Consider the following 72,089-nt stretch of genomic DNA (forward strand, 5'->3'; position numbering starts at 1 on the left):
GTGAGCCAAGATCATGCCATTGAATTCCAGCCTGGGCGACAGAGTGAAGCTCCATCTCAAAAATAAATAAATAGAAAAAAAGAATATATATATACACACACACACAATTCCTCATTAAACTTCTGTTCATTTACTCATTCATTTCTATTAGCAGAGTCATAGTTTTCTATTTTGTTCAATGGGTTACAAATCATTACTATGCTGATGCTCAGGTTGTCTCAGATTTACCTCATATAAATCCCTTAAAGCTGGCTTATGTATCCTTTTTTAAGCCCTTCCTTGCTTTCTGGCTTATCTTGTACTTTTTTTTTGCTCTGCCATGGAATCAGTCATTTCTCCAACGAGTCCTGGCTTCTTTCAGTGCAGAATGTAGTGCCTAGACCTGGAGGTCAGGTGTGTGCACTCGGGGAAGAGGGGAACTGCTGCTCCAAGGCTTGCTTAGTAGAGAGCTAGGGAGTGTTTGTACACACACACACGTACATTGACATCTGTATTTATCTAGGTTGACATTTATGACTTCACACCATCATCTCCTATTCAAACCCAACAGCAGAGTTCATTTGTGTTTTCCCTTTCCAATGTGTAATACCTTCCTCCAAAATGAGACGGCTGGCTTCCACTACCCTTAATATTTTCACTTATAGTGATCAAATCCCTTATCCCTAACTAATCTGCCATTGCCATTCATCCCCTGCATGGATGCATTCCCCACACCACTTGGGATCTGACTCCTTGTACCAAGCTACATCCCCAGTTCCCACAGGGATACTACCCACACTCACAGGCTGTAAATCCACATGAATCCCTAGCTTGCTCTGTCTTACCTAATGGCCGAATTGTGAGTAAAGGAAAAAGGGAAGGAATTTGGATCTTGTTGGAATTTTACGTAAACACCACAAAGGAAGAGATCATCTGATTTAAACTGATGTATCCCCAGTATCTAAAACAGACTTTGGCATATATGAAGTAACAGGTTCTTTTTGCCCTTCTACCTTCTGCTATATGAGGATGCATAAGAGGCACCATCTTGGAAGCAGGGAGCAGCCCTCTTCAGACACCAAATCTGCCAACGACTTGACCTTGGACTTCCCAACCTCCAACTGTGAGAATATCAATTTCTGTTCTTTATAAATTACTCAGTCTCAGGATTTTGCTGGAGCAGCAGAAACTGACCAAGATAAATACTTTCTTACATCAGAAGACACTGGCCAGTAATCCCAGCACTTTGGGAGGCAGAGGCAGGAGGATCACTTGAGCCCAGGAGTTTGAGATCAGCCTAGATTTCATGGCGAAACCCCATCTCTACCAAAAATACAAACAATTAGCTGACACTGTGGCCCCAGCTACTTGGGAGGTTGAGGTGGGAGGATCACTTCAGCCCAGGAGGCAGAAGTTGCAGTGAGCTGAGATCAAGCCACTGCACTCCAACCTGGGTGACAGAGTGAGACCCTGTCTCAAAAAAATAAAGAAAAAAAAAAAAAAACACACTGAGACCACTTCAGAAATGGATACAGGTGTGGGAGGAGGCTGAAGCTTACATAACTTTGGGGGCATTCTTTAGAAATTAGGTCTTAGAAGGACTATGCAAATGAGGAACCCTGAGGCTTAAGCAGCAAGTCTGCTTCCTGAAGGAAGTTAGGAGTGAAAGTACCCAGGCCCGGTGCTTGGCACAGAGCAGGCATACAAAACTTCAGGTATTAATGAAGAATCTTGTATCCAGCCTCTATATTATTAGGCCCTCAACAAATCTCTATTAAATGCTACTGACCTATAATTTGTCACACCCTAGAAAACAGGTTCTAATGAAGTTTTGCTGTTCAACAAAGAATGACACATACAGACTGCCAATAAGGTCTTATCATTTTAATCGATTTTAATGATTATTGCTCATCTGCAAGGATTAATATTGCATTCATTAAAAATCATTCAATACAAAATGAACTTGTTCTTCCCAAGTTGCTCTCCACATGCTCCCTCTGATGCCAGACTTTTTTTTTTTTTTTTTTTTTTTACAGTGTCCTTTGTTACATGGCTTGACAGAGACAGAGCCCTTACCTATTATTCCTATGGACACGGTAATAGATATGGGATCAAGGGGCAGGCCAGAGGGCAGGTGAATGTGGGTCCCTTCCCTCCAGCAGGGCTGATGTGATGGATACACTGTTGGCCAGGTTACCTCCCCTAACAGATGCGGTGTTCTGATTGGCTGGTTAAGTGCCCGAGGAAAATAGGCCTTAACTGTTAACATCTACAGAGAAGAAAGCATGGTCACACTGGCAAGGAGTAAGAAGGGATTGGGTGAAACAAAATGGGAGAGAAAAGGGAAAAAAGTTTTGGCAAGACAATTGTCCCCTGCTAAGAAGTTGCAGGGTGAAAGCTTTCCTTTCTTCTATTTTTGTTTTTAATGTCTGTCTCTCTGATCAGTGGAAAAGTGACAATTTCTAGTATCTAGCACTAACGTATGACCCAACTTTGAAGGATCACAAGCTAGAACAAGTTGAGGATTTAAAATCCTGGATAATTATATACTTAAAGCTCATGAGCATAAAGCTCACTTGACCATGCAGAAATGCTGGGAAGCAGGGTGCATGGCATGGGAATACATCTCCCTGATCTTTGAGAGAGCCTCTCTGGATATTCTTTCAGAGCATGAGCCAGGATGTACTGACTACTTTCTTCACACACCAGTTGCCCTTTATGATCTCAGTTCATAAACTCTTTGTGGTATGTAGCAATCAAAAGTCATATTACTTCTGTAAAACTAACATTATATAGGGTGTATAGTCCCAGACAAATTATATGAAGCTAGATTTTTCTTGCCCTGGCCCAATTTATCATTCCTCCTCCTGCCCACTCCTACCTCCCTTCAAATATTTTAGGTTGCAGAAGCACAGCTGACCAGAAATTTGCTCTTAAAGATAAATCCTAAAGATAGAACTCAGTGCTTTATACTGAGTAATGGCTCAAGAAATTCGCCTTCAGCACAAGCTGTATGGGACAGAGCTGATAGAATTTGCTGTTATGGCTCCAGTTCACTGATGCTATGAACTATGGGCTAGAAACAGAGGGACTTAACAGGGCTTGAGACTAGCATTTCTCTAGACTCAGCACCCTTAGCTCCAAAGGTTCAAAAGAGAAATTGGTAACAACTAACCACTCAAGCAGTTCCTCAGCATTAACACTAAAAATTCTTCTTAATTTTTCTTTTTTTGGACAACAGAAATAAATCCTAGAGGACAAAATTAAACTCAATAGAGTATAGTCTAGTTAAAAACTAGAAAAATGAGAAAGACTGGTGGGAGTGGAGGAAGGGCTATACTATAAATCCAAGTGGGCCTCCTGATCTTAACGAGCAAGCTCATTATACACATCGCTGAACCGGACATACCACCTTTACACAGGAAACAGGGCTTGGAACTTCTAAGGGAAATTAACATGCACCACCTACATCTAACCTACCTGCCGGGTAGGTACCATCCCTGCTTCTCTGAAGAAGTGAAAGAGCACTGATTTCAGCAGCTAAGAAATGGGCTCTTTTAAGGCGATTTAGACATTGCAGATTGTTCCACAGAGAAGGTACCTTAGCATTTCCTGTTAATAAGGTACCTAATTAAGACTAAAGTCCCCAGAAATGGTAAAGAAAGAATCACCTTTCTGGGCTGGGAGAGTAAAATCCTTCTTTAGTGACTAGGGTGAGGAACCCTGAACTTCTATTTCATCTAAAGAGCCATGAAGCAAGTTCCTGTGTGGTCTGCAGAACTTGGATAATGAGATGAAAAAACAAGAATGAAATTATAGGAAAAAAATCAAGAGGAAAGGAATAAGAAGAAAATAAAAGTTATCTTAAAAAATATTTCTTTAGAGTGTGTGGTTCAGGTGGACTGGTCCTTGGTAGTATGGTCCATTAGTATCTGTAAAGAGAGAGAGTGATTGGTTAACACTTATGTCTTCCATATGAGAGTTCCAAAAAACAATCGGAAACAGAGCACCTTCTCCAGGGCCCCTCCCCGGCCTGGGTGGGTTCCCTGCAGTCGTTCCCCGGGGCACCAGTCTCCCTTGTTCTTCCATAGGGTCTCTGACAATGCCATCTTTGGTGTTACCACCTGTTCCCAGGAATGAGTCAGTGTTTTTCAACCCTGACTAAACATTACAATAATCTGGGGAGGTTTTACAAAATAATGTTTTGTAATTTGGTCCCATCGCAGACCAAATATATCAGAATCTCTTGGGGTGAGGCCCAGGCTCCAACATTTCAAAAAAACCCCTAACTCCCTGACATCTACCACAATTTCTCTATCTACCTTGTTAACTGGAACAGTTTTGTTTGTTTGTTTGTTTGTTTTTAAGACAGAGTCTCATTCCACCACCCAGGCTGGAGTACAGTGGCGTGATCCCGGTTCACTGCAACCTCCGCCTCCCAGGTTCAAGTGATTCTCGTGCCTCAGCCACCTGAGTAACTGGGATTACAGGTGCCCGCCATCACACCCGGCTAAGAGATATGGTTTCGCCATGTTGGCCAGGCTGGTCTTGAACTCCTGACCTCAAGTGATCCACCCACCTAGGCCTCTCAAAGTGCTGGGATTACAGGCCTGAGCCACCGTGCCTGGCCTGGAACAGATTTCTTGTACTCTTCAAAATCAGGTACAACATTTGATCTTTATGTCAGAAACAGGCTAGCCTGCTTGGTTTAATACTGGGAAAAAGAGCTTTTCACTTGCTTCTCCCCAGGTTACCTGTAATAATTAGGTTTGAATGGCCCATTTTTGTTGAGTCCCAGATATTTTGCTTGGTCATCTGTCAGCTCTGTAAGGTGGGCATCAAATGATGGCAGGTGCAAGCTGGCAACGTATTCATCTAGGAAGAGCAAAGTGGCAGGAGAGCAGACTCCTTTTCAAAATGTCTCTCAGGTTATAACTTCCCATTTTCATTTGAAGCTTTTTTAAGAAAGCAGACAAGGGATGGAATAACTCTGAAAGAATCCACAACTTGAAATATTTGCTTAATAAAAAAAAATCTCAAGGCTGCCTTTCTGGGCAGGGTGCTTCTCTCAGCACATCTCCAGCGCGTTCAGAAAAGCCACTTACCAGGGTAACAAAAGGGAGTGGGCTTTTACCTCTCTATCCTTCTCTGGCAAAGCAGGGGGCTTCCCTGCAGTGGCCAACATGTCACATGCTACTCCTACCTTCCTGTAGCAACCTCCTTAACTAGATTAAATTATAGTCAAATTAGCAATCAAAGTGGACACCAGTAAGCTAGAAAGACCCTGTGTCAATAACACTCAATTAGGGTAAGATCCATGGATCTTAGGATCATGAATTTCTAAGGTAGTTGGCACAGAATTTTTACTTTTCCATAGATAAGCTTCCCTTTTATAATTATACACTGAAAAAAAAGTCTGAAGTAAGCTATTGGAGGAGAGGAGAGCAAGAAGTATTTTAGCATTAAGAAGTCAGGGATTTGGGCTAGCCAAGGAGATATGGGAGATGGGTACACCGTGCAGAAGGGTAAAGGACTAGAGATGATGTATTATGTCCCATGAACACAGCATGGGTTGCTTACAAGAGATTGGATGGTTTGCGTATACTCACAGAAAATGGACAATAAAACCTGTGTTTGTTCCTCTCATTTTGTTCCAAGGCTGTATGTACTCAGCTGCACTGGGAAGTCTACTGAACTTCATAAGGCTACTTAGAATAACAACATCTACCCTAAACCATTGTGTTAAGCACTGTTACTCATTAGCTGTGATTCTCACACAATTCTACAATGTATGTAGTATTATTCTCATTTTACCAATCAAGAAACTGAGGATCATGGAGATTAGAACTTGTCCTGAGGTCAAACAACCAGTAAGCACAGGAACAGGAATTGGAACTCTGACTCTAAAGCCAATGCCTTTCATGGCAGTCATTTTGCCAAACTATGCAGCTGTCTGCATAGGTTTCCAGTTTTTCACTCACCCATTTTCTTAGGAAGCAAGTACACATCCTGCTTGTATCGTCCCTCGGGTGCATTATAGAGTTCTATCAGTGCCAAAGCCTAAGGTGGGAAAAGAAGGCCAGAAAGCACAAAAATATTTCTTAGACAGGCACATAAAAATAAAACCAGGTTTAACAGCATTTGGGTAAGTACTACAGTGATTTACCATAGTGACAGCACCTAGGACTTTGCCTATACTAAAGGGCAGCACACATCCTAAGAGGATTTGTTGTTTTTGTTTAGTTCCTGACAAAAGAACAAATCAAATAAAACTAAGCTGGAACATTATATTCTCAACTAAAACAGCCAATTCAACAAATACTGACTAGTAACTCTTTTCTATACTTAAGAATACCTGTCTCAACAATTTATTACATAAAAAAAGAATAGGATGATGAGAAAATAGTACAGTACACCCTCACTGGAACTGATCTACGCCCAGTTCCACAAATTGCAGTGCAGTGTAAGCAGGCATTTTGCCACGTACCTGTGTTGTGGCTGTGATGGACAGAACAAAGGTGGGAACTGTGGAGCAGCTCAAATTGAGTAGACGACCCTGGAAAGGTAAGAGGGAGCCCTGGGATGAGCTCTGTCTCAGATTCCAATGGCATACAAGTCAAGCCAAAGCAGGAGAGGACTTTACACCCCTCTAGACTCAGTTGGAAGAGGAAGAATTACAGTTCCAGATCAGGACTCTAGGCTTTTTCCTATTTTCTGCAAATCCATCTGAGTCTGAAAGGTTAAAGAATCAGCTGTGGTTAGGAAATAGTGTTACTTAGTAAAAAGTAGATTTTTTAAGTGGTTTTATTTTGGGGACCAATTTGCGAAATATCTCTCTCTCCAAAGATAAAATTCAGGGAAACATAGGCCCAATATTTGTTTCCCTCCCCTCTCCCCTCATGGATCTAACTACTCTGCTTGTGCTGCTCTTCCAGAGTCCTTCTCTGTGTGTACCTCTGCCAGGAGGACAACTCGTTTGCCATCTGGCCAGATGACATGGTCCACCTGAGAACGTACTCGCTCCCACGTCAGCTCCGGAGTGCGGAGGCTGGTCTGAAAGGAAGAAAGCACAGTTGACTGTGGTTATTAATGAAAGGTAGTAGACAAATGCCTAGCAACAAATGAGAGAAGCCTTACCACATCGATTTCTGTGTTGGAGTGGCCCATATTGCATACGATACAACTGTTTTTCATGCGATCCAAGTGCTCCCGTGTCACTACATTCTTATTTCCTAAAAGAAAAGATGGGTGGCTAAGGAAAGAGATGCCAGGCAACAAAGGTACTGGCTGGCGTTCAGGTAGAACATAGGAGACAAGAGGCTTGCTGGCATTAAAGAACATGTAGACATTCTGAGAGAAGACATGCATAACCGCTCCTTAGGCTACCTGGTCTTCAGATCAAGCAGTATAGAAAGTCACCAGGGAAAAAAGTTTTTTACTCTGGAAAACATGTTAAGGTTCTGATAGCTTATTCTAGTTCTGAGATCTTTATACTGAACAGAGGTCTCACCTCCTTTGTATGAAAGTCACTCAGACTACTTTCGAGATTTAGCCTCTGAATAAACACTTCTCTATGCAAGTTATTTACCTGTGCAAGTTATTACGACATCGACTTGCCGGATGACTTCATTTAGCTTTACCACCCTGAACCCATCCATGCTGGAAGAAAAGAAAGGAACACTATGAGTAAAGCAAGAAGGCAGTGGGAGGGAAGATGGCCATGAAATGAGACAAGATCCCCTTCTAAAGTTGGATCCAGTGCCACCTCAGAGGAATGGTGAGTGATAAGCTGTGCTAAACTATATAAACTGGCCTCTTCAAAGTCCCCAAGACTCCCTCCAGGAAGGAAAAATGCCAAGAGGCTCTAAGAGAGCCCTAGGGTTAGAGTGAGAAGAACAGAGCAGTCCTAGCCTTCTCTTCCCCTAGGTGATTTCTGCAAAAATGATTAATATACTCAATTATGAACTCTCAGTAACATAAAGTACCTAGAGTGAATCTAATGGTATTATCACTCTGTTCTTACCAGGCCTGCAAAGCACAGATGGGGTCGATTTCGGTAATGTAGACAATTGCTCCAAGAGCTTTGAGAGCAGCACAGCAGCCCTTGCCTACCTGCAGAACAAAAGAAAGGTCAAGTCATTAGGTTCATTAAGTCATGGATATTTAGGGTAGGTAGGCTATTTGTGAGACAGAAATTAACCTTCATGAAATAGCCCGTCATCTGGTGAGCAGCTGCACAGACGCTCCAATCCCAAGCAGAACAGAAACAAACCCAGATTACGTTGTGAACCTCAGTTAGAGAGGTAATTTAGCAGACATGTCATAGGCAGGACTGGGGCTTTGCATAGCAGTTTTCATCAGGGAAACAAGACTAAGCAAAAGCAACTTACTCTAAGCAACCTCTAATTTCTTATTCTCTTACTTGAGAAGAATCTACTCAAGGATATCCTCATAGCTCAGGAACTTCTTTGGGTCATTGCTGAAGACAACAAAATCTGTGACCTATTCCAGTCTAGAGATATTCAACTATATGCCGTTTCAGATTCCACCCTTAATTCTACTGCAAGTCACTTGTGGGGCTAAAATGCTATATATTCACTTGAATTAAGTCTCATTAAAGGTTATTGTTATAATTGGGGAAAATGATACTGGTATCTATTCCACAAGACAAAATGGTAAAATCTGAAAACTCAATTTATTTTGTATGTTTCTATTCATAAATCTGAATAAAAGACTTTTGCTATTGTTTGATACATTACCTAAAAAAATTTAAACCTTGTATCAGTGACTCTAGATTGACAGCACAAGCCTGCTTTACCCAATATTTCTAATAAGTACACAAAAAGAAAGAGACACTGAGACCCAGCTATTTACCTCACCATAGCCACACACCACCACTTGTTTCCCACCAAACATCACATCTGTGGTCCTCTTCAGGCTGTGAAAACAGACAAGGGCTCAACTCAAACGTTAACAGCTCAAACTCAGTCCCTCTTCACAAAGTTAAAAGTGTGGGCCAATGCCCATGAGAATATCAATTGGAAGCTGGTTGAGGTCAGTATGAAATGGTCCCTCTAATAAACTTTTAAAGCCAAAGGAAGACCAGAGCCCCTAGAAGTTTGAATATATATATATTCAACCTACCCATCCAAAATGGATTCTCGACAGCAGTACAAGTTATCAAACTTCTGTTTGGTAACAGAATCATTGACGTTCATGGCCGGAACACAGAGCTTCCCAGCTTTGGAGAGCTGATATAGCCTAAAGGGAGAAGAGGTCACAAAAACAAACAAAAACCAAGTTAGCTGGCACAACATAATACGTGGCAAAATCTGCCTAATTTTCTTCAAGTTCCATGCTGCCCTTCCCAGTCTCATTTATCGCCCAAGGATATTAGAAAACATAGATTATTTCCTTGTCATCCCTCCACATTTCTTTTCATTTTCTTCTCCCTTTACCCCTTATTTGGAAGAAAAAAAAAAGCCTTTCAATTGAAGAAATGTACTTCTCTTCCCTTTATAGGGAGTGTTATTTCCTTTGATCAGCATTTTTCAATAGAAACCCATGCCTACTTCTGATAAACAAAGACTATCCATGATTCTGATATGGTTCCGTGTGCGTGTGAGTAAGCATGTGCAGTGTGCCCCCAAGAAACACTCTTTCAGATATCTTTTCAGTATTCCAACAAGCCAAGAATATTTTGCCCAGTTTTACTTTCTGTAGTGTGTATAACATGTAGTTTCTACAATAGGATTGGTTTTCATATTTCAAATATAAAATGATAATACAATATTGAATACAGTTTTTCAAGATACACTTATTCCCTACCCGCCCCTCAACACTAGTTGAGAATCACTCAATGGAGTAAATGGGAGAGAAAAATGTATGAACTAGAACCTGAAATAACTTCCTTCTAGGATCAACTTGATTTTTCAAAAGTAAAAACTCAAAAGTTTTATCTAATGAAGATATTCCCATTTAGTTATAAGTCTGAAACACAGTCCTAAAGCCTAACAGAGACCAGAAGAGTTTGCTGAGGCAAGGACACAAGGGGCAGCTACTCCAGAATCTGTTACCTGTGAACACCAGTCACGCTCTCTTCCACAATGCCTCGGATCTTCTTAAACACGTTTGGATACTTCTTATAAACCCAGTGGGTTAAGTCTCCCCCATCATCCAGGATCTATAGAACAGCCAGAAGACTTCTATGGGCATTCAGGCTGCTAGGGCTGGGGGGAACTTTGAACCCACTTTCTGTACTAGTAAGAGAGCCCTGTATGTTTTGGAAGAGTACTCCTCAGAGCTCCTTAGAGCAGGCTTAGAGAGTGGAAATACAGTCAAATTTGTTGGTGTAAAATGGTTAAAAGGATTCCTAGGTTTGTTTTAGGCTACAGTGATGAGTATTAAGCTAATCACAGACTCATTTTTAGTCTAGAGTCTTGAAATATATAGCCCCTTTGAATGCAAAAGGAGAACTGGGGCAGGAAGGAAAGAAAGCAGAATCCTACTCCAAAGAAGCACCACTATTTTGTTCTGGTGTGTTTGAGCCATGTGTTCAGCTAGTCTTACCCTTCCCCCACCTTTCCATTCAGTACTCAGACCCATTCTGAATAGGTATCAAGCTGAACACTTTAGCAACAAAGTCAGTGCATAAGACCAAACATCCAAAACATATTTAGGGAACCATGCTTTGAGGGAAAAAAAGGAAATAAATCTATTGTCAAAGTGTAGGATGTATATGCATTATTACCATGTTGGCCTGCCACCCATCCATGTTCACACAGCGGTCAATACACCACCAGAAGTCATCTTCTGACTCGCCCTTCCAAGCGAACACTGCAACTCCTGTAGAGACAGAAATGAATCAGCTGATTCCTCCTTTGAGGAGTGTCCTGTACCAAATCACTTTCTGAGATCCACGTGAAGAGAAAAAGGCAAAAGAAACAATTTCAGAAAGGAAAAAATTTAGAGCCAAAAGTCAAAGAATCACTTTTGGTTCAGATATTAATTAGGTTAAGAAATTAAGAAATTTTTGTTTTAAAAGTATTTTGGAACCTTAAAGTGTTCCTTTCTTTGGGCTAATTTTATACTTAGAAGGAGATAAAATGAAGTGGGAATTAATAAAAGTTGTTAACTGGAGCATTATTGATATTAGTAAACATCTTCAAACAACCTAAATGTTCTCCATTAGGAAAATAGTGAGGTAAAATCGCATAGCCATATGAATGAGTATTACAAATGATGCTGTCACAGTTTTCAGTGACATAGAAAACTACGTCTGAAAATATTGTATTTAGGTTATAAAACTGTATACATATTAGAATTTATTTCATCCATGTAAAGTAGAAAAAAGGAAAAGGAAAAATATTAATCAAATACTCTATGTAGTGGGATTGTAGGGTTTTGGGGAACTTCCTAAATTTTTTGCAGTTAACACTTATCAGAAAAGAATAAACAAAAAAACTCAAAAGTATTATAAAGTTGCTTTCTGAGGATTTTAGAAAGATGAGAGGTCTGGCTGGGTGTAGGGTCTCACGCCTGTAATCCCAGCACTTTGGGAGGCCAAGGCAGGCAGATCACTTCAGGTGAGGAGTTTGAGACCAGCCTGGCCAACATGGTGAAACCCTATCTCTACTAAAAATACAAAAATTAGCTGGGTGTGGTGGCATGCATCTGCAATCCCAGCTACTCAGGAGGCTGAGGCACGAGAATCACTTGAACCCAGGAGGCCGGGGTTGCAGTGAGCCGAGACTGCGCCATTGCACTCCAGCCTGGGCAGCAGAGTAAGACTCCCTCTTAAGAAAAAAAATAAAGATGAGAGGTCCTCAAAGAAACTTCACGGTGATTTTCTTCTGAATATTTGAATAATAAAAATTATTATTACTGTTATTAATTTTTGAGATGGCGTTTCACTCTGTTGCCCAGGCTGCAGTGCAGTGGCATGATCTCGGATCACTGCAGCCTCTGCCTCCCAGGTTCAAGTGATTCTCCTACCTCAGCCTCCTGAGTAGCTGAGATTACAGGTGCACACCACCACTCCTGGCTAACTTTTGTATTTTTAGTAGAGGTGGGATTTCACCATGTTGGCCAGACTGGTCTTGAACTCCTGGCTTCAAGTGATCTGCCCGCCTTGGCCTCCCAAAGTGCTGGGATTACAGGCATGGGCCACCAGGCCTGGCCTGAATAATAAAAAATTATTTTATGTTTAATTAAACTCACAAATAGCTCATATATTTTCAATGCTATACTGAATACCAAATTATTTAATGCACTATCAATATAAAAGGTACTTCTTACTTGTGCTCTCTCACAAAATTGATGGCACTTATATAGTTTAACATTCCTCCTCATTCAACTAACACTAGCACTGGGCATGTCCCCATGCCATTAGATTATTTTCAAAGGCCATTTTTAATGACTACATAATATTCCATCATGGATATCCATCTTAATTTTATTATCCACTTTCTTCCTGTTGAGGTTTTTATCATCGCAATTTTACAGCCTCTAGACATATATGATATTGGAATGACAATTTTGATACATAAATTTTATATGTTTGGATAACTATTTTGGGGCAAAGTTGGTGGAAAAAAACCAAACTTACCAGCCTCAGCCAGTGCTGCAGCTACTTCATTCTGAGTTGAGTAGATGTTACAAGCAGACCAGCGGCACTGAGCCCCCAGGGCACAGAGTGTCTCAATCAACACCTGTGTAGAGGTGTAGGAAGACAGGGTGAGGAAGAGAAGGGCCACCCAGGAATGGAGAGCAAGCCTCAGCAAGATAACAATACCTATCAACTCTGCACCAACAGGCGCTACACTGGAAAGTTACAAAGGGGTGTACTCCAGCGAGGTGGTGCACTGGTATTTAACTTTGCATAAAACATAGGTTTCTAAAAGTCTTTATAACATTTTATAACAATCATATGTTTGCAAATCTAGACTTTCCTAGGTCAAGTTTGCTGAAAGTGGGTTTACATATAAAAGAAAACCCCAGAAAACCCCATTATTGCGTAACAGGGAGATCCTACTAATAGTTAGCATTTGGAGGTTGGCGAGTTAGGAAGGGAAAAGTGAAACCAAAAAAAAAAATTGATTTCTTTCTTCCCCTTATCAGAAGTCCCTCTTTTCTTCCAACAAACTCACCGCTGTCTGGGCTGTGATGTGTGTACAGCCCACTATTTTAGCACCAGCCAAGGGCTTCTCCCCCTGAGCACGTTTCCTGAGTGAAATCAGAGCAGACATGTCTGTGAAAGAACAGAGGATTTGAGCTAGGTCTGCACTAGCAGTATCATCAGTTCCTGCCCCAGGGCTGGTCTGGATCTGTTGAGATATGGTGAGATGAGGCAGAAAAACTTTAAGCCTTTCCATGACGACTGGCAGCTTCAACAGCACAGTAATAGTGGAGAGCAGTCATGCAACCACTTGGAGTTTCTCTCTTCCTCTACTGCTTCAGCTTTATACGCAGAGGACTGAACAGAGAATGAAGTACTGATCAAAATGAAGGGTGAGTCTCATCATTCATTTGGGAAGAGAGGAAAATAGTCAAGGCATTGGCTAATAGATTCCTATATATAATCATCAGACCAGAAAGACTGTACCCTCAGCCGAAACCACTAACTTCTGTTTTTCTATTCTGTCTTACCATGTCCTGTCAGTCTGTTTGGTTTCTCTACTCTCTCTCAGTATAGAACATGCCTTCAATGTGTAAACAACACAAGAGTAAAGAGGACCTTACTGGGAGTGGCTGGGGTAGAGAAACTACGATTTAACTGTCAGTCACTTTTACTCTGCTCCAGCAGAGGGTGCTCAGGACCAAACAAGACTCTAGGTCACCACATCCTTACCTTAAAACCCTTCCTCATCAGCTGCTTCTGGGCCATCTGGGTCTCTGCCATTGGCAGCTATAGTAAGATCCCATATAACCAACTACCACGTAGTGATCTAGGACTTGCCAATTCTGCCATGTAGATCTTTGAATACAGTGGTGGGGTGGGGCAAGGAGGAAAACAGAAACTACTCTGTGTGTAATCACCACATGCTGAGAACAGAAGGAAGAGAGAACAAAATCCCGAGACTTAAGTTCCATAGAGAGAGAAGTGTTTATCCGAAAGTCCATAATACTGTTTTTCTTCCCAGTATACTTTCAAGTCAGCTTTCAAGTCTTAAGTTGTTTGTGGATTCTGATGGCCAACAAGAGGGTTGTTTCTGGTCCCCTAACCCACTCCCTTTCTTTACCTTGCTCTGCAATCTCAATCTCCCGGCGTCCAAATTCTGCCTGCTTGATGTTCTTCACACAGAAATTGCTGCTGCCCTTGGAGTTGGTTTGCTGCTTCTCTCGGGGAGAAACCTCATCATCAGAGCTATCTGTGTAGGATGCAGCTAGACCCAGGAAAGAAAAAAACAAGGATAGAAAAACCTCAGTGGTCCCCAACTCTACAGACTGCAGTCCCCAAGGGACTTTCATTTAAGTTAAGGGAACACCCTTGATTGGAGCTACCTTTTACAACGCTCTCAGTTCTGCTCCTCTAGGTTCTAATAGGTGGTATGAATAAAACTGTTGTGGATGCTTCCATGTTGCAGCTCCTTCACCCACCCTAACAATACTGTGCCATTAGTGCCTGTGACAAGGGACCACTGATTCTAAACCTGTACCAGCTATAGTAATCCCGGATAGTAAAGGTACTTGGTCCCATCTGGATTGGAACCAGACCTGGCAAAAACAGAAGAATAATTGAGGGCAGATAAGGAATGCTATTTCTATAGATCACTGGTTCTCAAATTCAAGCATCTATCAGGATCACATGGAGGGTTTTTTAAAACATATATTGCTAGACCCCGTGGCCAGTTTCCCATTTGGCAGGTATGGAGTGGCACCTAAGAATTAGTATTTCCAACAAGTTACCAGGTGTTGCTGATGCTGTTAGTCAGAGGACCACACTTTAAGAACCATGGATATAGACAAAAGTGATAAGATAGTCTTACAAGGGATTTTACACTAAGTTGTGCTCAAGGAATAGAGAAAGAAAGAAATGGCACAAAAGGCAAACAGCTCTGGTTCTATTGATAGCCCTGGGAAAGTCTGTCAATGGGAAAGTCTGTCAAAATGATCAACTTTAAAAAGTGGTTTCACATAAAAGCTAAAAATACCACTTATCTGACAGATATGCAAGAGGATATACAACAATCATTCCTTACCTCTCAAATCACTTCTTTCCTCTCTGAATTGAGTACTTTCCTCATCATGGTTTCTGCTAGTATACCTGGACTCTCTCACTGGCTGACTTCTATGTACAGGTCCTCCTCCTGTCCAGCTAACACAAATACTACTAAAGATTATCTTCCCCAATATGACATCTTAACCATATCACTAAACTTTTTAAAAGGCTCTAATACATTTCTGTAACATGGCCATCAAGATCTTTGAAGACTTTTTAAAAGCCTTCTTCAGTCGTTTTATCTTTCTTCCTCTCATAACTCAATTTTTCACAATTAATTTTTCTTCTTTCTTGGCTACAATTAGCCTGCTTGTCACACACCACTTTTTATCTGTCACTCCAGGATCATATATAATGGCTTTTCATTTATGTTAATCCTTAATGTTGATAATACAATGCAAAAGGTATTCTGGCAAAGGACAATGAATGGCTTTTGGTACCAATATCTCTGCTGACATTAACAGCAATCTGTAACCTCTTAATCTTTTAACAATGAGTCTTCAGTTAAACAATGACAAGGTTGTATTGGATGTCCCTAATGTTTTCTCCTGTATTCAGCTGCCAAGATTCTATATTCTTTTCCATGCTAATTTTCTAATACATGCTCTATAGTTGGGAAGGACACAATACAAAACAGAAAAAGACTTTATTTACAGAGAGTTAAGACAGGAGGAGAGAACTAAAAAGAAACAGAACTGGAGTCACATTACAGTAGTCTGAATCTTTCCTACTCCAGAGGCTAACAGGGGAGGATATTCCAACAGAAAGAATAACCTAATAAATAAGAGAAGCCAAAATACTAATTTTATTGTTACAATCTAAGCAGTCTTGGAGACAAGAAAGAAAGAGATAGGTGGCAGGGTATATTTTATACAAAGAAATCGTGCTTCAAAATGCACTTCTTTTTTAAGGCCAATTCTGTCAGCCAAAATAGCATTGATTTCTTCCTTTTGAAATGGGCGGATCAATGTGGGAATGGGAACTAGCCCAGTCCTACCAACTGGGCACTGGCCACAGGCCACACACACAGACAGCCAGGGGGAAGAAAGTCTCGAGTCGACAAAAGCTTCCCCAGCTACTAGCTTGGCTGCAGAACATTCCCACTGCCCAGCCACTAACAGTTTTCAGCACAAAGGTGGGCAGTCATAACATGAGGTATTTTCAGACTGCTAAGTGAAGAGCACTGGTAGCAAACAGGGAAGAGAGATTAGAGAGGACATGGAGTTCATTCACACCTACCTGAACTGTAGCTGTCAGTGGAGGACTGCGAGATCGAGCGAGACAAAGATCTTCGGCCAGTTTTGGTGGGGAATTTGGTGAACTCCTGCATGTCATCAGCAAACTGGATTTGCTATACAAAAGGAAGACAAACAGTTGAAAACTTATAAGGAAAATCCATGAAATGCCTTATTTTTTTTAAGGTTATACATTGTCTTTCCCTAAAAGCCATGTTATCACATGGCTCCTACTAAGCCAGCAACTTTCCCACCAGAAATGGGGGAAGGCCGAGGCTACTCTCTGACTTCTCCCAACATGTCAATCACTGTCTCCTCCCAATTGTTTCTGCAGGATTTGGGGAGGAGGGGCTAAGGTTAAGAACCAGCTTCTTTTAGTATATGTTCAATTTTACAAATCTTTCTCACATTCCATCAAGTTTTTTTCCCCTCTTATAACCCTGACAGATTACTCTTTACCCTTCTTCCCAAATCTTTCAGAAAACAGAATCTCATAGTGCTACTGGGGTTTTTTGGTTTTTGTTTTCAGAATATTCCCTTGTAGCACATTCCTAAAGTTGGCAATGGTCTTGCTTTCTGAAAGAATTATGAAGAGATGCCTAGAAATGGTGATGGGCATTACGGTGCCAATACTCAGAGCCTAACCATATGTCTATACTTCACAAAGCCAATGTAGTATCTCCAGAACCTTCTATCCTAGTAAAAATTTAAAATACCAGAATATAATGATAAAAAGAAATTTAAAAACCCACATACACTATAGTAAATTCTAACTCATTAGGACTAATTTGAAGGAAGGAGAAAATAATGACTTGGTAAACTTTGTATTAAAAACTTCCTTAAATGGACCAGGTACGGTGGCTCACGCCTGTAATCCCAACACTTTGGGAGGCCAAGGTGGGTAGATCACGAGGTCAGGAGATGGAGACCAGCCTGGCCAAGACAGTGAAACCCCGTCTCTACTAAAAATACAAAAATTAGCTGGGCTTGGTGGCAGGTGCCTGTAGTCCCAGCTACTTGGGAGGCTGAGGCAGGGAATTGCTTGAACCCGGGAGGTGGTGGTTGCAGTGAGCCGAGATCGTGCCACTGCACTCCAGCCTGGGTGACAGAGTGACACGCCGTCTCAAAAACAAAAACAAAAACAAAAACAAAAATCCCAAAAAACCAAACTTCTTTAAATGAAATAAGCCAGAACTAGATAATTCTTTGAAGAAAACTGGCTCTAATCAATAGCAAATAGCTTGCAATTGATATTATTTATAGATTTATAAAGTGTGTAACACTTTTATTACATGGTTTAAACCTTCCTCCGGAACTCCTGTTTAAACTCTGATAAACCCTTTCTTCAAAATAAAATAAACTTCACCATCCTGAAATAAGCAGGATGGTTTGAGTATGTGAACTGAGATTCTGTTCACAATCCGACTAAATGTGAAAAGGTTCCCGTGGAGAATCCATTAAGCTAAGTCTTTAGCAAATACTCTGGAAATGTAAATGACTACAGATTCAAATCTTCTCTGTATAATACTGGCAACATGGTTACAGCCACTTTAAAGCCAGTAACAGTAAACTACCCATTAGTTACAGCTGCAAAAGCTTCCCCTCCTCTTTCACATGTACCCTTCAGCTAGGGGAGCACCAGATTGCAGTGCAGGAATCAGGTTTAAGCGGGCAGCCTAGGCATAAGCAGCTAATATAAACAAATTGGAAACTGATTTCTGCAGTCAGTAAATCTAGTTTCACTGAAGAGATTAATCCAGGACCAAGGTAATGACTTCCAACTCAATATGCTGTTATTTTGATGATGGAAAAAAATACACAGTCAAGAGACCATCAAGCCCTCTTAACACTCTCCAGAGGCAGCCCTTCCTCCACCAGCCTCCCTGCTGCCGGCATATGCAGCCTATTCTATTTGGAAGCTACTCTCCCCTCTGCTATGATTCCTTCCCCTGTTCGCCTTTTTTCAAAGGGTTCTGGGCATGTTCCCAGATACCAGGTACATGGAGGGGGAGGGTGGGGGAGGGAACTGCAATAACACTTGCAGTTTTTTATATAGAAAGGTGGCTGTGGCAAGAGAGAAATGTGTTTCTTCAGCAACTTAAAAACTGAATAGTCATAATTTCCCCTTATATTAATAAAGCTCATCAGTAGCCTAAAGCGAAGCAAAATCTTTCCCATCTAAAAATACTGGACTGTGTTGCAAGCAGCTTAGCAGCTTACTAACCAGTGCAGTGCCCCTACCTCCCCATCTCTCAAATAATGAATATGGTCCATATTTGAAGTGGGTAGAATGTAGTTAACCCAAGCCATGGCAAGGATGAATGGGCTGTGTATTCTTGCAGCTGTTTGACATTCTCACCACTTAAAAGGTGTCCCAGCAATACAAAGATGCATGAAAACCTGGTCTTCTCTTCCACCCCAAATTACATGCTGAAGAGAATCTGTGTTACAACTGATGCTGTGGAATACATCTGCTCTGCCAGTTTCCTCCAGACCTGCTAGCTCCACTGGTTATCTTCACAGCTAGTAGCTCTGTTTTCTCTTGGTGAAGTATCTCCTGGAGCATTGTTCACCCTCACATTGTAAATATAAACACTGCTGCCAAAAGCAACTTTTGGATATCACAAGTTTTCTCTCCAGATCTCAACAACAGCCTTCTGATTGGGTTGGACTCACTCATTTAAGGCAAATATGATAATCTGGGTAAGACAAAAATGAAGACTACAAAGTTGTTCTGTTTCTATTAATTCCTATCATCATAATTTCTTCTAAACATTAAGTCTTAATTACTGTGCTTTCATCTTTCTTCAAATCTACATCTACAAGGAACACTACACCTAAATAAAAAGTAGGATTGGGAAGAGAAGGAATGGAAAGGAAATAAAGTGGCTGAAATGCAGAAAGTATCTTTAAGTAAAAAGTCTTATGTTAAAGAACGATGTTATGCTTGAGTACTCACCATCCCATAAACAGCCTTACCCACAACTGAACAAGTACACCAGTGTTCCATTCTTACACTAAGAGCATATTTATGAAAGGCTAGAAGGTCAGATTGACCCATTCTTCAAATAGCACACCCAAATACAGAAGTCTACTTGCTGTGTCTTAAAAACCCAATTAAATATCAGGCCAGTTTAACATGCTATTTAAAGCACCTCTTCAAATAGCTTAGCAGGTACAATGGTTGACTTTCTTCCATGTGATACTGAGAATGGTAAAGAAAAGCTCTACCAAACGAATAATTTGGGGTATATCCACTACCTAGTGGGAAGTCTGCTGACAAAGTGAGCTGAAAGACTTGTGCAGACCTTACCAAGAAAAGGGGATCAGAGACAATCCAAAAAAGTTACACACCTCAAGAGAAGAAAAATTGTATGCTGTTCATTTAGTTGATCCTATTTTTTTTTTTTTTTTTTTTACCATTAGAAGCTGAGTTTACATTCACAAACACACATCCTATATTCTCAGATGTTAAATAGCCCAGCTACACTCCTTCCCAGGGCCCACCCAATTTTGCCTGCTATCTCCTGAATGAGAAAGAATTAACAGCTACCAGAATTCCACTACAACATTTTAGCCAAGAAATGGTGATCAGGATAATATCTGTCATGCATTATATTCTTTAGTCATCACATTTGCTAGGCACCAACTAAGTATCCAGTGCTACTCCAGAAAAGTTCTATGCAAGGAAACACGGTCCCTTAAAATCTGTAGACATGTTTTGACCCATAGTATAGTAATGTAAGTGGCTTTGGCATGGAATTTCACTGCTCCATGAGGAACATGCCAGATATTATAGTCTTCATAGCCTTATCTGGATATTGTTTAACTTAGGTTTAACTTAGACATCTTGTCAAATTCGTTATTTCAAATACCAATCTAACAGCTTTTAATTTCCTTAGAAAGATTTCTTCCTAAGTGTCAAGAACTAGATTCAAAGATAAACAGCAATTACTAGGAAAACAAATCATTAAGAAAGTGTAATGCAGAAATGAGCAGAGCAGTCTTTCTTACTGCAGAGAATTATTTGAAGGGCTAGTATCCCTCTTTTGGAACACTACTGATTCTCTGGGACATTCCTAAATTTATATATTCTGTCCCACTGTCTCTCCTAGCATATTGTGTGTAGAAATTTTTCTGTTTAGAAATTATGGTCAGCATATTTCTTAGCAACTGAGCAAAAAAAAAGTAACAATAAAAAACTAGATATTTTAACAAGATCATCATTACTAAGCATAGTGTGTCAGAACATTTTCAAGATTCCTACATCTTTTCTAATCCCTCTTTCACACATATTTTCTGGTTAAATTACTTTTTCTTCTACAGATTCTACCCTCACCCACTCCTTTTTCAGAGGAAAGGAAGAGGATATGGCAGACAACCAAAACAGGTGTAACACCTTTACTTCCTTACGTTCGCTCTCTTTTTAAAGAGACAGGGTCTCACTATGTTTGCCAGGCTGGCTGCAAACTGCTGGGCTCAAACAATCTTCCCACCTCCAGAGTAGCTAGGACTATAGGCCCACACCACCATGCCCAGTTATTCTTGATATTTACCAGTCTGATTCCCATTTCAGATGAACCCAAAGAAACAGTTATCAATAAACACCCACTCCTTGGTACAAGAAATACACAAGTCTGAATACCTTTCACTTCAAGTAAAAAAAAAAATTGTTTCCCAAAGAAAGGAATTCCCTTCCCAACACAATGCCCCCAGACACACCCACCGGAAAACAACTTATCTCAAGGGAATCAATCTCAGGCCAGAGTTGAATCCACAGCCACCTCCAGTCACTTCTTCCATTCCCTTGTGCAGAAACCAGTCATCTGAGACTCAGCAGGTTTTGGCTGCTCCCTGCTCTCCTTCCCTGTCTCAAGTTTCTTAAATTCTCAGTCTCCCCAGATGGGGCCTGAGTTTCTGGGGGGAGAGGGAGGGCAGGCTGACTAATCTCAGCACATATCTTCCCCCCGACTCCCGCCTCTGTATCTCAACAGTAACAGGATATAACACACACACAGCTAGAATCCAATTCCACAGTCAGAAGCAATACTCCTTTCAAAGTAGGACTCAACTAGATCTTCTGTCAATGCTCGCGGCGAGAAGAGGTGAGGCAATACCAGGCCCCAAACTGCTGAGTCACTTAAAAGGTAAGGAACACACAGCTTGAAAAACTCTGCCAAAGAGTAGTTTGACCCTTGTGAGCTACTCCCCTCTCTTCCTATAAGACAAAACACTTCACTGACTTCACTATTATCTCCTAAAGTGCTCCAGTCAATGAGTAATCGAGGCCTGCAACTGCCAACTAGAAGTAAAAATAAGGTTAGAAAAAAGGCAGTAAGTAGGACAGAAAAGGGCTTCCCAATCTTTTGAACACCACAATTTAGAACAGAATGCAACACACATCGAGACTGTTTCAATGCCTATTTAGCTCTCTACTACCTACCTAGTTGCCTGACCTGCCCATACTTCTCTTTTCTCAGTCCCACCACCAGTATTATATAAACACATGCCAGACATCTGTTTCTCCCGACATTGAATTATCATCAATTCTAGGTTTTAAAAAAAAATCAGTATAGGTGACTGAAGAAATCCTGGTTCCTGGAACATACCCACTACTTTAGTGACAACACTAAAGTCTCCTCTCCCACCCGCTACCCTCCATCCCCACTCACTAGCACCATTGTTGTACTTTACTTTTCCAACTTTATTATAATCATTTTCAGCATATAAAAAAATTAAAAGCATAGTATAATAAACACCTGTACTCTCCACCTAGAATGAATCTTTCCATTTTCCATAATAGTTTTCTCTCTATATATATATACACATACACATGCATACTTTCACATGGTCCTGTAAAAATAAAGGTTGCAAACATGAACATTACCAATAAATTGTTCAGAATGTATCTTCTAAGAATATTCTCCTATAGAACCATGAGGACATATCACACTTAATATTAACAATTATTCTATATCTTCATATATCCAGACTGTCCAGATTATATTGAAATTTCCCCAATTTTCTCAAGAATATTTATTTATATCCCAACAGTCTCCTCAACCCTGCCAACCCAGCATGGATTCAAGGTTCATTAAATGCAGTTGGTTGTTAGGTTCCTTTAGCCTCTGCTAATCTAGAACAGTCTCTCCAATGTCTCCTACCCCCTTGTGATACTGACTTTTCTTTGAGGAATCCAGACTAATTGTCTCATAAAATCACTCATTTTTCAATTTTTCAGAGGGTTTCCTTCCTATAAATTGGAAGTTCAGTTCTGAGGTTTTATTTTGAAAAAGGTTAAAATTCTGGCAAGAATATTTCCTGGATTATGTAGTATATTTCACCTTGCGTCATCATCAGGAGGCATATGTCGGGCTGTTCCACTATTAGCAATGCTAAGATTGAGTCCTGGTTAAAGTGAGAACATCAGATCTCTTCTTTGAAAGGGACATTTTCTCTTTTGCAAATAAAAGTTAATTTGTAGGGTGACACATTTTTCATCATGTTAATATCCTATTCCCTAATGACTTTACCATCTGTTAATAATCCTTGCCTGAACCAATTATATTGGGAAGGTTATAAAATCGCAACTTGTATTTTTCTATCAATCCTTCCACATTAGCTGGCATTCTTTTGTAAAGAAAAATCTTCTCCCTTTGTCATTCAGATTTTTATGTATTTAACAGATTACACTTAATTATACATTAATTGCACTGAATACTCATATTGTCTCAAATTGGGCCCGTGGGAGCCTCCTTCAAGCTGGCTCTTCTGTCCTTTGACATGATTCCATTACAGTCCTTCCACTCTTTTTGACAAAATAAGATATACCAGGCTCACCTTGTTCTTCCTCTTCTCCAAAGCTGGAATCAACCATTTCTCTCAGGAGCCTTTCTTTTAGGAGGGAGTAGTATTTAGAAGCTAATATCTGGAGTAAGAGGTGTGATAATTGCTATTAGAGATGCCACTACTCCTAGGTTCTTTTGGTGGAGAGAGAAATCAATCCTTTTACTTATGAGTTCATATTGATATTTATACTTCAGATTTAGTATTACCTTTTTTAAAAAAAGTTTAATTTTCCTATTTTTATGTCTTGTCTCTGATGTTTATTCTATAATGCATATAAAAGTTTCAAAATGACAAGACTGTTATTACGCACCAAAATTTACTGAGTGACGTCTCAAGGTTTCACTGAAGTTCTTCTCGTCCTCAGAATACATTTCATAAAGATGTATAATCAAAGTACTATTTTCTGGGTGACTGAGTAATCAATTTGATATATTAGGTTAAGATTTTAAATTTTAGTTGGGTTCATTCCTTTGTTTGTAAGAACTTAAAGGTTTCCTTTTTTCTCTTTGACATATGAAACATTTACATGTCTCAAAACTTTAAAAGGTATACTCAGAGACGTTTCACTGCTATTCCTAGCCCTGATACTCTATGTGTCCCTCCCCATTTTCATTGGTTTCTGGTTTATCCTTTTTATGTTTCTTTTTAGGAGTGTGGGAAGCAAATATGTATTATTTTCCCTCCCTTACTCAAAAGGTAGCATGATAATATAGTCTGCACCTTGTTTTTTTCACTTGGGAATAATTTTGTATTGGTTCATAGGGTATAAGAACCAACTAGTATAGGCTCAGGGAAATAAAAATCTGTCAAGGCCAGGTGTGGTGGCTCACTCCTGTAATCCCAGCACTCTGGGAGGTCGAGCGGGGTGGATCACCTAAGGTCAGGAATTTGAGACCAGCCTGACCAAATACGGTGAAACTTGTCTCAGCCAAAATTTAAAAAATTAGCCGGGCGTGGTGGCGTGTGCCTGTAGTCCCAGCTACTCGGGAGGCTGAGGCAGGAGAATCGCTTGAACCTGGGAGGCGGAGGTTGCAGTGAGCTGAGATCATGACACTGCACTCTAGCCTGGGCGACAGAGCGAGACTCCGTCTCAAAAAAAAAAAAAAAAAAAAATTAAATTTTGTATAGGAAAATATTGGCAAATTTTGTCAATATGTATCACTGCTAGAATATCACTGATCTAAATATTTTACAAACCATTTTTGTTGAACTCTTGGCATACAAAGAACAAGCATCACTGGTAACACCACCTGATAGCACTAGATGGAGATTTTTACTTAAAGTTGATTGTACAGGAAGTTTGAAATCCACACTTACTAGTAGGGTGGACACCAAGATCCTGAATACCTAGATTTATATGACTTTACATGCTTTGCCTCAACACCTGTGGCTTACAGTTTACAGAGGGTTTGTATTTTCAAAACATTCTAGAATCCTTTCAATGTTGCATCTATGCTTCACAAATGAGAAAACAGAACAGGGGTTGGGGCTAAGTGACTTGCTTAAGGCAATTTGCTACCAACACTGAGATTTAAAAAGCAAAAGGCAAAAACAAAAAACAAAAAACACCCACAAACCCAGTTCTATTTTCCTTCTTTTGGAATAGGCTGGGGAAAGAGCAGCTTTCCCCTTTATTTCCAAGGGGTCAGTTTACCTTGGAATGGGTCTACTGTTGCACTATAAGCTTTCTGAGCTTATAATACCAGATAAACATTTGTAAGCACTGGTAAAGGAAAATAATTCTTTCAGTTCCAAAAGTCTTTACTAATTTTCAGAAAAGTAAAATGATGCGAAGAAATGTAATGTTTCAAAGTTGCCAACGAATTGCCATTGAGAAGTACTGCTCCATAGATCTGGAAAGGGTGAGGAGAGCCCAGTAATAGCAGAGCCCAAACACTGTGGTAACAAAATGTTCCATTCTAGAATACACTTCCATTGTCTTCTGGGGATGGAGTAAGGAAGAGAATGCATGGGCAATCTAATCTTGACTACTTTACTAGGACAAAAGAAATTAATTCAGAATTCCCTATTTGTATCATTTCCACCTGTGTTTAAACAAAATTTTTAGTTTAGTATGGTTAAATTGACCACTGATTTTTTTCTTTTTCCTCTTTTGGTCACTGGGGAAATTTGCTGGTTATTTCATGAGAAGTTACCATATTCTAAAACATGCAACAGAGAATATACTTTAAATGTGCTTTTTGAAGAGGTTTATCCTGTGCTGAATGGTGCTGGAGGAATATTTCTTTCACACATGAACACTTAGCACAATCAGAGAATTTCTTTTAAACTAAAAACATTCCATTAGGTTCCTTTCTCATCTGTGGTGTGCCACTCAAAATGCACTCTTTCCAAGTCACCTTACATCTTATGTCTAAAAGATCTAGTACAGCTGAATTCTACCAACAGAAAAAGAGTTATAGTTGGCCAGGTGCAGTGGCTCACATTTATAAACCAAGCACTTTGGGAGGCCAAGGAGGGAGGATCCCTTGAGCCCAGAAATTTGAGACCAGCCCTGGCAACACTGTGAGCCCTTGTCTCTACAAAAAATAAAAAAAAAAATTAGTGGGGAATGGTGTTGCACACTTGTAGTCCCAGCTACTCGAGAGGCTGAGGTGGAAGGATCACTTGAGCCTGGGAGGTCGAGGCTGCAGGGAGCTGTGACTGTGCCAGTGTACTCCAGGGCAACAGAGCAAGACCCTGTCTCCAAAAAAAAAAAAAAAAAAAGTTATATTAAATTTGGAGACCTCAGGTAAAAAAAAAAAAAAAAAAAAAAATTACCATTGATGTATTTCTACTTTCTGGTACCACCTTTCTGACTACTACGACGAACAAAAGTTCTTGTAAGGCTATTATTTTTATTGAAGTATTCTGGATTTAAGTAACATGATATGTGATTACTGAGTCTTGGTTTCATAGTTATGGTAGATATTTATTTAAAGTAACCAATTAAATAATCTCACTTTTATTTGCAATCTAAAAAAGCCAAACTCATGGAAGCAAAAAGCAGAAGGTTCTTACCAGGAGTCAGGAAGGTGGAAGAAATGAGGAAATGATGGTTAAAGGGTACAATTTGGAGTTATAAGATAAATAAGTTCTGGAGAGTTAATGAACAGCACAGTGACTACAGTTAACAATAACATATTGTATACTAGAAATTTGCTAAGAGTAGATCCTAAGTATTCTCATCACATACAACACACACACATACACACAAAGTAACTATGAGGTAATGGATATATTAACTAGCTTGACTGTGGTAATAATTTCACAATGTATACATCAAAATATCACACTGTACACCTTGAATACTTTTTTTTTTTTTACAGAGACAGAGTCTCACTGTCACCCAGACTAAAGTAAAGTGGCAGGATCATAGCTCACTGCAACCCCCAACTTCTGGGCTCAAGCAATCCTCCAGCCTCAGCCTCCTGAGTGGCTAGGATAACACTCATGTGCCACCGTGCCCAGCTAATTTTTTTTTCTTTTTTGTAAAAGATGGGGATTTCACTATGTTGCCCTGGCTGGTCTTGAACTCTTCGCCTTGAGCAATCTTCCCACCTCAGCCTCCCAAAGGCATGAGCCATCGCTCCTGGTCCAAATACATACAGTTTTCACTTGTCAATTATACCTTAATAAAGCTGAAAAAAAAATCAAATACTCAATGAATGGAGAAAATTTTCCACTTAAAAATTTCTATGGCCAGGCTCAGTGACCCACACCTGTAATCCTAGCACTTTGGGAGGCCAAGGTGGGTGGATCACCTAAGGTCAGAAGTTCGAGACCAGCCTGGCCAACATGGCAAAACCTCATCTGTACTAAAAATACAAAAATTAGCCAGGTGTGGTGGTGGGCACCTATAATCCCAGCTACTCAGGAGGCTGAGGCAAGGGGATTGCTTGAAGCCAGGGGACGGAGGTTGCAGTGAGGTGAGATCACACCACTGCACTCCAGCCTGGGCGAATGAGTGAAACTCCGTCTCAAAAAAATAGTAATTTTTATTTATTTTATTTTTATTTTTTAGAGACAGGGTCTCCCTGTGTTGCCCAGGCTGACCTCAAACTCCTGGGCTCAGGGGATCCTCCTGCTTTGGCCTCCCAAAGTGCTAGCATTACAGGCATGAGCCACCACACCTGGCCCAAGAATAAGAATTTTTAATTATAATTTTTAAGAATAATTTTTCCGAAAACTTAGTAGCAAGTTTTAACTATATAACTTCACAAGCTGAATACAACTGCAAAACAGTCCCAGTCCCAGGAAGTGAGGTATGAAATTCTTTTGGTTACTTTAAAAGGCTTCTTTAAAAATAAAAAATAAAGATAATTGGTATGTGATTATATTCTCTAGCTTAGGCAGCCTCAGCTTTAATGCATCACTGAGCAAACAATGAGATGTCTTTATGTGAGTAGCTGGTTGGAAGGTTTCATAGCAGAACAGTTTTTCCATATGCTGGAGAGCAGTTATAACTGGAACCATCTAGAGCCTCCTCACTCCTCTGGGGAGGACTGTGGGCTCTGTTCTCTAATGAGATGAGTTTATACAAGTTTAGCCTGAACACAGCCGTTATTCAGCTATCTTTCAGTGTGCATATGGAAAGTCTCCCTTAGATATCCCTGTAAAGATCAACCTAAAGTAAAGAGGTCTTGGCATGTGGTTATACTAAAGATCCGACTTCAGGGAGGTAAAGGTGGAACTGGCACAGGACTCTGTGTGCTCCAAACTCTTATTCTGGCTGTGTCTTTCTATATAATTCTCTCTCCCAGTGTTCCATTTCATTCATGTTTCTGCAGTACACGTTACACACTGCACTAACCCTCAGGCAGGGTTTGGCCATTCTTTCAAGTTTAACACCAACTTTTCCAGCAACAGAGATATATTAACATTGGTGTAAATGTTAAGGCAAACCCTTATCTGCCCTCCCACTTTTTATCCCGGGTACTATTTGGTAACAAAGCAACAGTGACAGACCCCTTCAAGACCAAAAAGGAGTATTTTTCTGCATGAGTCTCAGATCTGCTCACTTTGGCTTAAGGAGAAAGCTGCTCTCCTGGCTACTGGCTCACCAGCTTAGTCGACTGTCTGAGTTCTGCCCTCCTTTTCTTCCTGTCATCTTTCTCTAATCTTTACTCTGGCTATTTCATCAGCCCCTCAACTACTGTCACTTTCTGTGTTTTTGAAGCCAGAATTTCACTAAAATGTCCTCATGATCTTTATAACTTAACTATCACTCTCAGTCTAGGAATTCATAACATAAATTAGCACATTAGGGAAATTCTTATTCTGACCTGACTTTTAATCTATTGAGCGCCAGAAGCCCAGCCAACTAGAAACTAGGGATAAGAGTGAGAAGAGAGTCAGAATCATTCTTAGCATTTCACATAAAACATAGACTCTTTAGCTTAGAGAAGACTTAGCCATTCCCTCTTTTTCTAGTGATACCCTTGAGTTGTTTACATACTGCTTTGGCTGTACAGATCAAGAAACTACAACCCGGTCTGGCGAGGAGATAATGGTTCCAAACACCCAATTCAGGGCCTGGCTTTATCCCAATCACCCATCCTCAAATCTAGACAAGTCTTCTAGGTTCTTAGCCCTGGGTCCATGGATGGGTTTCAGGCTGCCAATTCCCCCTTATAAGGTCCTTTGCTGTGTAATGAAGGTTGGACCACATATACAGTGGTGGTTCCATAACAATATGATAGAGCTGAAAAATTCCTATTGCCTGGTGACACCGTAGTGCAGCGCATTACTCACATGTTTGTGGTGATGCTGGTGTAACAAACCTACTGCATTGCCAGTCACTTAAAGTCTCTATGATGTTTGCACAACAAAATCGCCTAAGGACACGGTTTACAGAATGTATCCCCCTTGTTAAGTGACACATGACTGTGTGCATTTTGCTGGAATATGTACACATCTCTCAGAGGGTTCCAAACCCCAAATGGTTAAGAACCACTTCACTGGACTTAAATGATCCAAATAATAACCTCACAAGAATGTCAGCTCTACAGAGTATGAATCTTTGTTTTGTTCACTGATGTACCCTAAGTGCTTAGCACAGGTCCCGGGACACTGCACCCTGAGCAGACAGGGCTACATGATTTCTGGTCATGGTTTACTCTGAATACGTGGAGAAAAAGAGCAACAGTAGACTATTTTCAGGACCTTTCACATGAGGGAGGACCAAGATTTCTCCTCGTGATCAAAATCATCCAGGAGAGGTAGTAGCTGCATTACCATCTTTTTTTCTTTTTTGAGACATAGTCTTGCTCTGTTGCCCAGGCTGGAGTGTAATCATGCCATCTCGGCTCACTGCAACCTCCTCCGCCCCATGGGTTCAAGCGATTTTCCTGCCTCAGCCTCCCGTGTAGCTGGGACTACAGGCACCTGCTACCACACCTGGTTAATTTTTGTATTTTTAGTAGAGATGGGGTTTCGCCATGTTGGCCAGGCTGGTCTCGAACTCCTGACCTGAGGTGATCTGCCTGCCTTGGCCTCCCAAAGTGTTGGGATTACAGGCGTGAGCCACCGTGCCTGGCCCATTACCATCTCAATATTAGATTTCCTAACAATGTTGGCCAGTCTTGCTAGATAATCTAAAAGAGTGGTTCTAAATCTGGGAGCTTTCAACTTTATCTGGTGAAGCTGTTTCAAAATGCCAACCCATTCTCCATCTGCTCTCTTACTCTCAGCTCCTCCCCCATTCTGATTACACAGCTCTAGTTTAGAGCCAGGTAACGAGTTATTGTGAAAAAGCTCTCTATGTGACTGATACCTTCTTCTCCTTCCACAAAATGAGAAGTGCTGATCTAAGAAATAATCTAAGCAGGATCTGAAAAGGAAACACAAGTACACTGAGTTTACCAGGCTCTTGATAAAGCAACTTCCAATACAGGAACAAATGCATTAGATATGCCTTGTTCAGAAATAAAACAAATAAGTCAAAGGAAGTAGAGAATCTACCTTTAATACCAACTCCATCTGTTAGGAACAGACAATCCATCAGATGGATCCATAGGGGTTAGGAGAACATGATAGAGAGACTGTCTGAGGAAGACTGAGGCTGTATTTTTATTAGTTTGGTCCAAATTCAGTAAAAATTGGCAAAGTGCTCTCATTCCAGACATGCCCAGTGCTCAGCTAATCCCCTCACTGCGGAGTAAGAAAAGAATGTACAGAATTATGAAACCCCTGCTCCCCAAATAGGAGGGGCTCCACCTCCTGAATGCAAGGGCCGAAACTAATCTCATCAACCATCCCCTCCTAATTATAAACTAGGTAGAGAAATAAGGTGCTTAACACAGGTGTTCTCCTTCTAAACTTTATGATTTGTAAACATGCTTTACCCCACTTCCACTAAAAACCCAGCCTTTGCCAACCTCAATTCATTATTGACTGGCAAACAAGAACAGAAACTAACCCCAGAATAATGTTTCTCTCCGGAAAATCTTGGGGAAGGGGTGCAACAAGGTCAGCCCCACCAAGATGCATTTTCCTTGGACTTACAATACATCTTATTACACTGAGAACACCATGTTCCCAACCAGCTTGGTCTCTTTTCTGTTACAAACCTGAAGTAAACAGATTCTACAGCAGCTACAAGTCTGTTACCAAGGCCACTGTATTATCAATATAATTAACATTCACAATTCATCTAGTCCAGCATGACAAGCCAGCTGGGCTACTTCTCATAAATGAACACTGGGAATCTTCATGTCTTGCTTGCTAAGAAAGCTGGTGCTCAGAAGCTGGGCACTGAACCCTCAAGTATTGAATAATAAGTGGGATACCACCTGGCCACCCATAGGAAACTGAATTAGTTACCAAAGCAACTGGATACATCTGCTATCTCTAGGAAGCACCTATTTCAACTTCCAAAATGGCAAAATTCGCCGGGCGCAGTGGCTCATGCCTGTAATCCCAACACTTTGGGAGGCCAAGGCGGGTGGATCACCTGAGGTCAGGAGTTCGAGACCACCCTAACCAACATGATGAAATCCCATCTCTACTAAAAAAAAAAAAAAAAAAAAAAAAAAATTAGCCAGGTGTGGTGGCACATGCCTGTAATCCCAGCTACTTGGGAGGCTGAGGCAGGAGAATCACTTGAACCCGGGAGGTGGAGATTGCAGTGAGCCAAGATCGTGCCATCACACTCCAGCCTGGGCGACAGGAGCGAAAATCCATCTCAAACAAACAACACAAAATAGCAAGATTCTGAAGGTCTCCCTTTCCCCTGAATCTTGCCTAAGTTATACACTTGAAGTGAAACAGAACACACAAAATGTAGTGCCAACTAGAGCCTGAGCTTCTGGCTAGGATAAGCATTGGCCCAGTTCCCAGAAGACTGTAATTCTAAAGAAGGTGTGTTTCAAAGAGAGAAGGGCATGTATAGCTTTTGAGCATCAAACTCAGCCTTTGGCTCAGAAGGGGCAGCCAGGGTTGCAGAGTAAGAACCAGAAGTTTGCTCATCACTGCCGGGCAGAGCTGTTGTTTATTACTTTCAGAGTTCCAATGTACTTTCCAAAATCAAATTATTCAACTCATCACTAATCCCCAAAGCTCAAACACCCTATGTGAAAGCCTCCCTGTTCTTTAAATCAAGAGCATGTATAAACCAGGATACCAGTTTCAACTTTGGGCAGAGTGTCCCTAATGCTAAGAGTTTAAAAGTTGTTTCAATGGTGAGAAATCCAAGTTACCTTCCCCATTACTGTCTAAGGATATCCCTATGCCCACTGCCACTGGGCTAAGAAGCTGGAGGCATATATTCAGATGTCTTCTGCCTGAACTCCTATTTCTGGCATTATAAAGGGATCTATTAAGTTGGAAATTCTCATCAATTTCTCACCTGCAGTTCTCGGTACTTCCTTATACCTATGTGAGAGGGCTCTAAGTTAGAAAAATCACCCCAGCCAACTGAAAGGGAAAGTGAGTCAAAGCCACCACATAAGTCCAACTTACTTTCTCCTAGGAATGATTATCTCACATTATTTTATTCAATAAACATTTACTGACAGTATTATGTGCCAGGTACTATATACATATGCGTGAGATACAGTCTTTGCCCTCAACATGTTCCATCTAGAAAAGTCAAATGATGAGTAAAATTCAAATATCAGGTCAGTCCTTAAAATATAATAGTTTGAGAAGTACTACATTGAAATCAAACCTATTTTTGAGAGACATACAGAAGCAAATTATTTTGTTTAGTTTTGATAATCTACTATGTGAGCTACTATTTCAAACACTCCTATGGAATCAGCTCTGAAGCTCCAGGGGCATCCGCATTTCATATGAAGAGCGGTAGAGTTGAGATAATACCAAAAAATCCCCAAAGTGGCCGAAATGCCTGTTTGAATGTGTGTTAAGTTCCTGAGCTGAACTCTCAAGGCACTTATAATGATTCTTTTGGGAAGCTGAGGAGCATCCCAAAGAGGCAGCTGACAATGCCAACAACCTCAGCTTTGTTCCAAGCCATAAGGACAAACGGCAGGCTGGAAACTTATCTCTTAGCAGTTTGTGGACTTGTAATGAAAAGAGATGCTGTGGCTTGGAGGCCTGGCCTTCTACATCAGGGCTTTAAAACCCAGGATCCATGAGTTGCAGAAGTCCCATAAATCCTCTAACAGAATACGCAAATTTTTGTGCTCCTGAATTTTCCTGAGGAAAGAACCAGGATTTTCATTAAACTCTTAAAAGGACCTCTGACTCAAAGAGTAAGAACCATTGTTCTACAGTCTCTAATCCAGTGATTCCCAAGAGCATTCCCTCAAATAGGCAAAAGAGAAGCATATTCCAATTCTCTATCTTCTAAACAAATCTGTCTACTTACTGACCTTTTTTCTAAAATTAGAAACAAAGATGGGGATGTGCATTTTGAAAATTCAAAGTGAATCTCTATTTTCTACATCCCCAAAATAAAGCTAACAGTCATGAGAACCTGAAGTCTTTTCCTTAAAGTCTTCGAGGAAGGAGAAGACTGGGTCTGGTCTAAGAGGACAGATCAGAATCTCTGTCCTATTAACTTTTTTTTTTTTTTTTGAGACGGAGTCTCGCTCTGTCGCCAGGCTGGAGTACAGTGGTGCGATCTTGGCTCACTGCAACCCCTACCTCCTGGGTTCAAGCGATTCTCCTGCCTCAGCCTCCCGGGTAGCTGGGACTACAGGTGTGTGCTGCCACACCCAGCTAATTTTTTGTGTGTTTTTAGTAGAGACGGGGTTTCACCATGTTGGCCATGATGGTCTCGATCTCCTGACCTCGTGATCCACCTGCCTCGGCCTCCCAAAGTGCTGGGATTACAGGCATGAGCCACTGTGCCCGGCCTGTCCTAGTAACTTTTATGATAGGTCTCTCTGTCTCTGTCTCTTTCTTCCCCCTCAGATTTCTGGAACCACAAAGGAAACAGGTCATGGCCCAAAAGCTTTGACGTGAGGTCTTGACGTGAGGTCAAGCCAGTTCTGGGGGAAAAGGGACAAAGTACTTCCCATTATGCACATGGAAACCTATGTCCCAAAGGTTCACCTTAATACAATTAGTAACTACTAGAAGAGTTGGAGTCATTTATTAAAAACAGAACTTCCAAAATCCTTTCATTGCTCAAAACTCAGTATGAACGGCTTCATTCAGGAAGTCTAAGTGAATGAAAGATGGTTACACTCATCTCCTCCAGCCTCTTGCCCCTTTACTCTGTCACTCACAAATTTACCATCTAGTTCACACTGAGCCACACATCATTGTGGATCAGCACATTAGCATTTTCCTTGGCACACAGGCTCAGAGGGATTCCATTAATGCCATCGTACACTCGCAGGTTCCGGAGAGAAAAGAAAAACATGTCAACAATAGGGTATGCTCTTGCTGAACAGTTCCTCAAATTGTGAAGAAGTAAGCCTGAGGCAGGTCCAAGATGAACAGCATGAAACAGAGAGCAGTCCCAGACCCCTCCTGTTTAATATGCCCCATTTCCATCACACAACTGAGTACAGGCTGTCCACTTAAAACAAGTGAACTGGCTTGGACTGGTAGAGAAGAACATGTTAAGCCCATTAAGCCCCACAGGTTAAGTACACAGGCACATTAGCAGAGGCGTTGGGGCTTTTATGGTAAGAAGCAGGAGCATGCTTGGAGAGTCTTGTACCTGTGGTTCTCAAAAGTACTTTTCCAATCTCTACCCCAGATTTCCAAATACTACCTTTTACCAATAGTTCATTAAACTTTTTACTTTGTGTCCCATTTGGGTAGTGAATGATTAAGCCCCCCAATGTATACTGATAAGCAGTATCAATCATTATCTACATTCTGAGGTTAAGGCACCAGGCTAAATCCTTTAGAAAAATTAAACATAGAAACAAAATTGAAAGCAGTCTGAGTCTCTCAACAAAGGCATGGATGCTCCACTCTAGTTCTATGAGTGGCATGCAGCAAAGGCCACACATTTCTACAGGAGAAAATCAGTTATACATAATTAGAAGCAGGCTGTTAAGAGCAATGAGAAAACAGTACCTGCAGGGATGGGGGCGGGGGTGCTGGAGTACATATCTAAAATGATAAAGTCACAGTTCAGAAGTCTTTGGAATTATTTCATGTAATTCAAGGATTCTAGTTTGGGAAACCCCCAAACACCTGCAGTTTAAGGAAATAAACTCCTGGACTGAGACTGGCCCAGTGTCTGACAAATACCCACATTCTATGAGTGCATTATGTATTACGGGGGATGAATGGGGAATGGTAAGATAGAAGACATCTCAACTCCATCAAAAGCTCTAAGATCTCTGTCTACGCACCCCGCCCCTGTAGTTAACAAAATGTTTTGGGGTTCAGTAGCTGTAAGCTCTATATAAAATAACATTTTTGTCAGAAAAAAAATTTTCTTATTGAAAAGACATTCCAATAGAAACTTGTTTTGGCTCTTTAACATTTCAAAATTAGGCTCTCATTTGCACTATCGTGTTGCATCATCCAGAGAGTTATAAATAGGGTGGCCACATAAACCAGGGTAACTTTCAGAGCTACGGAGGCACTCATTGGACTACATGCTAGGGTAACAGGTATAAACCAGAATTGCACCAGGCAAACCAGGATATATGGTCACTCTAGATACAAAAAAAACCCACTAATTACTATTTACTAAATGCTAATCCTCTCAACCATCTATATAGGTAGCACTATCATTGTTCCCCATTTTATAGATGAGAAAAGGATGTCACTTGTTGAATGTCCCACAACTATTAGGTAGAGACTAAAGGTAAAACTGACTCCAAAAATCAGTGCTTACCTTATGTTGTACTACTAGTCACAGTTTTAGGAACAGAAACGGGAAGTTAAAGGCGTCTTATGTAACAGCCAAGCAACAGTGGAACAAAAGAACTACTTGAGTGAGTCAAAGGAAAATATGGAATCAGAAAAGGAAAGGCAACTGAAATTCTGCATGAATTTTTATTAACTGCTTACTACAAAATAGGCACTGATAGTATTGACAATAATCAAAAGGAAAATTTGTGGTAAGAATTTGTCTTCAACTGGGGATTCTCAGATTTCAGGCTAGAAAAAACTCTGGTCTGTGCACGTAGGTTGTCCTTCACACATGACAGGAATGCTTCTGACGCACCTCATTAGCATGCGTTCTGAATTACTATTTGGTTCTGAATTATAATAAAATATGTCCAGTATAATCAGGGTTGACATTCTTTATAAAAATACAATACTCACATTCCCAAACTTGAGAAACAGGTAGGTATAAATGATTCTCCTTTATTTGCCAGTTCCTTTAAAACAACCCCAAGAGGGCATTAAAGTGCTTATTTACAGATCATTAACTACTTCGAGTGGCAGAGTACACTTGCTAGGAGTCACAGGCAACTAAAGACCTGCATGATTCCATGTATCAAAATATCCTTTATAGACAACTTTCCAAGAATACTATATTGGGGTGGGCGTGGTGGCTCTTGCCTGCAATCCCAGCACTTCGGGAGGCCGAGGTGGGAAGATTGCTTGAGCCCAGGAGTTCAAGACAAGCCTGGGCAACACAGGGATTTCCCCATCTCTACAAAAAAAAAAAAAAAAAAAAAAAATTTTTTTAAAAAGAATATTACATTGGGTAAAACACTCTGGATCCAAATGACACACTCCTGATAAAGAAAAGGTATACATTTGTAACCTTGGCAGCAAAAGATCTAGACAACTACTGATCTAGAAATCTTCTAACAGATTTCTTTCTGTTACAAGCTAAATGTCTAAAGGAACTTGGAACAAAGTAATTTGGAAACTAGAGTGTAACTAACTAAACCAAACAAGAAAAAGAGATATAATCAATACCTGTGGAGAAATCTTAAAAAGAGGATCTTCTTACACCCCAACTCCTGTGTTAAAGACTGCTACTAAAACAGCAGCCACTCTAAGGAGAATCAAGAGATACTAATGATGTGAAGATAGGAAATGCCAACCTATGAAATCTCCTTTCAGTGATTCTGACAAGTCCTGGTGTAAATTCTATACAACTGCACCAAAAATTAACCATAAGATAACTCTGATGACAAAAGGAGAAACCTGGATTTTACCTATCAGGTTAACACCCAAGCTGTACCCACTGGGGCTCTACTTGGTGTGCTTCCTAAGTCTCAGCTGACCCTTTTGATGAATTAGTGGCACACAGCTTCATTCAAATAAACAATATCCTATAAACAAAAGTAGTTTTTTCTATGCTCTTCTCCTTCCCCACATTTTGCTCGTGGGTCTGACTACACAGATCCTAGGTCAAAATGTTTAATGGATCACTCTGGAGAGTGCCCTTAATGTTCAGAAGTTCAGAGAACAGCAAATGTTCTGATAGGCATTCCAGAGAAACAAGCTTATTGTAAGAGATTTGGGTTTACACTATGAAAAAAGAATCAACTTGACACAGTGTCAATTTCCAAAGGTCCAAGGACAGTTACCACTCCTGTTACACAAAGTAGCAGAAAAAGAGTGATAAATAACCAGTGGTTATGGGGAACTAGATTACTTACTTGGTTTGACTGATAACTGCCAACATTAAACAAGGATCTTCTTCAGTTGTGGTACACTTAACTCTTAAAACTCAAGGATTCCTTTTCTTACCTCAAATTTTCCTAGCCATACCATCTGAAATCACCAGTGACAGTCGTGAACAAGCCTTACAATGTGAATTACACTACAGCTATTAAGACAGTCCTGTGAAAAATTATTTTAGAACTCTGTGTCGGGAAAAGTTGTCCTCTTGAGGAATTGACATGTATTATTTCCCATGCCTGCTAAGGAGACTGTAACTATGATTCTTTTTATCCTCTGGCTGCTAAAAGTTTAAAGTTGCATGTGATCAACCTCATCAACTATCTTAGCCCTCGAGGTTAACAATTTTTTTTTCATTCTTTCTATAGTTTTTACTTCCTTTTACATCACATATATGTTCTGTGTTATAAGCCACTTCAAATGCCCATTGAAGAAAGAATATAAATATACGAATAGACTTTTAAAAAATTACACTTGCTATCTTAACTCCCCAACATGCCCCTATCTCCACCTGTTCCAAAAAAAATAGGCATTTATTTGGCAGATGAGGAGATGCAGGTGCAAAAGCTAATTAATTTGCTCAAGGTCATATCACTTTAGTTGACTTCTCAACACCCAGACATCTCAAATCTTCAATCAAACCAACAAGTCCTATTTTGTTCATAGCAGTGTGATAGGCCTTGGCACACAAAACTGAGTAAGTCATGATTACAGTTGAAGAATCTAGATATTTATGCTTTTAATTGATGGACATCCACTCTATCTCAAACAAAGGAAACAAAATGAATAAAAGCTGACCAGAAAGTGACACTGGGATCTGATCTAATTGAGGACCATCAAGGTCACCCTGAAGTAACCTATATCCTCTGGCATCAAGAACATCCTCAATTCCTGAGGGGCCTCAGGGCTTCAGAATAATCCGAGGATTACTGGTCTAGAGCTAGGGTAGAATTCTCACAGGTGAAGGACTGCACCATTTGAAGAGGTCTTTTTCTCACACCATTAAGTACCATGCCAAGTTACTTTTTTCTCTCTTACTTTTCCCATGCTTTCACGTTATCAACACATGGCAGAGGTACAAAAGTGACTTAAGTTATAATGTTCAATTCAGCAGTTCTGAAAAACAGATTGCCTAGGACTTGCTATGTGACCTTGACTAGTCCTCAACTGATCCATTAACTAAATAAATGTCTTTTATCATCACTAGGGAAAGGGTAATTAGTCATCATAAAATACTTTATTACAAAGTACTACGTAAATGCTAAACAATAAAACTTAGAAGAGAAAGATTAATAAGAAACACGGTGGGGCACATTTACTGGCAAATGGAAACTTAAAACAGGGTCTTCTCACATTCCTGGCAGAGCCTGCTGCTTTTAGCTAATGCAATATAAGTCTAAAATCATCAGCACTTGGCCTGACAATAATACACATTAGTAATATTCCTCCTGGGAAGAAGAGAGGAAAAGGGATAGTTATTCCTGGTAGGTAGCCATATGGACATCTCAGTTACTAGTTAGCCAGGTGGGCAATTAATATTTGAGTACCTATTATATGCTGGGTACAAAGCTAGGCACATTGGATACAAAGGTGAACAAGAATCCCTGCCTTAATGAGTTTTTACAATCTACAATATAGACTTTGTCTTATCAACACTGGTACTTTCAGGAATACAGATTTACTAACATAAAGGCAAGTAACAGCAAAGATGCCAGAGTCTGGGAAATTCAGGTACTAGGGCTTTCCCATTCTTTCCTCTAACTCATCTAAGGTCCCACCCTCAATCATTCTGCTTGTAAGAACTGTGACTGTTTCTCCAAAGAATAGTGCAGATTGCAAAGGGTCATTGTCCCAACAAAGCAGTCAACTGAACTGACAGCACTAAAGTTAATCAGATGCCTCAGAGCCAAGGAATCTTCCACAATCTTTTAAAGGAATTAAATTCTTAATTTTGTGAGAAAACAGAGCGAAAGCACACAATGGCGACTTGTCTTTTTTAATCTTGCATTTGATTACTGGAGTGGCAGGTTAATTCACTTAAAAAAAAAGCCATCTCTCCCACTTAAGACAGCTTAACTAGTTGAAGCCTCAAGGACTTAACTATTTCTGCAGCCCTTGCTTTGTTCAGCTCTGCATCCCATTAAACACTGGATGCAGGCAGAGACAGCTTTGTAAGACTCTGTCTTTACAAAGAAGGGAGACATTTATCTGGGTTCTCACTGGCTTCAGGAAGGTCACCTCTTTGTAAAGGTTCTCTGGTCTACTGCTAACTGGGTGCCAGGTGTATGGAAAATCAAGATGTGATTGGCAGTAAATGATCAGAAAGCAATAAGGATCCCAATTCCACCACTCAGAGAGCTAGTCAGACTAAAATCTCCAAAGGTTGCCATTTATGAGAGAATTCGAAGGGTGTCCTTTGAGCTCAACCTACAGCACAATAGATCAAACTTGTTCTGCCTCAAAAGTACAGTCAAGACTGAGCAATCTTTCCTTACCACCCACTACTCCAACCCACCCAAGCTCCTTTCTCCAGGGATGCCTAAGTGATCTATTCACATGACTCTAGGATCCACCTGTATCCATGACAGTGTCTGCTGTCACCAACCTCCAAATGTCAATTTCTTACATATTTCGAAGTAATTGGAAGGCTGTAGAAAGTGAAAATCATAGATTTTCAATTTCATGTTACCCTCATTGCTTTCACCTGTATATCAGAGCTAGCTTCACGCATTCTTTACTCTTGCCTCCCAGCTATCACGCAGTTGTTGGATAAACCGGCCACTGCTCCCAAAGATTTGACGGAAGTTCTGCCAGATTTACCCACTCACCTGAAGAGAGATTTTCTGTACACCCCATGCCCCCGGACTGGTCACAAGGGTCAGCTGAGTTGGTTCACCCCCTCCCACTCTCGTCTTCGAGGCCCTTCATCCAGGAAAAGTCTGTCGCAAATTTAAGGCCTGGCCCTGTCGGGTTTCAAAACGATCCCGGAGGACTTGGGCCGAGGGACAAAGGAAAGCGAGGTCAGAGGCGCCTTTCAGCCCGGGATAGGCCAGGGGCCGCACAGCCGCCACCCCCTACATCACCTCCGCCGTCCCCAGTCACCCCCAGAAGTCCCAAACTAGCCAGAGCCCGGGCTTGCTCGTGTCCCTTCCGCGAGGCCGGAGCCCGAGCCCCCGCCGCCACCCAGAGCCCCCGCACCTTCTTGGGCGCCTTGGTGACGGTGGCCATGAAGGAGTACTTCTCGGCGTCCTCGATCTCCTTGGCCTGCTTCAGCTCCTCCCCGACCCCGGGCAGCGGCATCGCGTCAGGCATCGACATCCCCCGGCCGGCCCGGCCAGCGGCTGACCCGCCGCCCCCGCCTCTTTCCCCCTCTGGCGCCCGCCCGCCTGCCCGCGCGGCGCCCTCCGACACGCGATCGCCCACCCTCCTGCCGGGCCCTGCGTCGAGCTGCGTCGGCTTCTGAGGTGCTGTGGCCCACGCCTTGTCTGTTCGGCAGCCCAAGGCAGCCGGACAGCGACGGCGGCCACAAGAGAACCAGAAGCACCAGCTCCGAGCTCCGACCTGCCCGCGCCGCCACCTCCGCCGTACGCAAACACGCACGCAAAGCGAGGGTAGAGGGCGGTGACGCCACGTCAAGTACTGGCAGCTCCCGGGAGGGGGAAGAGGCGGGGAGAAACGGCACTCTGTCGTGACGTCACCACGCTGGGCTGGGCCACCGAAGCCTCTCCTCTCCCGCTCGAGAGCGAAGTTCCCAGGGTGAGCAGGACCCTTTGTGCCACCAGGTGGCACCATCAGCCCTGGGAGCAGCGCGAGGTTCATGCAACGATGCTGCGGAACGGAGGGTCTTTGGGCTGCGGGGTTCCTGGCAAGGCCTCAGAGGCGCATGAAAGGGGTGTTTGGGAGCAAAGACCAGAGCCCACACGACACATCGTACAGCCGTTCCTAGGAAAAGTCCGGGGCTCGAGACAGCCCACTCACTCACTGGCCCAGCCCCAGGCCGTTTGGATTAAAGCTCCTTCCCAAGGGGCAGTGCCTGTCTCTTTGGCTTCATAGGGGGCAGAACTGACTCAGAGTAGTCTGGTTTCTGCACAACGCTTTGTGACTTCCTCCACCACCATCTCCGACTGGACCTTGCCTGTTTACAAAACCCTCATTGGGATAGGGCTGATGGGTATGAGGGTGGAGACCAGGAGAGCTGATGGAGAAGTCCCCAGCCAGAATGGCTTTCCGTCCTTGCTCCACCAAAGCATTAGACCCTTCCAGCTCTCAGTGGGCATCCAGGACATTCATGGACCGTTCACACCCTTTTACTGGGCCTACTACGTGCAGTGCCTGTGCTAAGACCCTGCTGGCAAAAGGGCATGTGACGCATTTTCTGTTTTGCAAGGCTTAGTTCAGCTGGAGAGGCAAAGCCTGCCTGTATCCTAATGTCAGCTGAGGTAGCTTGTCCTTTGAGATTCAAATGACATTGGCTCCAATTACCATGTCCTGTGGAAAGTCCATTACTGGGAGGACTTGGATTTTTCATGGTCACCCCTGGCTCTAGTTTTTTTGCCTTCTCTGGCATTTTATTCACTATTCTGGTCTTGTGACTGTTTCTGTAGCTCCTGGGGTCAATTCAGCCGCTTCTCCTTTCAACCCCCACCCCACGCTAAACAACTACAAAATAAGGCTGTAACATGTAGTAAAACTTTTCATAAAGGTTTGTGGGTCACAGGGGAGAGATTACATCACACAGCAAACAATTTAAGAACACATTTCTGAAATGTTCTGAAAAGTTATTTTGGCTGTCTCACCACCCGGGGATTTCTCAATGGCCACAAGATCCCACCACGCTCCCTAGCCCATTACCATCTAATCTAGCTTCCTCCCGTTCCTCCCTTCCCATCTCTGCACCTCATCCTTCCTTCCTTGATAGACTCTGGGAAGCCAGATTCTCCTCTGCTGTGCTGAGCAATTCCAGTCTTCCCAGTGCCCTTTCCCTAAATTCCTCCCCAGGACCACCTTTTTTTTTTTTTTTGAGACAAAGTCTCTCTCTGTTGCCCAAGCTGGAGTGCTCTCAGCTCACTGCAACCTCCGCCTGCCGGGTTCAAGTGATTCTCCTGTCTCAGCCTCCTGAGTGAGTAGCTGGGACTACAGGTGTACACCACCATGCCCGGCTAATTTTTGTATTTTTAGTAGAGACAGGGTTTCACCATCTTGGCCAGGCTGGTCTCAAATCCTGACCTCGTGATCCACCTGCCTCGGCCTCCCAGAGTGCTGGGATTACAGGCGTGAGCCACTGCGCCTGGTCAGGACCACCTTTTAACATCCAGAGACCTCCCAGGTTTTTAACAGGGCCTACCCTTTCAAGAAGGAAGTTTTGGTTTGAAATGACATTTTCCCCACTGATTTGTGTTCAGGGCTGGGGAGAGTGTGAAGTATTCACCTCTAGGGCCCTAAAAGTCTTAGTCAGGGAATCCTGTGTTCCAGCCACCTAGCCTCATGAGACTGTCTGTTTGAAAAGGGCTGTAGAAGTGCCTGGAAGAATGCACCCTTTGCAGATCTGCAGACGTTGGTCTTGAACTGTTTGAATTCTTTCATCTGCTCACTTTTTTGAGCACTCAGACTTCCCTGTCAGGGGCATCACTATAGCAGAACAGGAACAGAGATGGAGAGCAGAATACCAGGTTCATCCATGAGGGTGCCAGACTGGCATCTTTCAGCTAGGGGTCAGGAACCACACCTGGTGCACTAAGGACTCTCTGGACATAAGGCTCACAGTGGCTTTCATCCTTGTGGGTTTGCCCAAACTGTTGGCAGAACCCAGGGATCAGAGATGCCTGCCCAAAGACTCGAGGCAGAACCCATTGGAACCAGGGATGAAATCTCAAGTCCCTATAATAGAAAAACGTGTGACTTAAGATGATCTTTTTTTTTTTTTTTTAAGAGAAGCATCAATGTATCTGTCTTTTGGATTTGATTTTTAGAACTCACTTTGTCTAAACATGTTGTCTCTCAGTCCCCCAGTTCTGCTGTGCATTTAAGCATCCAGACTGTGAGCTTCCTGGAGATTGAAGTTCAGTCTTTCCTTTACTCCTCCTGAACCAGGTCTGCCCTAGCACCAGGCTCAGTGTTGTCTGGTATTGCTGCTGCCACCAAGAATGACAGACAGGGCCAGGCCTAGAGCAGGCAGTACCTTAGCAGTCTGGGCTAAGAAGGAGATCAGCAGGTCAGACTCCACTCACCTGAGTAGCTGGCCTGAGGGGAGGTTGATGAGCTGATGTAGGAGAGTCCAGGGGCTCAGACTGGAAAGGGGAAGGGCAGCACCCCCTACCCTGGTGGAAAGCATTAGCCTGTGTGGTTCAAGTGAGGCCAGGGGCCTGGGACATTCTTGGAAACCAGCCACTGCAGGGGGCATGGGTGGCTGCCATCCCTTCCATCATGTGTGTACTGGAGAGCAAAGAGCTCACCCAGCCAGGGAGTGTGACAACATAACATCCGTAAGAATCATTGCATCCTGTCCCCCACCCCCAAAAGCAATCCTAAGATAGCCTCGCATGGCACAGCTAAGGCGATTGCTTCTCATGAATGCCAAGAGATGACTTGTCTTCAGCCTACCCACCCACCTGACTCAGCACCTCTACTGGCAAGTTCACTGCCCTGAACAGCGCAGTCCACACGCAGATGAGAGACCCCTCTATGGGGCTATTGGAGAAGAGCAGGGACCCAAAGACAGATGCACCTGCTGTTTGTGGTGGTGGGAAGTCTCCAAGGGCCTGGAGTGAGGACCCTTGCTAGAAAGGAGCGGCCTAAGGGCAGTGGTGAATTGGGAGATGCTGTCACCAGAAATGTAGTGGCATTGGGCTACCACACATGGGCTTGGTCTTGTTAATCAGATTCACTGTTCATCCACCCAAAATTGATGTTCCACATTCAGTCATTTGTTCTTTTATTTATAAAATATATATTGAGTGCTGAAGAAGTGCCAGCAGCAGGGCTAGATGTCAGTCAGGACTACAGAGACAAATAAGCTGAGGTGCTGATCTCTACGTGGGGACAGGTGATGGGGGTGGGGTGCAGTGGAGGGCAAAGGGATGACACAGAGGGAGATGCTGCCAGAGCTGAATCTTGACAGATAAGCAGCTGGGCAAGGGAGGGAAGATTCTCCAGGCTGAAGAAACAGCCTGAGAATAGGCATGGTGATTAAAACAGCTTGGCATATTACGGGAACTGTAAATATCGCCATGTGGGTGGGGCACAGGGTGCAAAGCAGGGTGAAGTGAGCGCTGAAGCCAGGGCCAGATCCTGCAGGGCGTGTTAAGCCCTGGGTAGGTGGTGGTGATGTCTGCCATGCTGGGGAGCACAAGAGGAGAAGCAGGTGTGGCTAGAGGGGTGGAGGGGGGCTGCCTAGAGGAGTCAGCTTGGGACATGTTGAGTTTGATATGTCTATGGAGGGCACTGTCCCTGAGTCTCAGGGGAGCCCAGATTGGCACCTTTTGGAACTGCCTGCTCCCTGCCAGTCAGGCTCCCCACCAGGGGGAGGCTGTGCTCCTCCTGAAGGCCTTTCAGCTCCTATTGGCCAGGCCTCGTGTTAGCCCTCTGGAATGAAAGTGCAGAAAAACTGCAGAGATCTTGGGTGACAATGGAAGTCTGGAAGAAGGTGAAGAGGGCAGTGGCTCTGCCTCTGGCTCTCCAGCATGGGCAAACCCTCCAGGTCCAGCCTTCTTTCTGTCCCAGAACTGCTACCTTGCACAGCTCTAGGAGGCACCACTGACACTGTAATTATTGTGAAAGGTGCCCTGGAGCACCACTTCAGATTGGTCACCTACCTCGCTGGCCCTGGGGGACCCCCAGAGGCTGGGCTCCCGGTTGCACCTCTGTGGCTGTGGGTGCTGGTCCTCAGGCTTCCTGGCTCCTACTTGCCACCAAGCTCCCTCCCTCCCTACCGGCAGCCTCTTCTCCTTCCCCTTCTCCAGTTCCAGTGGGAAAACATTCCTCCTTCTCTGTCTCCCCCTCTGCTTATTATTATCATATTTATTAGGATCACTTACTCTTTATTATCATTTTGAACATTATAGGAAAGAAAAACCCATGAAGATTTTTAAAAAATCTCTTTTCATCTTGTTAAGTTCACTCCTAGTTCTTAGCAATTTGCAGAAACTCATTTTTACATACCTGTGATTGGTAGGTTCATGTCCTTTTGTATTCTGCTTTGATCAAATTACAATATTTCAAAAACACGCGACCCAAACGGAGAACATTGACATACTTGTTATTATTGTCCACGTTTCCCAAGCTTTCTGTCATATTGCTTTATGAGTTTGCTTAACTGTTTTCCTATTGTTGGGTATTTGAATTGTTTCCAACTAGTGCAATATAATGGAATGGAGGGAGGTGGTTTCGGAGTGGGTGTGGGGATGGCTTTCAAGCAAAACAGGCGAAGATGGGTCACGGCACCAGGTCCTGCCAGAGAAAGGGAGCAAAAATGTAAGTAGTGGGGCCAGTTGTACTGACTGTAAACAAGGACCAGGATAAGGAGACACCTTTTGGCCCTAGAGGATCTGAGGTCCTGTGTCTGGAACTCGTGATAGCTGACTCATGGCGAGGCTGCATCGTGTGAGGAAGCAGGAAAACTGGGCAGAGATGTGGGCTCAAATCTTCACTCTGCTACTAACTTGGCCACTGGCATCCTGGACCTTTTTTGACCTCCTCTTCCTCATGCAAGACAGATTGATAGCTCTCCATCTGGGGCTTGTGATGACCTAATCCAGTAAGATCATAAATATGCAAGAGCTTTGAACAAGTTGCAAATATTGTGCAAATGTAAGGTACTAAGATGTGGGTCCAGGCTAACCGTGGAGGGCAAAGGAGCTGTTGTTGAGAATTTGGAATTCTCTCTTTGCTCCGCTTCCCAGAATGACAGGAATAAGCAGAAACCCGTCTGCTGCAGGAAAGGATTGTCATTGTGGGTTTTGAGTACTTGTTGACATGTGGATGTGTTTCCTCAAAAGGGAGGGCTGACACTGCCCCAGCCATGAGCAATTGCTGCTTTCCTGGCCCAACCTGGCCCCGGGGTCTGGCTGTGTGACCAGCAGCCCCTTGGAACTTCCTCACATGCTTTTTTTCTAGGTTGGACCAGAGATCCTGATGTATCTTTTTTTAGTTCCCAAAGCTGCCACACATTAAAGTTCATACTGAGAAGGCATCCACCAATTGTAAACAATGTTCAAGAAATCTGTTCTGATGACTCTTTGTGCACTTTGTATGTTTTTTTCTGCTCTTAAGTGTGTGTATGGGAGGGCGGAGGATGGAGGTGGGGATGGTGAGGAGTTTACCAAAAAAGTAGAAATTGTGAAACTGGCCTTGGACTTTGGCCTCTGCCCAGTCAGTTATTTACTGAGCACCAGCTTTGTCTCGGGAGCTGTGCTGGGCGCCAGGGATCCCACAGTAAACAAGACAGACACAGTTCCTGTCCTCATGGGGCTTACAGTCCATAGCAGAGCTTTGTCAGAAAATCGAGGTTCCCAGTACTGTCTGAGAGGGCACACCCCCTCCTTGCTCTCTCCATGTGCCCCACCCTGAGCAGTCTTCCAGAGTGTGTAGCATGCTTCCCCTCCCTGCCTCTGAGGCTGTGAATAGCCCCATGCTAGGGAAGGAAGAACAATCTCTCTCCCAAGTTCAGAGATGCTGACCCACCCTTAAAGTAGCCCCGAGTCTTTTAGAAGCTTCTGGGATACTGCTTCTCTGGCAGTTGTGCTCCCCCAGGACAATGGTGAGTGGGCTGGCGAGATCTAAGTGTCAGCTTCTGGGATAAGGGAGGACACTGCCTGTATTTGCCTCTCCCAGGCCTGCCTCTCTACCCACAACCTGCAACCTGCCTCTAGGACTGGAAATAGTCCTGGAATCGCAGAGACGCAGGTGGCCAGGATGGTTCAATATCCTGGTGGGTACTCCTTCAGGATGCCTGCTGGGGGCTAGCAGAGGATTTGTCTTGACTGGAAAGGCTCTGGGGCCAATGGAGTGGAACAGACAGAAGCTGCCATCTCCCAAAGCTCAGGTGCTCAGGGTCTTGCCCCTTTGCCCTGAAGGGCCTGGCCTGTGGCTGGTTTGTTGGAGCCAGAGGAGAGTGGTCCACTGCTGGTGGTGCGGAGGCTGCTGCGGGGTGGGAGCCTGCCTTCCTCACCCTCTCTGGTGTGCAGGGCGGGCCCCATTGCATCACCCTTGGAGTCTCTGCTCCTGGCTTTGCAGCCAGCTGGGCCCCTGGAGGAGGGACTCTCCCTGTTTTTCAACAAACCATTAACCATTTCACCCTCTCAAGCCCTCCCTGCAGCCGACCTGGATTCCCAAGGCTGCCCGTCATGCCTCTCAACCCTGGTCTTGAAAACCTCTCTTCTGCTCCATGATTCCAGGAGCTCTGCCTGGACAGCCTTTCAAGAGTTGAAGGCTCCACATGCACAACACAAGCCTGGCCTCTTCCCCAGGGAAAGAGTTAAGCCTCATCCTCCACACCCTCAGCATTTGTCCCATTCTGCAGCAGTGAGGACAGAGCTCTTCAGCCTCCAACATGAGCTCATGCCACTTCCACACTTCCACAGAGTCCTGACGGAGGGTCAACACAATGTTTTAGACCAACAGCAAGAATGGATCTCATGCCAGAGACCAGGAGCTTGGAACTTGGCCTCTCCACAAAGGCCCTTCAGCCATTGCCTGCAGACCTGCTTGGCCCTTTGACCTCTTTATAAGGGCTCAGGGAAGGAGTGGATGACGTGAGGGCCTGGAAGGGCTCAAGGGACTGATGGAAGAGAGTCGCAAGTACACAGTGTTTCCGTGTTTCTGTCGGGGCTAGATGAGGAGATATCAAGGGGTGGGGATGGAGAGGCTGTTCCAGTCAGTGAAGCCCAGGCCACATTCCCTCTCAAGTCTTTTATCTCCCAACCCCAACATTCCCCTCATCGCCGTACCCATTCCAGGGCCTGAAATAGCCCGAAACTTCATCCAAGCCTAGGCCCACGTCCCAATTTTAGTTCCACAAACATTTGGCTGCACCATAGCTTGCAGGATCCTGAGCTGGGTCCTGTGGGGGATGCAGAGATGAATGAGGCCCAGCCCCTGCCTTCAGGGAGCTTGCAAAATGTGTCCAGATGACTGCAGTCAGAGGCGGAAGACGCCCGTGGAAGAAGAAAGAAAGACGCTCCCCATGGAGGGAATGGGGCAGGCTTGTGAAGGAGAGTTGGTTTTGTTGAATCTTAAAGGATGACTAGGATTTCAAGAGGCGGACCTGAGGAACACTGACTTTAGATGGAGGGAACAGCAAGAGAAAGAATATGGAGGTGTGAAATGTAGGGTATGCTCTGGAACGTGGCCAGCAATCTGGTTTGACTGGAGCACATGGGAGAATGTGGAGCTGCCTGCGGTTTCCGTGGACATGTGAGTCTGTCTAGATTCCCTACGGGCTGAGGGCTCCTAAGTGCCAATGACCCACAGATTCCCAGAGCAGCCTATTTGTTAATCCTCTATTTAGGAACAGAAAGGTGAGAAACTTGCTCAGAGCTATAAAGCACATTCGTGACAGAGCAAGAACTGGACCCAGGTTCTCCCACCCCATCTGTTTTGGCTCAGTTCAGGTCCCTTAATCCAGGAAGCTTCGTCCGTGGAGTTGGCTGGCCCAACAGACCCTGCTATCCCTTAGGGGTCCAAGGAGATGTATGAAATGAACAACCAGTGATCATGGATGAACACATCAGTGCTCCTCATGGTGTTGCATATTTGCGTATTAATGAGGAAGGAATAGCTTCATTGACACTTCATGGGAAAGACATGCCAGTATTTTTTATTTTCCCACATTTATTTAAATCTGGTCCCAAATCCCATCCACAGTGGGTGAGAAGTCTGATATCATTTTTAGGGCTTCCTCTCTTGGCTCATTGGATTTTACAAAAAATAAAACAAAATGAAAAGCCCCAAATAAACAAAGAGTTTGTTCTTGCAGGACTGGGGCAGCTGGTTGGGATTCAGTGGAGCTCACCACTGCTAATGGCTGCCCCTCAGGCTGTATGCAGGTCCTCCCTGTCTGTGGGTACTCCTTCTCTAGGCAGGCTGGGGAGTTGCCCACTCACAGTGGTCTCTCCCAGCAGCAAGCTACTTAGTGGGCTTTCTTCCAGCCTCCTCACCCCTAGCTCTACCTCAGGTTGTGCCATCCCCAGGGTGGAGGGAAGAGTTCCAGTTGGATCTCAACTGCTGCCACTTGTGGACACTTGTGATCTCCCACCCTCTTTCCTGGTGCTGGAAGTCACTGCCCACAGGTAAGGCTACTCTGCTTTTCAATGGAAAAACCACCTTCCAACCTCTTTGACATCCTGGACTTGAAGCCCTGGCTGCCCCCTTGGGAGGATGTGGAGAAAATACTTCACATTCTTTTCTGAAGAGTCCGCAGCCAAGAAAACCAGATATGGCTGATTTCTCAATCACGTTATTATGCCACACTAAATGTTCAATTAATCGCCATGTTACACTTACAACAGCAAAAGAAAAGTTCAGCAGTAAGTGACTAAAAATACCGTACAGTCATAGAAGGCCATACTGTGTAGCCTGGCAGAAGGATATTTAATGACATGGAAAGTTGTTCATGATAATATTCGTAGCTGAAAGAAAGCAGTTTTGAAAACAGCATCATGGTGTGACCCAATTTTTTGGTAAACATGAAATTATATATTTATATAAAGAAAAAATAACTGAAAGGTAAACACCAAAATGCATATTTCCTCTATGTGGTGAGATTACAGATCATTTTTATTTTCTCATTTTTGTTTGTCTTCCTTTTTCAAAAATTCTGCAATGAGTGTGTATTACCTTATGTTGCCGAATAATTCAAATTAAATTTTAATTTAATTTTTTTTTTTTTTCCTGAGACAGTTTTGCTCTGTCACCCAGGCTGGAGTGCAGAGGCACAGTCATAGCTCACTGCAGCCTCAAGCTCCCAGGCTCAATTGATCCTCCCACCTCAGCCTCTCCCAGAGCTGGGACTACAGGTATGTGCCACCACACCCAGCTAATTTTTTATTTTTAGTAGAGATATGGTCTCACTATGTTGCCCAGGCTGGTCTCAAACTCTTGGGCTCAAGCAATCCTCCTGCTTCAGCCTCCCAAAGTGTTGGGATTACAGGCATGAGCACCATGCCCGGCCTAAAATAATTTTTTAACCTACAAAAGTAAGACATACTCATTGTAAAAAATCTAAGCAAACAGATGTACATGCAACAAAAGTAGAAAATTTTCTATCTCTCTATTGACTCCCACACTCCAGGTGTAGAGTGGGGAACCTCACCTCCACATCATATTTTCATATGTGGATTTTAAAATTGTACATATGGTGCTATCCATATTATTTGGCAAGCCCTCCTGTGATAGTTTCCTAGTAAAATCAAGATAACAATGATACCCACCTTATTAGGATATTTATCAGGATTAATTTCGTTAATACATGCAAAGCTCTTAGAGCAGTATCTGGCATATAAAAAGCACCACGTGAGTTTTAACTATTTTAATATACTTATTAATCATTTATTTCCCACTCTACTTCATAAACATCCCTCCACATTAGGACTACATACATTTAATACTTAGGAAAAACTTAAAAATAGTTTTTTTAAAAAATGGAACAAGAGAAATGAATAACTAACTTCTTGTCTATTCTTCCCACCACTTTGAGAGGGGCTGCCTGGTGGAAATTTCCCCTTGTCTGCTTTCACATGTCCTAGCCGATGACCCAGGGTGGCCTTTATCTGAACAACCATGGGCCTCAGGTGGGCAGTCTCCTCAGCCAAATGCCGTGCTTTGCTAGAGGCCTGGGTTACCTGACCTATATGTACTTTTCTGGAGGAAAAGGAAACAGAAATACCCTCAGCTCCCTGGAATCTACAGAGGTTATGAAATGCACAGAGGTCTTGTCTTAGTTGACCCAGTTGGTAGATTTTGTTCCACTTTGGCTGTGGCTATGAAATAGAGAAGAAAAAGCCATCAAGTTGACCGTGCAGCTATAGGAAACTGTAAACACTTGTTGCATCAGTGACCGAAAATGTGTCAGCAGGAAAAACCCATTTTAACAATTATGATAAGACAGCGAGATTATAAAAGTCAATTATCACTGAGAATAACATGACTATCATCTGTATTTGAAATTCAGGAGCAAAATGTAGTCATATTCAATTCACAGACCAACAAATGCTGCCAGGAAGTGTCTTTTATGGGATGCTTGCAGAATCCTTGTCATTTCTTAAGTTCCATCCTTTAAAAATAAAGCACTGGTACATGAACAGGATATCACTGTACCAAGACCAGAAAAAATCAGAAAACTACAGACCAATATCTCTCATGGACATAGACACAAAAGGATTTCTATACCATCATGTGGGGTTTAGCTAGGGAATGCAAGCCTTGTTCCATATTTGAAAAGGAAAAAAAAAAGCAATCAATGTAATCCCCATATTTGCCATTTAAAGAAAAAAGCCATTGCAATTGATGCATAAAAAGCATTTGACAAAATGACATCTATTTATGATAAAAATAAATAAGAGGCATACAGTTTGGACAAGAAGAAATAAAACCATCTCTATTCACATATGACATGATTGTATATGTAGAAAAGCCTGAAGAATTCACACACACACACACACACACACACACACACCATATAACTAATAAGTGAGTTTGACAAGGTTGCAGGATGTAAGGTCAACATATAAAAATCAATCATATTTCTATATACTAAAAACAAAAATTGAAGACCAAATTCAAAAAAACCAATGCCATTTCCAATAATTAAAAAATGAAATATTTAGATGTAAATATCCTAAAACATGTCCAGGACTTACATACTGAAAACTAAAAAACATTGATGAAAGAAATCAAAGGAGATCTAAATAAGTGGAGAGATAAACCATGTTCAGGGATTGGAAAGCTCAATCGAGTATACATTCAATTCTCTACAAATTGATAAATAAATTTAACTCGATTCTAATCAAAACTCTGGCAGATTTTTGGTAGGCATAGACAAGCTGATTCCAAAGTTTATACAGAAAGGAAAAGGAGCTAGAATAGCTAGAAAAATTTTGAAAAACAATAACAAAAGCGGATGAATCACACTACCTGATTTTAAGACTTACCACAAAGCTACAGTAATCGAAACATTGTGGTATTGGAAACAGAAGAGATACAAAGATTAATGAAACAGAATAAAGAATCTAGAAATAGGCTGGGCTTGGTGGCTCACGCCTGTAATTCCAGCATTTTGGGAGGCCGAGGCAGGCGGATCACAAGCTCAGGAGACCGAGACCATCCTGGCTAACACGGTGAAACCCCGTCTCTAGTAAAAATACAAAAAATTAGCTGGGCGTGGTGGTAGGCGCCTGTAGTCCCAGCTACTAGGGAGGCTGAGGCAGGAGAATGGCGTGAGCCCGGGAGGCGGAGCTTGCAGTGAGCCGAGATTGCGCCACTGCACTCCAGCCTGGGCGACAGAGCAAGACTCCATCTCAAAAAAAAAAAAAAAAAAAAAAAAAAAGAATTTAGAAATAGACACAAACAAATATGGCCAATTGATGTTTTACAAAGGTGCAAAGGCAATTCGCTGGAGAAAGGATAATCTTTTCAACAAATTGTGTTGGACCAGATGGATATCTGTATGCAGAAAAACCTCAACCTAAACCTCACAGTATACAAAAATCAGTTCAGAATGGATCACAGATTTAAAACATAAAACTATAAAACTTTCAGGAGAAAATGTTAATGACCGGGAATTAGGCATAAAGACCTAAGACATGACAAAAAAGCATGATCCATAAAATAAAAATACAGGTATATTGGACTTCATCAAAGTTAAAAAAAAAAACTGCTGTAAAATACATAATAAAGGGGGATGAAAAACAAGCTACAGACTGTGAGAAAATATTTGCAAATCAGATTTTTAAAAGGACTTGAATACAGAATATATAAAGAATTCTCAAAACTTCGCTCAAGAAATCAAACAACCCAATAAAAAAATAAGTAAAAGATACTTTACCAAAGATGATATATAAAGCAAATAAGGATGTTCAACATCCTTAGTTATTAGGAACATGCAAATTAAACCCTTAATAAGATGCATGACACACATTAGAATGGTGACAATAAAAATATTGACAATACAAAGTGCTGATGAGAAGGCTGTCCTACACTGGAACTCTCACACACTGCTGGTGGAAATGCAAAATGGTACAGCCACTCTGGAAAAGGTTGACAATTTTTTTATAAAAAGAAACATAAATTACCATGTGACCCAGCAATTGTACTATATAGGGCAACTAGATAGTTGCCCTAGAAAAATAAAAATTTGTGTCCACACAAAAACCCATACAAGAATATTTATAGCAACTCTATACATGATTGCCCAAAATGGATAATCCAAATATTTTTAAACAAGTAAATGGATAAACAAACTGCAGTTCATCCACACAATAGATTAAAAACGTGTAAACTGTTGATACGTGAAACAAGTTTGATGAATCTAAGGCATGCTGAGTGAAAGAGACCAGTCTTTAAAGGGTTACATACTGCATGGTTCCATTTATATGACATTCTTCAGTAATGGGGAACAGATCAGTGGTTGGCAGTGGTTAGACATAGGGAAAAAGTGTAATTACAAAAAGACAGAATGAGGAAGTTTTGGGGGTGATGGAACTGTTCTGTGTCCTGATTATGGTGGTGGTTATACAAACCTATACATACATTAAAATTTTCAAGTCTGCACACATCCATGCCAATTTAATTTTATGTTAAAATTTTAAAAATTAGATGATTTTTTGGAGCAGTTTTAGGTTCATAACAGAATTGAACAGGAGGTATGGGGATTTTTCATATATCCACTGCTCTCACACGTGGACAGCCTCCCCCACCATGAACATCCCTCACCAAGGTAGTGTATTTGTTCCAATCAATGAACCTACATTAGCACATCATTATCAGCCAAAGTCCATAGTTTGCCTCAGGGTTCACTCTTGGTGTGAACATTCTACAGGTTTTCACAAATGTGTAATCACACAGATCCACCATGACAGTATTGTACAGCATATTTTCACTGCCCTTAAAGTCTGTGCTTTGCCAGTCCATTACTCCCAGCCCCTTGACTCCTGACAACCACTGATCTTTTTACTGTCTCCATAGTTTTGCCTTTTCCAGTATATTATATAGTTGGAATCAGATAGTAGGTGACTTTTTCAGATTGGCTTCTTTTATTTAGTAATATGTATTTAAGTTTCCTTCATATCTTTTCATGTCTTGATATCTCATTTCTTTTTAATACTGAATCATATTCCATTTTCTGAATGTACCACAATTTATCCATTCACCTACTGAAGGACATCTTGGCTTCCACGTTTTGGCAACTGTGAATAAAGGTGCTATAAACATCCATGTGCAGGCTTTTGTGTGGAAGTAACTTTTCAACTCCTTTGGGTAAATATCAAGGAGCCAGATTGCAGAATTATATAGTAAGAGTATGTTTACCTTTGCATCTGCTTCTGGTAGGGGCCTCAAGCTAATTCCATTCATGGCAAGAGGGGAAGGGGAGCTGGCATGTGCAGAGATCACATGATGAGAGAACAGAGCAAGGGTGTTGGGAAAGGTGCCAGGTTCTTTTTAACAACCACCAATCTGTCTTCCAAAGTGTCTGTACAAATGTACATTCCTATCAGCAATGAATGAGCATTCCTCTTGCTCTACATCCTCAGCCACACCTGGTGTTGTCTATTTTCTGGATTTTGGCCATTCTAATAGATGTATAGTGGTACATTCTAATAGATGTATAGTGGTATCTCATTGTTGTTTTGGTTCGAATTTCCCTCGTTACGTGCAATGTTGAGCATCTTTGTACATGCTTACTTGCCATCTGTATACCTTCTTTGGTAAAGTGACTGTACAGGTCTTTTGCCTATTTTTAAATCAGGTTGTTTGTTTTCTTATTGTTCAGTTTTAAGAGTTCTTTGTATATTTTGAATATGTCTTTTGCAAATATTTTCCCCAGTATGTGGCCTATCTTCGCATTCTTTTAAAAAATTTTATTGCAGTAAAATACATATAACATAAAATTTATCATCTTACTTATTTTAAGTACACAGGTCAGTTGTATTAAATACATTCATAATGTTGTGCTACCATCACCACCATCCATCTCCATAACTCTTTTCTTCTTGCAGAAACTGAAACTCTATGCCCATTCAACAATAACTCCTATTTCCCCTTTCCCCGGTCCTTTGCAACCACTAATCTACTTTCTGTCTCTGTGAGTTCGACCACTCTAAGTATCTCATATAAGTGTAATCACACAGTATTTATCACTTTAAGACTGGCTTATTTCACTTAGCATAATGTCTTCAAGTTTCATTTATGTTGTAGCATACGTCAGAATTTCCCTCCTTTTAAAAACTGAATAATATTCCATTCTACATGTTACTTATCTATTCATCTGTTGATGGACACTTGAGTTGTGTTTTAACCCATTTAGTGCTACTATAAAGGAATACCTGAGCTAGGTAATTTATAAAGAAAAGAAGTTCATTTGGCTTGTGGTTCTGCAGGCTGTGCAAGAAGTATGCCATTGGCATCTGCATCTGGTGCGGGCCTCAAGCTGCTTCCATTCATGGAACTTGCATGTGCAGAGATCACGTGATGAGAGAACAGAAGCGTGGGTGTGGGTGAAGGTGCCAGACTTTTTAACAATCTTTGCTCTAGTAGAGCAAAGCCATTCATGAGAGATTTACTGCCATGACTCAAACACTTCTCATTAGGCCCCACCTCCAACACAAGATTAAATTTCAGCCTGAGGTTTGGAGGGCCAAATATGCAAGCAATAGCATAAGCAAAAGCAATAGTTGCTTCCATGTTTTAGCTATTGTGACTAATGCTGCTATGAACATGGGTGTACAAATATCTCTTCAAGACCCTACTTTTAATTCTTTTGGGAATATATCCAGAAGTGTAATTGCTGGATCATATGGTAATTCTAATTTTTTTGAGGAACTCCCATACTGTTTTCTACAGTGACTATATCATTTTACATTCCTGTCTTCTCATTTTCTTGAGTTTCTTTCACAGAGCAGAAGTTTTCAATTTTAATGAAGTGTAGCTTATTAATATTTCTTTTACAGGCCATGCTTTCAATGTTGTATCTATAAAGTCATTGCCATTCCCAAAGTTATCTGTATTTTCTCTTATGTTATCATCTAGGAGTTTTGGGAATTTTGTAGTTTTGTGTTTGTATAGTTTTGTGTAGTTTTAAATCATTTAGGGCTGTAATCCATTTCAAGTTAATTTTTTTTTTTTTTTTGAGATGGAGTCTTGGTCTGTCGCCAGGCTGGAGTGCAGTGATCCAGTCTCAGCTCACCACAACCTCCACCTTCCAGGTTCCAGAGATTTTCCTGCCTCTGCCTCCCAAGTAGCTGGGACTGCAGGCGCACGCCACCATGCCTGGCTAAGTTTTGTATTTTTAGTAGAGACGGAGTTTCACCATGTTGGCCAGGCTGGTCTTGAACTCCTGACCTCATGATCCGCCCACCTCAGTCTCCCAAAGTGCTGTGATTACAAGCATGAGCCACCATGCCCGGCCATCATTTTGAGTTAATTTTTGTAAGAGGCATAAAGTCTGTGTCTAGATTCATACTTTCACATGTGGAAATCCAGTTATTCTGGCATTATTTGTTGAAAAGACTGTCTTTACTCTAGTGAATTGCCTTTGCTCCTTTGTCAAAAATCAGTTGACTATATTTGTGGGAGCCTATTTCTGGACACTCTATTCTGTTCCATTAATTGATTTGTTTATTCCTGCACCAGTAGCACATTGTCTTGACTACTGTAGCTTTATAGTAAATCTTGATATCAGGTAATGTTGGTCCTCCAACTTTGTTTTTCTCCTTCAACATTGGATTGGCTATGCTGGGTCTTTTGCCTTTCTATATCAACTTTAGAATCCGTTTATCAATATTCACAAAATAATTCGTTGGAATTTTCATTGGGATTGTGTTGAATCTACAGATTGAGTTGGGAATGACGTATCTTGACAATACTGTCTCTTTCTATCTATGAACTTGGAATATCTCTCCACTTATTTAGTTCTTCTTTGATTTCTTTCATTGGAGTTTTGTAGTTTTCCTCATATTTATCCTGTACATATTTTGTTAGATTTATATCTAAGTATTTCATTTTCAGAGATGCAAATGTAAATAGTATTGTGTTTTTGATTTCAAATTCTGTTTGTTCATTGCTGGTATATAGTAAAGTGATGGACTTTCATATATTAACATTGTATCCTGCAACCTTGCTATAATTACTTATTGTTCCAGGAGATTTTTGTTGATTCTTTCAGATTTTCTACATAGACAATTATGTCATCTGAAAACAAAGGCAGTTTTACTTCTTCTTTTCCAATCCTAATATCTTTTCTTTCCTTTTCTAGTCTTATTTCATTAGCTAAGACTTCCAGTACGATCTTGAAAAGGAATGGTTAGCGGGGACATTCTTGCCTTATTCTGATCTTATTGGAAGACTTTCAGTTTTTTACCTTAAGTATGACGTTAGCTGCAGGGTTTTTGCAAATGTTCTTTATCAAGTTGAGGATTTCCCCTCTATTGCTAGTTTGCTGACAGTTTTCATTGTGAATAGGTATTGGATTTTGTCAAATGCTTTTTCTGTATCTATTGATATGATTGTATGATTTTTTCTTTAGCCTGTTGATGAGATGCATCCCATTAATTGATTTTTTAATGTTGAATCAGCCTTGCATACCTGCGACATGACCTATTTGGTCATGGTATATACTTTTTGTTTTTTTTTAAGAGACATGATCTTGCTCTGTCACCCAGGCTGAAGTGTAGTGGCTTGATCATAGCTCATTACATCCTTGAACTCCTGGGCTCAAACAATCCTTCTGCCTCAGCCTCCCAAGTTGCTGGGACTACAGGCATATGACACCACACCCAGCTAATTTTTTATTTTTTGTGGAGACAGTGTCTCGCTGTGTTGCCCAGGCTGGTCTCAAACTCCTGGGCTCAAGCAGTCCTCCTACTGGCCTCCCAAAGCACTGGGATTACACTACCATGTAATCCCATGAGCTACCATGCCTGGCCTGTATAATTCTTTTTGTATATTATTGGATTTCATTTGCTAATATTCTGTTGAGGATTTTTGCATCTATGTTCATGAGAGATATTGGTCTGTAGTTTTCTATAATGTCTTTGTCTGATTTTGGTATTAGAGTAATTCTGGCTTCATAGAATGAGTTAGAGAAAATATTCTCTCTGCTTCTATCTTTTGGGAGAGATTATAAAGAAATGGCATAATTTCTTCTTAAATGTTTGGTAGAATTCACCAGTGAATCCATCTGAGTGTGGTACTTTTTGCTTTGGAAGGTCATTAATTATTGATTCAATTTTTTTCATAGATACAGGCCTATTTAGATTGTCTGTGTGTGTGTGTGTGTGTGTGTGTGTGTATGTGTATGAGAGTTTTGGCAGATTGTGTCTTTCAAGTAATTGGTTCATTTCATATAGGAGGTTATCAAATTTGTGGGCATACAGTCACTCAAATATCTATTTATTATCCTTTTAATGTCCATGAGATTTGTAGTGATGCCCCCTCTTTCATTTCTAATATTAGTAATTTGTGTCTTCTCTCTTTTTTTCTAAGTTAGCCTGGCTAGAGGCTCATCAATTTTATAGGTCTTTTCAAACAACCAGTTTTTTTGTTTCATTGACTTTATCTATTGATTTCCTGTTTTGAATTTTGTTGATTTTGTCTCCAATTTTTTTATTTTTATTTATTTACTTATTTTGAGACGGAGTCTCGCTCTGTCCCCCAGGCTGGAGTGCAGTGGCACCATCTCTGCTCACTGCAAGCTCCGCCTCCCGGGTTCATGCCATTCTCCTGCCTCAGCCTCCCGAGTAGCTGGGACTACAGGCGCCCGCCACCACGCTCAGCTAATTTTTTGTATTTTTAGTAGAGACGGGTTTTCACCGTGTTAGCCAGGATGGTCTCGATTTCCTGACCTCATGATCCGCCTGCCTCGGCCTCCCTAAGTGCTGGGATTACAGGCGTGAGCCACTGCGCCCGGCCTCTAATTTTTATTATTTCTTTTCTTTTGCTTACTTTGTCTATAATTTGACCTTCTTTTTCTGGTTTCCCTAGGTAGAAGCTTAGATTATTTATTGTTTTAGTCAGCTTGGGATGCTATAACAAAATACCAGAGACTGTGGCTTGAACAACAGACATTTATTTCTCACAGTTCTGGAGGCTGGGAAGTTTGAGATCAGGGTGTCAGCATAATTGGGTTCTGGTGAGGGTCCTTTTCGTGTCTTGCAGAGGGCTGCCTTCTTGCTGTGTCTTCACATGGTGGAGAAAGGAAGCTCTAGTGCTTCTTCCTCTCCTTATAAGGGCACTGATCTCATCATGGGGGCTCCACCTTCATGACCTCATCTAAATCTAATTATTTTCCAAAGGTCCCACCTCCTAATACCATCACATTCAAGGTTAAAGCTTTAACATATGAATTTCAGGGGGACACAAACATTCAGTACATAACAATTATTAATTTTAAATCTTTGTTCTTTTCTAATGTATGCATTCAATGCTATAACTTTCCCTCTAAGTGCTGCTTTCACTGCACCCCACAAATTTTGGTAAGTTGTATTTTCATTTTCATTTACTTCAAAATATTTTAAATGTCTCTTTAGATTTCTTTTTTCCATCCATGTGTTCTGTAGAAGTGTTTTATGTCCCAATATTTTGGGGCTTTTCAGCTATCTTTCTATGATAAATTCCTAGTTTAGTTCCATTGACATCTGAGGGCAGACATGGCATGATTTCTATGCATTTAAATTTGTTAAGGTGTGTTTTATGGCCCAGAATGTGATCATCTTGATAGATGTTCCGTGTGAGCTTCAGAAGACTGTGTTTTCTGCTGTTGTTGGATGAAGTCGTCTATAGATGTTAATTATATCCACTTGATTAATGGTGCTATTGAGTTCAATTATGTCCTTACTGATTTTCTGCCTGCTGGATTTGTCCATTTCTGATGGAGGAGTGTTGAAGTCTCCAACTATAATAGTGGTTGCTTCTATTTACCCTTGCGATTCTCTTTTTGCCTCACATATTTCGATGCTCTGTTTTTAGGTGCACACACATTAAGAATTGTCCTGTCTTCTTAGAGAATTAACCCTTTTATCATTATCTAATGCCTTGCTTTACCCTTGATAACTTTCCTTGCTCTGAAGTCTGCTGCCTAAAGTTAATATAGTTTCTCACACTCTCTTTTGATTAGAACTAGCATAGTATGACTTTCTCCATTAATTTACTTTTAATCTATATGTTTATATTAAAAGTGGGTTTCTTGTACACAACATATAGTTGGGTTTTTTTAAATCTACTCTGACAATCTGTCTTTTCATTGGTATATTAGACCACTGATGTTTAAAATTATTATTGATACATTTGGATTAATATCTACCATAGTTATTACTATTTTCTATTCATTATCCTTATTCTTTGTTCCTATTTTTGTCTTCTATTCTTTTTCTGCCTTTTGTGGCTTTAATTTAGCATTTGGTATTATTCCATTTTCTCTCCTTTCTTAGCGTATTAATCAATATATACTTTTTAAAAAATGTTTTTTAGTGGTTGCCCTAGAATTTACAATATATGTTTACAATTAATCCAAGTCTACTTTCAAATAACACTATACCACTTCAGGGATAGTGAAAGTACCTTATAATAACAAAATATTCTTAATTCCTTCCTCTCATCCTTTTAATCATTCATTCATTTTACTTAATACATAAACTTATATAAGCATATATAGACATACACACAAGTATCCATAATATAATACTTTGTTGCTATAATTATTTTGAGCAAACTATTATGTTAGATCAATTAAGTATAAGAAAAATAAGTTTTATTTTACCTTCACTTATTTCTTCTCTGATACTCTTCTTTATATAGAACAGAGTTTCTGACCTATATCATTTTCCTTGTCTCTGAAAAAAACTGTCTTAGCATTTCTTTCAAGGCAGGCAACAAATTCCCTCAGTTTTTGTTTGTCTGAGTAATTATTTCTCTTCCACTTTTGAAGGATAATTTCACAGAATTCTAGGTTGGTGCTTTTTTCTCTCTCTCTTAACACTTTAAATATTTCACTCTCTTCTCTCTTGCTTACATGGTTTCTGAGAAGTCTAATGTTAATTTTTTCCTTTGCTCCTCCATAGGTAAAGGGATTCTTCCCACGCCATGGCTTCTCCATCTTTGATTTTCTGTGGTTTGAATATAATATGACCAGGTGTAGGGCTTTGTTACTGTTTTTGGCATTTATTCTGCTTTGTGTTCTCTGAGCTTCCTGGATCTGAGGTCTGGTTAACTGCCATTAATTTGGGGAAATTCTGTCATTATTGCTTCAAGTATTTCTTCTGTTTCTTTCTCTTTTCCTCCTCCTTTTGATATTTCCATTATGCCTATTTTACAACTTTTGTAGTTGTCCCACAGTTCTTGAAATTCTCTTCCTTTTTTTTTTTTTCAGTCTCTTTTCTCTTTGGAAGTTTCTATTGCCATATCCTCAATCTGAGAGATTCCTCAGCCATGTCTAGTCTGCTAATGAGCCCATCAAAAGCATTCTTCATTTTTGTTACAGTGTTTTTTATCTTTAGCATTATTAAAATTCTTTCTTAGAATCTCCATCACTCTGTTTACCCATTTGTTCTTGTATGTCGTCTACTATTTCCATTAGAGGCCTTAATATATTAATCATAGTTGTTTTAAAATTCTGGTCTGATAATTCCAGCATCCCTGCTATACCTGAGCTTGGTTATAATGCTTGCTCTGTCTTTTTAAACTATGTTTTTTGTCTTTTAGTATGTCTTATACTTTTTTTGTTGCACAACAGATACAATGTACTGGGTAAAAGGAACTCTGGTAAACAGTCCTTAGTGGTGTGGAGTTAAGACGTAAGGAGAGGATAAGCATTCTATGTAATGAGGTCTCAGTTTTTTAGTAAGCCTGTGCCCCTGGGCTGTAAACTTCACAGTGCTTCTCAGTATCCACCTCAACTTGCAATGTGGGACACGATGGCTGCAGTGGGCTGGAGTTGGGTATTTCTCTTCCCCCCAGTTGGTTTTAGGCGCTGATAAAACCCCATTAGGTTAGGCTCTGGTAAAATCGTTTCCCTTGAAGGCAGACCTTGTCCAGAAGAACAGAATGCTCTGGCATATTTCAAAATGGTTACTTTTCCCTAGAAGTATAAAAGGCTTTTTCTCTAGTACTCTCTGTGAGAACCTGGTAGAGCTCCTGCAGCTAAACCTCACAAAAAACTTGTGGGGCCTCCCTCTGACCGGGACCCCGTGGAGTTTTTATTTCTCAGACTTGTCCACAATGGAGCCTCTAGCAATTTATCAATTACAGTTTAAGTTGTTCTACCCTAATACTGGTTTCCGCAGAAGCTTCTGCTCATGGGTTTCTGCCTTGGTTAAGTTGTAATTCTCTGTATCTGTCTCTAATTTTAGAGGCAGTGATTTGTCCCGTGACCTCACTTCTCTGAAGGATCTAAGAAGAGCTGTTGATTTTTCAGTTGTTCTTAAAATTTTTTAAATAAAAGAATGAGGAGTTATAAATGAGGAACACAGTATAAGGAATAAGAAAATTTTTCCAAATGTTTGCAAGTTATCTCCACATGGTTATCATCAACACATCAAATTCAACGTATTCAGAATCCCTTTAACTGACTTTGCCTGTTAGGTTCTGGATTTTCAGTCTGGTGCCACCTTTCTGTTGGTCACTCATGTTTGAAACCTTGGGTCATCTTTGACCATTCTCTCTATCTAAAGGTTTATCAATTGCCATGTCATGTGTGCTATGCAATTGTAAATTAGTTGTACATCCGTTTTCCTGTCTTTTTCCCCCTGCCCTCCCCTAGTCCATCACCACTTGTCAGGACTTTTGAAATTGCTTCCTAATACTTCCCTGTCTTAAGAGTCAACTTTGGTGTCAGATCAACCTGACATTAAATCCTAGCTCTGCCACGTATAGCTCTTTGATCTTTGGTATAAAATACTTAACCGCTTTGAACCTTGGGCGGCGCTATAGTTTCAGTATTGGTCCCCTCCAAAACTCATGTTGAAATTTAACCCCCACTGTGGCAGTATTGAGAGGTAGGGCCTTTAAGAGGTGATTGGATCTTGAAGGCAGAACTGTCAGGTGTGTGGTGGGGCCTGCACGTAGTTGCCTGCAGCTCCTCTGCCCTCTTCATTTCACCTACTTTTTTTTTTTCGGTGGAGTCTTACTCTGTCGCCCAGACTGGAGTGCAGTGGCATGATCTTGGCTCACTGCAACCTCCGCCTCTGGGTTCAAGCGATTCTCCTGTCTCAGCCTCCCGAGTAGCTGCGATTACAGGAGGCTGCCAATATGCCTGGCTGATTTTTGTATTTTTAGAGATGGGGTTTCGTCATGTTGGCCAGGCTGGTCTCGAACTCCTGACCACTGGTGATCCACCTGCCTTGGCCTCCAAAAGTGCTGGGATTACAGGTGTGAGCCACCATGATTGGCCATTTCACTGACTTTGTGAACTTTTCCTCTCCATTTCCCCCCATCTGTTTGCCAGAGGGGTGGGACTGGAAACAGAACAGCTGTGGCTGCTTTGTCTCTCCCCTCCATGGTGACTTATGGCCTGAGTGGTGACTTACAGGAACCTGGCCACCTAGGTGCTATGCGCCCTCTTAACCTTTGAACTGGAACTGCTGGCTCACACAAGGTTTTGAACAGCTGCAGCAAAAATCCTACAGAAAACCTGGATTCCTTTGCCTTATGTGGAAACAGCAAGGCCCTGCCAGGTGCTCACCACTGGTCCTGGCAGAAGTGGCTGCTGCTGAGAGTGACCTTCCAAATCCTTGGTGGAACTCAGCACTACAGGCTCTTAAATAAAAAACCCTTTAGACACAGAAAAAAAAAAAAAAAAAAAAAAAAAACGGAAAAAACTCTCAAACATTTGATGTGAGCAATGCCCTCATTTGTGGATTAATTCATTCATGGATTAATGGATTAAATGGTTAATTAATTAATTAATTAGCTTGTTCAGCCTCTCACCATGGAGTGCCCTGCACTACCTGGGGACTCCCCACCAGCAAGAAAACTCGCCAGATGCAGCCCCTCAACCTGGGACTTCTTAGCCTCCATCACTGTAAGAAATAGACTTCTTTAGAAGTTAGTCAGTTTCAGGTATTCTGTTATAAGCAATAGCAAACAGACCAATATAGACATCATCTATAAATCTGAAGTAGTAATACTCAATTTACAGGACGATTGTGATGGTTGGAATACATTATGGGCCAGACACTGAGTCTTAAATGCATTAACTATTACTTTCATTAAATGAGAAAATGTATGCAAAGAGTTTGGCATGGTGCTGGGTACATAGTGACTACTCAATCATTGCTGGCTGCTTTATGTAGTTATTCTTCAACCCAGTCCAATTTAGGAAACGCTGGCAAATTAACTTGCCTAATAAGCATTTTTTATTATGTTTATCACTTGCTCAAAATCATCTTTGGCTCCCTCTTGCCTGTTTCAGTGAGTCCAAACTCCTTGCCACGCGTTCAAAGCTCTACTTATCAGTTCCCTCCTACCTTTCAGATTTTATCACCTGAATTTGACTATTCAGTGTATCCCATACATACTCCTGGTTTTCCCTCCTCTTTAGCTTTGTTCAAACTCTTCTCTCTCCTAGGAAGGCCCTTCTCCTCCCATTTTGCTCAGTAAATATTTGCTGAGTAAATAGATGGTGTCCTTTGGAAAAGCTCTCTAAGGGAAGCCAGTTCTTATTCATGCTATAGGTCCCCCCTGTGGTGGGAACACACAGGGCAGATTATGTTTATTACCAGCAGGACTCTCCGTAGGGGAAGCATATATGCAAACTGAGAGGTTTTAAAGAAGTCACCCCTGCTCTACAACCCCTCCACCCCTCCTGACTACAGATGCTACATAATACTCATGCCAAGAGGTGATATTGCTAAATTCCTCTTGTTTAATTAGCCTCTCAATTCAGGGCATACTTATCGGATACCTACAAAGCGCTCTGCAACTTGCCTGAAACTGTGTGGGTCAGAGTACATTTAAGACCATCCAGCTGGAAATGAGAAGACTTGAAAAACATTGGCAAACAATGCCTGTGAATTCAGAGTTGGTTTCTAAATTTTGTAATGCTGAAGACAAGTCTTTGACTAGGATGGCCTGTGCACTAGAGCAAAGGTCAAAAGAGGTTATAGCCAGTCAAAACTTTGAAAGAGCCCTTCCTGGAGTGCATCTCCTTGTCCCGCATGCTTTAAGAATGTATGGTATGCTAAAACAAACATCTGATGTAGTCTGGTGAAATGCAAACCAGTATTCTGTATTCATGTGATAAGCCAGGCCCAGGGCAGTCTCCTAAAAGGCAGCTTTCTTAAAATCACGGGTAACTTTCTGCTTCTAAACATGTGGGTGCAGGGAGAGATTTTTTCCCCCAAGGACCAGCTCCCACACCCAGTGTAGTCCATTGGTTCAGCAGAAGCTCAGTTGTTTAAGATGCTAAGACATCTTTAACAACAGGAGCAGTAAGCACAGGGAGATGACAAACAGACATTTCTGAGTTTACTCCGTGCCTTAGCCCAGCTTAACTCACTATCTAGGCTCTTGGCAGGTCTCTAACCTGGATTTTATTTCCAGAATATTCTCAGCTCCCAGATTATTCAGAATAAGAAAATAAAAGTTAAAATTGGAGCACATGCTTCGAAATCAAATGAATTTGGGTATGAACCCAGCTCAACCACTTACTAGCTCTGTGACCTTGAAACTCAAAGATGTTCTCTGAGATTTGGTTTCCTCCTTTTGACAATTGGGGTGATACCACTGATGTTAGGATTTATTGTGAGGATTAATGAAATGATGTGTTTGGAGTGTAGGCTCAGTATTTGATGGTTAGTATCACCATGACGATGACTAGAGGTCCCCCTCACTCCATTCCACGCCTAAACTATCTCCTCCAAAGCTACCCAAATTCTAATTTTTTTTTTTTTTTTTTTTGACAGAGTCTCCTGTTGCCTAGGCTGGTGTGCAGTGGCACCATCTCGGCTCACTGCAACCTTTGCCTCCCAGGTACAAGCGATTCTCCTGCCTCAGCCTCCCGAGTAGCTGGGACTACCACCACGCCTCGCTGATTTTTTTTTCTATTTTTAGTAGAGACGGAGTCTCGCCATGTTGACCAGGCTGGTCTCCAACTCCTGACCTCAAGTGATCCACCTGCCTCAGTCTCCCAAAGTGCTGGGATTACAGGCATGAGCCACCGCACACAGCCCTAAATTCTAAATTTAACAGCTCTCTTTGCTCTGTATTCCTCCTACACCTCTTAATAATGATAAGTGTAAATAGTAATAATAGCCAAGCACAGCTATAGCCTACTACATGCCCATGCCTGTGGTGGAAACTTCCAAACGTTATCTCCAATCCTATTTCCAGTTTACAGTGCAGGAAACTGAAGCTCGGAGAAGATAAGTGACTTGCCCAAAGTAAGTGGCAGAGCTGGAATTAGAATTCAGGCCTTCTCTCTCCAAAGCATATGGGCTTTCTACTTAACCACATTTTCTCCTTTGGAAAGAAAAGTCCGTTTTTCTGGATGCAAAGACCAGATACTCTAGCTTCCCCTTAACAACTTTCAGACATTTTCTAACTGTTTGCCTCTGTAACTGTAATTCATTCATTTATTCACTCCACAAATGTTTATAGTGTATATCAGGTGCTAGGGATATAAAAATGATTAAGACAGTCATCTTCAGAGTTCACACTTTGATGGGGAAGACAGACACATAAATGGGTAAGTGAGGAAGTCAGTGATTAGATAAAAGGGCACAGTGGGACCCCAGAGTCCAGGTGGGGTTGGAGGAAGAAATGACGACATCAGAAGAAGCTTTCAAAGGACTTGGGTTAATTCATTGACCTGCTCTTTATTTCATTCATTTCAGAAATCTGTTTTAAGCAACTATTCTGTTTCAGGCTCTAGGCTAAGCCCTGGGATTAAATGTAGGCATGGCTTCCTTCTGTCTGGCCAGGAGGGATGAACTATAAATAATTAAATGACATTAAAATTGTCTTGGGGTTATGCCAGAAGGATGTACAAGTTAAATCAATGGGAGGAGGGGGTTGGGTGCACAAAAAAATGGTTAATTCTCTAGGGCAAGTGTCGTTTCAAAGGTCCAATTTCTTTCAAACATGTTTTTTCTTTTTCCTATTCATTCCTGTCTTACTGTTGTTTTTTTTTTTTTTTGCATTTTAATTACCTTTGAGGATATCCCACAGACCATGCCAAGTAAAAATAGCACATCTAAAGCTACATTTGTATTTTACAACATTCTCCAGGGAAAGAAGCTTTAATTCAAACCACAATACGTCAGGACTGGGCGATGTCTCCACAACTAGCAACATCTTGGTGAAATGAAGGAGATGAAACTTTTGGCCATAGTATTACAAAATGAATTATTAATTATGTTTTAACTCTGTTATTTGACCACCATTGTCCTCTATAGAGTGGATAATAGTGCAGGACAGAGTCCAGCTCTACAATTTTTTGACTTTCCTCCCATAAATCATTTCTTAGACCTAGTAAACTTCAGACCCATTAGGTGAAAGCATGTTCAATAAGAATTCTTCAAAAGTAAGTATATTTAATATATGATAAAGGTGGCCTTTTACATCAGGGACAATGTGTGGCCTTTTGGAAAAAATAAAATTATATCTATAATATATGCTTTTATACCAAAATAAAGTCCAGATGGATCAGAGCTATTTAAATTTTGACAAATGAAATTCCAGAAGCACAAGAAGAAAATATAAAAGTTTTTTTGGTTTTGTTTGCTTGTTTGTTTTTTCATAATCTCAGGGGCAGAAAAGGCTGAAGCCATAATATAAAGAATTGATAAATTCTGTCAGATAAAAATCAAATATTTCTGCACGGTCAAAAAGAATCACATAAATGATTAAAGTCAAATAACAAACTTGGGGGGGTGAGTGAGGATATCTAAAAATTATAATACAGCAAAATAATAATTATACATATTATTATAAGTATATATTATTATATTTGTATCTATATCTATAACTATTATTCTCTCCATAATTGCTCACATCTACCTGCCTCTCCAGGGCCTCGGTGGCTTGCTCCATAGGGTGCCCTGAACACTGCCCTCTCTGCCTTCTTCCCAGCAACACTGCCTGTCTCATCTGCCGCCAGGATGAAGGCTGGGCAACAGTTGCACAGTTACCCAAATCTGGAAGATATGATGCTCTCCTCCTTTGGTCTCAGGTGGGACATAGGACCTGGCTTTCCCATCATCTGTGCTAGGTGAGACAACCCAGAAGTGCACGATAGTTAACGCCCTGTGGCAAAAAAGGATCTATGAGAGGCTGCAGATAGGAGGACAGATAAAATCCTCTTGTTCCCATTCCCACCATCCTTCACTCCTGACAACTGGGCAACTTAACTGAGCAACTGTCTGTATCCTCCTGAAGCTATGGTCAGCCTGATAATGCACCATGTTGTACTTGCTTTCTCTCCTTTCTGTCTTCCCTTCCATTTTTCCCTTCGTGCATGCTGGTCTGGGCTTGCACTCCCTCAGTAAAACATTACCATGTGAGCTGTGCTTCAGGCTCTGTTTCACAGGGAATCTGAGCCAAGACCATATATAAAGAACTATTACAAAACAGTGTGAAAAAGACCAACAACCCAATAGAAAAGCAGGCAGATCTAAATAGTTTACAAAAAAGGAACTATAAAAGCAAATAATAATGTAAATGACTCTTAAAAAACGTGAAGAGATGTTCAATCTCGCTCATAACATAAAATACAAAATAAAATTATAGTGATATTTACTTTTTTACCTATCAAATTGAATTATTTTGTAACATGCTGTGTCAGCAAGGGATGGAAAAATAGACACTCTCATTGCTGGTGGAAATATACATTGCTATAACTTCTATGGAGGATAATTTAACAATATCTTTAAAAATAGAAAAAAATACACACACTTTTTAGTCCAGCAATTTTATGCTCATTTTTGTTTGTAAAAAGATTGGAGATAATCTAGTGACCATTGACTAGAGACTGGGTCTGCAAATTATGGTACAGCCATAAATGGACACTTTTTAAAAAGAAAGAGGGTTTTGGCCGGGCGCGGTGGCTCACGCCTGTAATCCCAGCACTTTGGGAGGCTGAGGCGGGCGGATCACGAGGTCAGGAGATCGAGACCATCCTGGCTAATATGGTGAAACCCCGTCTCTACTAAAAATACAAAAAATTAGCCGGGCGTGGTGGCGGGCGCCTGTAGTCCCAGCTACGCAGGAGGCTGAGGCAGGAGAATGGCGTGACCCCCCAGGGGGCGGAGCCTGCAGTGAGCCGAGATCGTGCCACTGCACTCCAGCCTGGGTGAAAGAGCCAGACTCCTTCTCAAAAAAAAAAAAAAAAAAAAAAGAAAGAGGGTTTTTTAAAATGGACTGATATGTAAAGACCTGCAATTTATATTAAGTAAAAATATGTCTAGAAATATACATAGTAAACTGGTAACAGTGGTTGCCTCTAAGGTTGGGCACTTACTTAAAATCTTTTGTACCTTTGGAATTTTGTACCATGTGTATTATCTTTCCTAATCAACTTTATAGAGGAATGATTTATGTATAGTTAAACCACATCCATTTAAAATTTACAATGCAATGACTTGAAAATTATACACTTGTGAGGCCGGGCAAGGTGGCTCACGCTTGTAATCCCAGCACTTTAGGAGGCTGATGTGGGCGGATCTCGAGGTCAGGAGATTGAGACCATCCTGGCCAACATGGTGAAACTCCGTCTCCACTAAAAATACAAAAATTAGCCAGGCGCAGTGGCACGTGCCTGTAATCCCAGCTACTCAGGAGGCTGAGGCAGGAGAATCGCTTGAACCAGGGAGCTGGAGGTTGCAGTGAGCCGAGATTGCACCACAGCAGTCCAGCCTGGTGACAGAGCAAGACTCTGTCTCAAAAAAAAAGAAAGAAAGAAAGAAAGAAAATTATACACTTCTGAAACCAGCTCCACAATCAAGACACAGAACATTAACATTTCACCAAAAGATGCCTCGTGCCCTTTGCCATCCATCTGTCTCTCCTCCCTGGCCCCAGGTAACCACTGATCTGCTTTCTGTCATTAGAGATTAGTTTGCATTTTCTATCAATGGAATCATACAGTATATACTCTTTTGTATCTGACTTCTGCACTCTGCATAATGATTTGGAGATTCATTAGTGTTGTTATGTGTATCAATAGTTCATTCCTGAATAGTGTTCTGTTGAATGGATATACCACATTTTGTTTATCCAGTCAACTGCTGATGAACATTTGGATTGTTTACAGATTTGGACTACATGAATAAAGCTGTTATGATCATTTTTGTTTGTTTGTTCCTGAGACAGAGTCTCGCTTTGTCACCCAGGCTGGAGTGCAGTGGAGCAATCTCAGCTCACTGCAACCTCCACCTCCCAGGTTCAAGCAATTCTCCTGCCTCAGCCTCCTGAGTAGCTGGGATTATAGGCACCTGGCTAATTTTTGTATTTTTAGTAGAGATGGGGTTTCACCATGTTGGTCAGGCTGGTCTCAAACTGCTGACCTCAAGTGATCCTCCTGCCTCAGCCTCCCAAAGTGCTGGGATTACAGGTGTGAGCCACCATGCCCTGCCTGGCCATTGTTATGAACATTTGTGTATAATGTCCCATTTGAGTGGAAATATGCTTTTATTTATTTTGGGTGAATACTGAGTGGAACGACTAGATACTATGGTAGGTATATGTTAACTGTTAAAGAAATGCCAGTTTTTCAAAGTGATTTTATCATTTTCCATTTCTACCATAAGAATTCAAGTTGCGCTCATCCTTGCCAGTACTTGGTGTTGTTGGTCTTTTTAATTTTATATTGAGTGTGTAGTGGTGTATTCACTATTTTAAAAGAAATATTTAAAATAAAACATAAATAAATAGGTTATTACTTGCAGCCTCTCCCCCCAAGTCTGTAAATAATGCTATGAAAAAGCTGAATGTTGAAATTTTGAGAAGGAAGGTGTCTAAGTTTTTTTCTATTGCTGTGTAGCAAATGACCCCAAAGTTAGAAGCTTAACACAGCATGCATTTATTATCTCACAGTCTCTGTGGGTCATGAGTCCAGGCATGGCTTTGCTGGGTGTTCTGCTCAGTGTCTCACAAGGTAACAATCAAGATTTCTGCCAGGCCGCATTCTTTTATGGAGCTCGGGTCCTCTTCCAGCTCACATGGCCTGTGGTTGTAGGACTGGGCCCCTGTTTTCTTGTGACTGTCATCTGGGGCCTGCTCTCAGCTTCTAGAGGTCACCCACACTTCCTGGCATGTGACTCTTTCACAGGCTGTCACAACATGGCCTCTTACTTCTTCAAGGCCAGCACAAGAACCTCTCTCTAGTCCTCTAAGACAGAATTTCATATAATGTAGCAACATACTGTAATGTAAGTCTTGCATAATGTAAAGTATAATGTATAATGTAACATGAGAGTCTATCCCACTGTCTTTGCCATTTTTCTTGTATAATGTATACATTTTTTACATTCTTATATACATTGTTGTATAATGTATACATTTTTCTTGCATAATGCCATTTTTCTTGTATAATGCCATTTTTCTTGTATAATGTAACATGAGAGTCCATCTCACTGTCTTTGCCA

At 41.5% G+C, this 72,089-nt stretch overlaps 1 protein-coding gene across 4 annotated transcripts; it reads right to left on the reverse strand.

Moving 5' to 3' along the window:
• Positions 1-1,848: 1,848 nt before the first annotated feature.
• Positions 1,849-40,988, reverse strand: AHCYL1 (adenosylhomocysteinase like 1). Of its 4 annotated transcripts, none has more exons than XR_004032697.1 (17): positions 40,507-40,895; positions 16,439-16,550; positions 14,220-14,363; positions 13,128-13,228; positions 12,587-12,689; positions 10,730-10,824; positions 10,056-10,162; positions 9,124-9,240; positions 8,854-8,917; positions 8,003-8,091; positions 7,568-7,638; positions 7,117-7,211; positions 6,934-7,032; positions 6,467-6,711; positions 5,961-6,039; positions 4,734-4,854; positions 1,849-3,911 (listed from the first exon to the last, which is right to left on the reverse strand). XR_004032697.1 is itself a non-coding variant. In XM_030824873.1 (17 exons), the coding sequence occupies exons 1-17, from the start codon at positions 40,624-40,626 to the stop codon at positions 3,905-3,907; spliced, it is 1,593 nt and encodes a 530-aa protein (XP_030680733.1). In that variant the 5' UTR covers positions 40,627-40,988; the 3' UTR covers positions 1,849-3,904. The 4 variants fall into 4 exon arrangements, 3 of the variants coding, with proteins under 3 accessions (XP_030680733.1, XP_030680735.1, XP_030680734.1); XM_030824873.1 differs by having other exon boundaries at positions 6,467-6,535; positions 40,507-40,988; XM_030824875.1 differs by having other exon boundaries at positions 1,859-3,911; positions 6,467-6,535; positions 40,137-40,915.
• Between the last annotated feature and the right edge of the window lie 31,101 nt (positions 40,989-72,089).

Source organism: Nomascus leucogenys, chromosome 12, assembly GCF_006542625.1.
Source record: "Nomascus leucogenys isolate Asia chromosome 12, Asia_NLE_v1, whole genome shotgun sequence".
Classification (NCBI taxonomy): Eukaryota; Metazoa; Chordata; class Mammalia; order Primates; family Hylobatidae; genus Nomascus; species Nomascus leucogenys.

What these genes read in the sequence shown, in the direction of transcription:
- AHCYL1 (XM_030824873.1), bottom strand. Translation starts at nt 40,626, where the DNA reads ATGTCGATGCCTGACGCGATGCCGCTGCCCGGGGTCGGGGAGGAGCTG. An exon ending in ATGGGTGGCAGGCCAACATG is followed by an intron (nt 10,163 to 10,729) that starts GTAATAATGCAT and finishes GCTGTTCTATAG; the next exon opens with ATCCTGGATGATGGGGGAGA. An exon ending in CGAGAATCCATTTTGGATGG is followed by an intron (nt 8,918 to 9,123) that starts GTAGGTTGAATA and finishes CTGTTTTCACAG; the next exon opens with CCTGAAGAGGACCACAGATG.